Source organism: Euleptes europaea, chromosome 15 (genome assembly GCF_029931775.1).
Source record: "Euleptes europaea isolate rEulEur1 chromosome 15, rEulEur1.hap1, whole genome shotgun sequence".
Lineage (NCBI taxonomy): Eukaryota > Metazoa > Chordata > Lepidosauria > Squamata > Sphaerodactylidae > Euleptes > Euleptes europaea.
The window spans coordinates 14,790,710-14,862,798 of record NC_079326.1 but is presented as its reverse complement, the minus strand read 5'-3'; the positions used below and the strand labels follow the sequence as shown (position 1 = coordinate 14,862,798).

General features: G+C 42.5%; 1 protein-coding gene across 1 annotated transcript; it reads left to right on the top strand.

Moving 5' to 3' along the window:
• The first annotated feature begins 40,609 nt into the window (after positions 1–40,609).
• Positions 40,610–67,154, top strand: MARCO (macrophage receptor with collagenous structure). The gene is made up of 17 exons (XM_056861598.1): positions 40,610–40,691; positions 42,370–42,471; positions 45,169–45,384; positions 47,623–47,658; positions 48,770–48,823; positions 49,110–49,163; positions 49,269–49,301; positions 50,963–51,007; positions 51,374–51,418; positions 52,885–52,974; positions 54,974–55,072; positions 56,273–56,326; positions 57,246–57,290; positions 60,081–60,197; positions 61,356–61,400; positions 63,108–63,281; positions 67,024–67,154. Exons 1-17 carry the CDS (start codon positions 40,628–40,630, stop codon positions 67,152–67,154), a joined length of 1,404 nt encoding a protein of 467 aa, XP_056717576.1. The 5' UTR covers positions 40,610–40,627.
• Positions 67,155–72,089: the final 4,935 nt, after the last annotated feature.

Here is a 72,089-nt window from a genome sequence, read left to right as displayed (position 1 = left end):
CTTGGGGACTACTGATTGGGGGCAGGCACGACATAGAGATCTCTATAACAAAATTCTCTGCCCCTCCTGCAAACCAGAATTTTCTGGAGGTTTTTTTTTGGGGGGGGGGGCATCCTGAACTGTTAAACTGATTTAAAGCCCATGTTTGCGGCATAGATACGACCCAGCAGTTGGTGTTTCAAAGACACAGTTTTCTAACTTTAAATAAAGAGTGTGAGAACATCAAATATATGATTACCTTTGTTTTGTTATTACTTCAGGGCTTTGAAGCATAATAAATTAACAGGGTGGGGAATGAGGAGGAGGAGAGAGGCACATAGATGTGAACAATTTCTATAGCTCGTCCATGTCCATAAAGGAAAGATGAAAACATTTATCCTCTGTCTTCTTTTGACCAGATTGAAGAAGAAGAAGAGTTGGATTTTATATGCCAACTTTCTCTACCATTTAAGGGAGACTCAAACCGGCTTACAATCACCTTCCTTTCCCCTCCCCACAACAGACACTGTGTGAGGTAGGTGAGGCTGAGAGTGTGTGACTAGCCCAAGGTCACCCAGCTGGCTTCGTGTGGAGGAGTGGGGAATCAAACCCGGTTCTCCAGATCAGACTCCACCGTTCCAAACCACCGCTCTTAACCACTACACCACCCTGGCTGTTTGGCAAATCGCTGTTTGGCAAAGTATTGCTTTTTGGCAATTTGCTGGTTTGGCAGATTGCTGTTTGGCAAATTTTGACAGATTGCTGTTTGGCAAAGTAATTCTGTAGGCCGCTTCCACTTTCCAAGGATTTCTGGAGCAGAGGTCAATGCTCAAGACCCACTGCAGTAGATGTGTGCATTGTTGTGGGGGTGAAAGCAGTTATTTCCATCAGAGGCAAGTGGGTTTCTTTGTGGTACAGGCAGCCCCTGATTGCAAGCATGTACATTATAAGGCAAAACTGTCATATACTTACCAGAAATGGCAATTGTCTGTAGAGGTTTAACATCTGTGTTTCCCATTCCTACAGGCATAAAATATTTGTTTTTCCCTGATTCCCAGCAGGGTTTAATTTGTTTTCAGGATCAGGGCTTGGCCCTGAAATGTGTAAAATTATGAAGAAAGCATCATTAGATAAGTGCAGGATGCCTTTCCATCCCTTTGAATAACCATTCTCAGCCACACATTTAGTATTTTGGGGGGGTGGGAAATGAATTATTTCCATGAAAACATATTACATATGCATACATACAAAGCCGCCTTATACTGAATCAGACCATTGGTCCATCGTCAGTATTGTCTACTCAGACTGGCAGCAACTCTCCAGGGTCTCAGGTAGAGGTATTTCACATGACCTGGTCCTTTTCATAGAATCATAGAGTTGGAAGGGACCACCACGGCCATCAAGTCCTGCACAATGCAGGAAATTCACAACTACCTCCCCCACACACACACCCAGTGACCAGAAGATGGCCAAGATGCCCTCCCTCTCATCATCTGCCTAAGGTCACAGAATCAGCATTGCTGACAGATGGCCATCTAACCTCTTCTTTAAAACCTCCATGGAAGGAGAGCTTACCATCTCCCGAGGAAGCCTGTTCCACTGAGGGACCGCTCTAACTGTTAGAAAATTCTTCCTAATGTCTAGACGGAAACTCTTTTGATTTAATTTCAACCCGTTGGTTCTGGTCCAGCCTTCTTTTAATTGGAGATGCCAGCGATTGATCCTCAGAGCTTCTGCATGCCGAGCAGATGTTCTACCACCGAGCCATGCTCCCTCCCCAATTGCTACCTTTGTAGTCTACCCTTCCTTTCAGATGCTCACTGCAGCAGCATCCACGAAATCCACCAGTGGTTTTCAATCCAGGTATTGATTAGGCCTAGACATTCTTAGCTTCGGGAAGGGGGGGACGCTACATCTACCACCTTCAGCACTTCTCATTTTAGAAACTGAGGTCCATTCCTATAGGCCAAGAATGAAACTGAGCCCAAACGCTTGAAAATTACTCCAGGCAACCAGAATTATATATCCTTGTAGGACATATTGGGATATGACAGGGCTAGTCAGGAGAGCTCATAATGATTCTGAGAGCATTGATGGTGTATGTTCAACCATTTCACCCTTCATTTTCATTTTGACAGGTTTATTACTTTCAGCAAGCCCACCCCATGCACAGTCACCATCTTATAAAAGGCAGTGATGATATTCGTAATGATATATGTGAGTCATATTTCAGCAGACCATTCAACAAGTCTCAAATTTGGCTCGAGGAGTTCTTTGAAGTTGTTTTTGCTGCTCTGATTGAAGCAAAGGCCAAATGCAGAGCTGGTTCCTCGTTCTATGAACTTCAAACACTTGAACCTGCTCACTCTGGCCGGGAGGGGCAATGCAGAAATTGGGAATTTCCCAGCAGGGCTGGTGAGAATGGGATGAGTCCGGAGCCTTTAGCTTGCCTGAGGAAGTCGAGCTGCACTAACTTTCGTTTTGCACGACCTGTCGTCCCAATCACTGCCTCACAAGTACTGACCAAGTAGTCAAGATCCAGTTTGGTGTAGCGTCAGATTTGGATCGGTGAGACCTGAGCTTAACTTGCCAATGACCAATCACCAGATGACCTTGGATCCGTCACTCTCTCTTAGCCCCACAGGACTATTGTGAGGATAAAACAGAGCTGAGGTTAGCTGTGTACATCTCTCTGAGCTCCTTGAAGGAACGGCAAATAAAAATGTGATGGCAGAACTAAGCTTGCCAACGGTAGGGCCAGTAGTTAACGGTTTCTCGAGCCACTATCAAGAGGCGAAACCACTGAACATGTGCTATTTGAGTGTAATTTATATGATCATATCCGCACAGGTCCATCAATTCCATTACTAGTGGACTGCCCCAGATCTCTGAGAAAACAATATCTCCTCCTATCGGACATAATAGTTAACCTATCTGCTAGCATGGCCAGATTTGCTTGGTTAGCAATGAAAATAAGGCAAAGATCACTTAAGGCTATACAGTAGCCAAGCAAATTGGGAATATGCATTCTGCGTACTATCAAGAGGTATACCAGTTCCTGCCTGGTTTTTGTTAGTTTTTTTTTTTTTAAGGGCAATAATTGGAAAAATGACAGGGAATGGGTTAAAGCTATTGGTCTTCCGATTCACAAGCTTAATTTGAACAGGTGAAATTCAATATATCTGAAATTGGTTGCACTGAAGGGAAAAAAAACAATTTTTTGATAAGAGGCTGTCAACTGGTTAAACTATTGAATTCAATTATCTTCCTTTAAATGGTTCGTCTGCTGATTAATATGGATAAATATTACATCATCTAAACATGGGGTTATTTAATAAAGACGACTGCTTTCCCCCTCTAAATAATAAAGACAAATAGTTTCTTTGGAAAACCATCTTGAGAACATTACATTCAAAAATGTACTGAGGTTCTTAAAAAAATCTCATCTCTCATGTATTGAACACAGCAAGTAGAGGGATTGGTTCCATATGTTGCCAATTCCTGAGGCAACAAATAACGAATACTTTAAAAAATGTACACTATCCATAGGTAAATATGTTGTAGTCCCATTTATATCAATGGGAGACATTTAAGAAGGAAATCAGTAGCACTTAATGCTGTGATCTTCATAAATAATGAGTTTGGAAACCACACTTTACTGGCTTGCAATGCCATTTTCTTTCACCCCCATCATATACTTGTACTGATGTTTTATCACAATATTTTGAACTGTATTTTGAGTGGCTTTGTATTTATGCATTTAGTGGCATTCCACATAGCAGCTGTCTGGGTAGACACTATTAGTGCATGCTCACAATGTATTGGGTTGCTGAGACTGCATATGCTCCAGGTCATGCACAGTTTAAAATCAGCAACATTTCATGCCGTACATGCTTCTTTTACATCTGTGCAGTTGGCAGCATTCCTCGTGCCAGTACTTGCGCTAAAGATATTGAATCAAACTGCAGTTCCCAGGCAGCGGTGTGAGAATATGCGCAATATGTGTGCAGAGAGGCAGCTTGGTGTAGTGGTTAAGAGTGGTGGTTTGGAGTGGTGGACTCTGATCTAGAGAACCAAGTTTGATTCCCCACTCCTCCACATGAGTGGAGGAGGCTAACCTGGTGAACTGGATTTGTTTCCCCACTCCTACACATGAAGCCAGCTGCGTGACCTTGGGCTAGTCACACTCTCTCAGCCCCACCTACCTTACAGGGTGACTGTTGTGGGGAGGGGAAGGGAAGGTGATTGTAAGCCGGTTTGATTCTTCCTTAAGTGGTAGAGAAAGTCAGCATATAAAAACCAACTCTTCTTCTTCTATCGCAACCCAATTTAGAACATTCAGTGAACCCGCTCTGCCATGATAGTCATGCCAATGAAATGGGCCTGGGATGGACAAGACTTGTAGCTTTCTTCCAGCCTCAGCAGGACTGAGATAATGACGGGGAGAACTTCTTTAGTAAATCATTTTTATTTTGTTCTGTTAGTTGGTTGAAGGAGGAGAAGTAAACAGTAGACAGCAATGCTAGAACTTGCATGTACAAAACCTTTACAGTACAATTTAGAACAATTTCGAGCGCTTGATAAAAAGTAGGGCTTTCCCCCCAGTCGTTTGCATCTGCTGCTCACACTTTGAATCAAACTGTGTTTTAAGCTGCGGACTCACCATCAAAACACACTACTTAAAAGGCTTTTTTTGCCTGGATTGTGCCCTGTCGACACATTCTGAAAAGCCCACTGGCATTAAGAAGTTTCTTCCAGCCGTCCTCCACTTGTGCATCTGTTTTAAACGAATGCTATATAAAAAAAAAACAGAAGCAGCACAACTCCGTTTTGTATGTTACGTTTCTTCTTAGCCCTACAGTCATATTTGAATTCCCTCATCAGACTAAAAACACGACGCTCCTGAGATAGGCAAATGATGAGCACTCCCAGCAACCATCTAATGAAAGGCCTCCTTCTTGTTCCCCCCAGGGGGTTCAGATCCACATATAATTAGCCCCTACCAATTTATGAATATGGGATTTACTAATTCCTCTTTGCTGTTGAGATTTCCCTCTGAGAATTTCAACCTCACTGTAAATTTGGGGGGAACCTTGGTTAGGAGGGGTGTGATGATGGTTTAAGGTTGTTTCTCTTATCTGATTTTTCATTCTGCTTTGAAGGTCGTGCTTGTTAAATCCATCAAAGCGCCAGTCGGCACCATTCACCATCTCATTAAACTGGAGCACTTGGAAAGATTGGGGCTGATACATCCCCCAGCTCAATCCTTTCTATCCTTCCCATTCTTTCTGTCATGATAGAGCTATAGACACATCTCCTGTTCTATCTGAAGACACAATCGTTTGGGGAATATGAGAAGTTGCTGTCAGGTTTGTGGTCTCATCTGAATCACCAGGTGACACCATGTGCATGAAGTGCTTTTGCCTGGGTAATGCATTTGAAAAATTTTCAGGCCACCACCAGCACGGAAACAAAGTCGGCCACTGATCCACATGGAAACCCCATTTTACATAAACAGTAGCTCTATTTACATGTTACAGTGAATGCATGAACATCCTACATATATCTGTTTGTAAGAAAGAGCCAAATGGAATCAGGGACCAGTACCTGGATAAATAGGTTTAAATCACACATTGAGCTGTACATGCACTGAACATGAGAATTACTCAATGCGCATATAAAGAAAAAACAAGTGTACGCTGTACATGTGTTCACTGTAACTTGTTATACATGTGTTCACTGTAACTTGAGAACAAAGCTAATGTCTCAGTCCTGGCCATGTCACAAGCTTGGTAGAAGCCCTGAACCAACCCTAGGAGGCATGCTGTTGCTACACTATATTTTCACAATAAGGCTAATAATATGAGGTCTCCATGCGCAAATATCTAATCAAGGCTGGGCACTCAGCCATTTCTTTTGTTAAGTTGACTTGGGATGTTTCAATAGAGCACTACCAATTAACACATGTCTCCTCTAAAGATGTTTGGTGATAAGAACTGTTTATAAAGTGGATAGGAATCAATCTCCAAATAACCCAATGGAAAAATTCATTGCAATAAATGGAAAAATGATCCTTGCTTACTCTATTCATACTCCAAAGATTGGCTGGTGGTACCCACAATAGAAAGTAATGCCCTGTTTGGGGATTATTCAAAGCTCATATAGACAACATGGACTTTGGGGGCAGATTTTAAAATTCCACAGGTCTCAACCAGTCAACCAGTCAATATATGAACTTGTCATTTAGCGCTTTCAGGCCATTGATACATCTAGCCCAGTACTTCGTACTCCAAGAGGCAGTTGCTCTTCACCAAGGCTTCAGGCAGAGGTCCTTCCCAGCAACTTCCCCTTGAGATCATGTTAGCTAGGACACGAACCTCTCTGACCTTCTGCATGCAACGCTTGTGCTTTGATGAGTCTCTACATGCAAGAGAAACGACAACTCTTGTTTTTCTGATCTCTATGTGCCCTTGTGCAGGCGGACTGCACAGAAGGTGGATTCTTAAGCATATTGGGACCAAGATGGTTCTGGGGGTTGTCCTTCTTTGTTGGACATTGTGGTCTGAATTATACGGATTAATTGGTGTGGCGTGTGTTTGTGTATAGGAAAATGCTTTGCGATAGGAAAATAAGCCAGTTGTGTACTGAGCACTTCAAATTCTACCACTCTGGTACTCTGTTTGGCTAAGAGAGAGTTATCCATGCCCTACAGCATGATAATGCAATCCAAGATATTTTATTAACATTTTCAAAGGCAAAGATAACAAATAAACATATACAAACACTTCCATTCATACATTTTGTGCTTACTTCAGGTTATCAGTTTACATGAACATTGTACAGTTATTATATTTACTTAAACATTGCTGAACTTAACTGTGTTTATACTAAAAAAAATTTCTTTATTTACTTATTCAAGATATATGACTATTATTTTCTATCTCAATTAAATTTTTGTTCTACAGTTTCCAGTTAGCATATTCAAAATAGCATTCCCATTTCTTCAATGAGTCTTCAATCATTGTTTCTTTCAAGATGTTAGTTACTCTGGCCATCACTGCATATTCTTCCTTTTTTGTTGCCACTTTTCTAAATCCGGAACAGTCTCTTGTTTTCATGATGCTGCCAGTACTATCCTTGTTGCAGTCGTTGCATATCCAAAAAGTTCTCTATGATTGTTTTCCAGATTCTCTGGTGCCATCCCCAGTAACATAATTTTCGGATTCATTGGAAATTTGATTTTCAGAATCTTTTGCATTTTTGATGAATCTGTATCCAAAATTTCCTTTCCTTTTTACGAGTCCACCACAGATGAAAATAAGTTCTGTCTTTATCTTTGCATTTCCAGCAGCGGCAATCATATGTTTTATCTATCTTTTTAATATCCTTTGGTGTGATATACCATCTGAAAAATGTACCAGTTTTCTCGCAGATTATTACTAGCAGTGAATTTAATTGACCTAGTTCATAGTCTTTCCCATTGCTGCATTGTTATCTCCTTCTTAAAAAAAAAAAAGATAATGCAATCCAACATATGTGTTTTAATCCTTAGCAATGTCCTCATTATCAGAGCCTTTATTGTTACTTTTACTGAGAAGGGCTTGCCTGTTGCCCAAAGGATGTCTGACTTTTAATCATAATGGACAGTTGGGGTTTCACACTTTGTCTACAGCACTCTATAGGAAAGATGCCAGAAATCCGTTGTGCTCTTTAACATTTGGGTCTTGTAGCTAAGAGTTGGTCATAATTTGGGACAAATGCTTGTTGTCTATATTGCCCAAAGCAGCTCAAGTAATGCTCTGAAAGATCAGTTAGGAATGCAATCTCTCAGGTTATACTTTTAGGCACTTTCCCAAGCAGTGAGAAATTTCAAGGGCATCAATGCCTGAGCTGCTTCCCTTTGGAGGAGGGAGCCCTGGAGACATACATTCCTTCTATAATAGTAACCATTTTAACTTGCACTCTGTTCTGAATTCTTCCATGTTTATCGCAGTATGGTTGGTGTCTGATCAATGGGAGTGAGTTTGGCCTGGGAAGACCGAAGCCAGGGCCTATGACTGATGACTACGGTGTGGGATACTACATATGAATGATTCTCCAGTGGCTATGATCAATTACCCATCAGAGACTGGAGGAAGAGAGGGGGAAGGTTTATGTGAAGAAACAGCAGGTTTGTGTTTGGAACAGACAGACAGAGAAGCCTATATTGCGCTGGCAAAGGACCTTGGGGTGCAAGCTCTCACTTTGCCCTGTAAGAGGGCCTCTTTCCCTCCATCGGAGATCTACCCATGCATCTATAAATGCTACTACTACTACTACTACTACTACTACTACTACTACTACTACTACTACTACTCATCTTCAACTGCAGGTTTCAGGAGACATCTTGTGGCTTATCTTAGGTACTGCAAACTGCTTCATTTTGGAAAAGAAAGAAAAAGAGAATGGCTATGACCCAGAAAGCGCACAGCTGGTTGCCTGTGGACACTTGGCTGTGTTTAATGAATTGCTCTTGATCATATGCATTTGTACATTGCAGGTGTATGCACATGTAAAAGTCACAGGCTAAGCTTGAGAAACACTTGAGTGGGAGAACAGTGTGGTAACCCCTCCCAATAAAATGATCCAACCAGTTTAAAAGGATCCAAGCGGTGACCTTAGTGCTTCCTTCCATTGTTTTAAAACAGGGGTGGGGAACATCAGGCCCGGGGGCCGTTTAAGGCCCGCAAAGTCATTTGGTCTGGCCCTTTGTGGGTCCTGGCAGATCTCTAGCTCAGAAGGATCTAAGACTGACCCCCTCCTACAGACAGGAATAGCCTCTATTCAAGGCAGATGTGAGTTTGTTTTGCCGAGAAAAGGAACCTTCCCCCCCTTTCAGAAGAGTCGTTAGCTATGGAGCTGCTAGGACCACCCAAAATGCCCCTGGTTGGATGCCTGCCCGCATTGGGGGGGGGGGGTCATCTAGGGCAGCTGCCTGCTTGGGGCTTGGTCGGCCAATTTTTAATTTTGTTTGGCCCACAAATGATGTTATAAATATCCAAATGGCCCTTGGTGGGAAAAAGGTTCCCCACCCCTGTTTTAAAACATCAATGCGCACATTCAGGTGTAAACGATGAGCCAGGAAGTTCCTGATTCGGATCTTATTGGGCAGTTGAATGTTATGCATGGTAGTTAGTTCAATGGTGCTTGATCCCAGGTAAGTGTAGCCTCGTTCATGAACCCACAAGCTGGTCTTAGGCCTCCCCCGCCCCCATCTGCCATACGGGTAAAACAATATTGTTGGTCCCAGGCTTGTATCACTTCCTGCATGAACCTGGCCTTTATTTGTCCAACCATTTCCTTTTAAAATTTCTCCATATTCTGGTATGGCACTTAATTGATATTCTGGACATAGCTCATTTCCAGTCAGTTTGGAATCTTTCATCATCCTACATATGGTGTATGTTGCGTTAAATCCCTGCACTCCAGGGGAGCAGCAGCACAATTTTCTCAGCCCCACCTACCTCACAAGGTATCTGTTGTGGGGAGGGGGAGGTGATTGTAAGTCGCTTTGAGACTCCTTAAAGGTAGAGAAAAGCAGGGTATAGAAACCAACTCTTCTTCTTCCTGGCCCCAGAAACAGACCCTCTGTCCCATACCACCCCGTATAATCCCTTTAGCGACCATGAAAAATGCTAGAGCAGCAGTGCCAGTTTCTGAGTGTGATGAAATGTGGGACCGTGTTGGAGTTGGCTGTGGGAGAACTCTGGTCACATTTTTTTTCTACTCTCCTGTAAGTATAGTACACTCAAGCCAGACCCTGTTTCTTAATCTAACCTTCTGATCTAGAGTTGTTTTGAGGATAAAATAGGACAGACAGTGTAGGGTAATAGTTAGTGTATTGGACTAGGATGGGGCCTGAGTTCAAATCCCCACTCTTACAAGAAGCTCACCTTGGGCCAATCATCCAGTCTCAGTCTAGCCTACGTAACAGAGTTGTTTTGCAAGTAAAATGAGAAAGGGAGAACAATGCTCCCTCCCCCCCCCCCCGAAGGGGACAAAAATACACCAGATAAATACATGTAGGAAAAGAAATATATAAGAGATGATAGATAGACAGACAGACAGACAGACAGACAGACAGACAGACAGACAGACAGACAGACAGACAGACAGACAGATAGATAGATAGATAGATAGATAGATAGATAGATAGATAGATAGATAGATAGATAATGTTGCCATTGTGCAGACACTGGGGTAAAGTTCTTACAGCAGCCTGAAAAAGACCTGTTGCTTGCTTTTGCTAAAACTGGGGTCCATATGTCTGCCTCAAAGCATCATAATGTAAAAAGACCATGGCAGCCTGATCCCATATGCCCAACCAGGATGCCAATTCCAACAGAACAAACAGCATTTACTTCCAACAGATGTTTTTAGGATGACTTCACTGGTATCACATAACTGAGAACAAGACTGCAATTGCACTGTGCTGCCATATTTTGCAAATAAGTTAGTAATTCTTTTTTTTTTAATGTGGGCACTGGTCTGTACCATTATTTACTGTTCTTTGCCTTTTTACAGAATGGCATGTGTGTTTGGAAGATATGGGTAAATGCAACAAGACCAGCCTCCTTTATTCAGTTCAACCACTGAGGTATCTGAACACCATACTGATGGTCCTCTGTGTAGTCCAGTTGCCTTGGGTTGCTGGGTATTAAATGCCTATTGTCATGATAAATGTGCTAGATAAACATTGATGTTTCACATAATGTTGACCTTGCTTTTCCATGTTCTTATCAGCAGAGTCTGTCTCGTTGCCTGCAAACACCATGTCTTGAAATGCTTCCAATATGGGTTGGCACCTATTCTTGAACAGGTGGAACATAAACTATGAAAAGTCACACCATTTTAGCATCACGAAAGGAACAGACTTAACTGCACGAGACTTATTACTCACCCGGAGGTTTCTTATCTAAAGCCATTTAATGCCTTGTGGCAAATGTTCTACTTCATTCTAAGAAAACGTCATTACATCCCAATCCATGACTGGCAGCTGTAAGCACAGATTGCCTTGTATGGCGATGCAGTCGAGATGCCTAGCCCACATCTCTGTGGTGTCTCTGAGAATTCCTTGTCCATATCTGTGGCCCAGAAAATGCCACATCCTATGTAAGTGGCACAATGATAAACTGTCTTGGCTGACATCAAAGGTAGCTTAGAGCTCCAAGTTAGAGCAGTTTATGAAAAACAGTTGCCATTAATAATTTTATCCTTGTTGAAGGTCAATGGTTTAGGGAGGGAACATAGTGTGAAAGTGTCTGCTCATGACTCTAAAGCAAATCTATCTATCTATCTATCTATCTATCTATCTATCTATCTATCTATCTATCCATCCATCATCTACCATCTATCATCTATCATCTATCTGTCTGTCTGTCTGCCTGTCTGTCTGTATCTATCTATCTATCTATCTATCTATCTATCTATCTATCTATCTATCTATCTATCTATCTATCTATCTATCCATCCATCCATCCATCCATCCATCCATCCATCCATCCATCCACCCATCCACCCATCCACCCATCCACCTATCTATCTATCTATCTATCTATCTATCTATCTATCTATCTATCTATCTATCTATCTATCTATCCATCCATCCATCCATCCATCCATCCATCCATCCATCCATCCATCCATCCATCTATCTATCTATCTATCTATCTATCTATCTATCTATCTATCTATCTATCTATCTATCTATCATCTGTCTGTCTATCTATCTATCTATCTATCTATCTATCTATCTATCTATCTATCAATCTATCTTGAACACCAATTCCTCCAAGAAAAGGGGAGCACAATCCTGAGGGGGTGTAGTTGGGGCGGGCTTGGGGATGGCGCAGCCATGCTGCCTGTTGAGTGGCTTGCTGCCAGGTGCAGCAGCCAAAAAATACTATTTTACAAACAAAACAAAAACCCTGTGCAACCGCTCCATGGGGCTTCACAGGGCTGTGCCCCCAATTTTGCAGGGGCAAGTTGGCTCCTGCAAAAGGGGGCATTCCTGGGGCGAAAGAGCTTAGGGAACTGACTAAAGTCAGCTCCACCCCTGGGAACACCCCCTTTGGCACCGGTGCAAGCCCTGGTGCTGCTGCCATGCTGCTCCTTGCTGCCACTGCAAGTGGCCCTGCGCTGGCGTAGGTGCCACTTTAGATGGCATAAGTGGCATCGATGCCAGCACAGGGGTCCCGCTGCCCCCAGAGGCATTTCAGGGGCCCCCTTTGGATTGCTCTGTGAGTCACTGTTCATAGCTCTCCCCTCCCCTTTTCTCTCCATAGCAAACATGGGAGGCTGATAGTGCCTGGCCCAAGCCAAGGTGACCCAGTACAGCGGAGATGGGAACCTCCGTCTGCCTTAACTGGCACTCTAACCATTCACCCCACAGGCTGTCGTCAAATGGCCCATGATCATGGATAATGTGTACCATTTTAAAATAGGGCCACTTTAGGATAGATTCATGGGAATATCCGATGCGCTGTCTGATCACCTCTCACAATATCTTTGATATATGGAAGTAGCACAGAAGCTGGAATCTCACTTCGTGTATCTGAGGCATCAGTCTCATAAATGGTTACCAAGCAAAACCAAAAAAAACATTGTCACTTTCTGCTGCCATTTCTCGAAGGGAATGTGATCCACTACAGTTTCTGGGGGGCTATTCTGTGGTTTACCTTGGAATGAATGGCTCACCAAGCAGAGTTAAATTAGCGTCCCGGTTTCCCATTGTTGAGAATTGTCTGCTTCCTATTAGACAGCCAGAAGGTTGTAGTTACAAGAACTTTCCCATGAAAAGCCGACATTGTTAAAGAGCACACCTGCAGCGTGTCCCCCTTAACACACCTTTCTCTCCTGACTTAAGCAGAAGGCTGAATCTTTGCCCTCCTTCTCCTCCTCTTCTTGGACTCATGAGCGACATGAGCATGAATACCTTTCATTGCATGGTTATCTTCACAGCTTTTATAGATGCCACAAGAACAGAAGAGAACACAGCTGTGAGTCAGATGTCCGCTAGTTAAAAGACACAGAGAGCTTGTTCTGAAACTGTGAATAATTTTGGTCAGTCAGGTGACAGTTGGCTCTATAAGCAAGACAAAATAAAACAAAGGGGAAACAGAAACAGGCGTGATCCTCAGATGGTGTTCATCAAGTGATGCCCATAATTTAATATTGTTGTGCCGATAAATAACTGCCGAGGTCAGCAGATTTTGCTCCTTGCTGTCTAGTGAACACACACAAACACATAAAGCTGCCTGATATAGAGACAGACTATTGATCCAACAAGGCCAGTATTGTCTGTTCTGATAGAAAGCTGCTCTCCAGGGTCACAGGTAGAATTTTTTCCCCACATGATCTACTATGTAATTCTTTTAACTGGAGATGTCAGGGATTGAACCTGGAACCTTCTGCATGCAAAGCTGAAGCGGTGCCATTGAGCCACAGCCTCTCCTCAAATATTTTCTGCATCAAACACAGTCAAGATACAACTAGCTCTACTCACACATAAACTCCACTGAGATCAGTGGAGACCTTCCTAGAGGCACCTGGTTGGCCATTGTGTGAACAGACTGCTGGACTTGATGGGCCTTGGTCTGATCCAGCATGGCTGTTCTTATGTTTTTAACTACATAGGAACAAAGTTTAGTGGCTGCCAATCATAATATGCATTGTACATGTCATGTCATAACCACTGCTTCCCACCCACCCACACCCATATGGTTACTTTGGTCTCTTCCCAGAATGTTGTTTCGAATGTGCTAGAAATTTGGACAAACGTGTTTGAAGGTCTGTTCACATTTCTGAACTTTGTAATTAAAGTTTTCAAATGTCATTCGTCTGCAATTGATATGTCAACCATTAATTAACACACAGTTCATTTGCAAAGTATAATTCATTATTTCCTGGAGCAAAACTCCAAGCAGATGGAGAAACCACATGATGGATGATGGAGCCTTTGGGTAGCTGCACAACATCACTGTTGACATGAATGAACTCAACAAGGAGAGTTTCGCAGTTGAGATGAATTCCCTCCTGCCCTTCGTTAGTCAGCTCAAGACACAGCAAGTTAGTAAAACTTTAAAAACCACAGATGCTGAACTAACTAATCTGAAATGAAAAAAATATCAGGCAGAGAATTACTTGCATAACTTGGATTATTTTAATTCTAATTATTAAAAACCATTTCAATTTCTTTAAAGACCTTCAAATGTAAATCCATAAATTAAATGTACCTCAGCAAGAGCCAATGTGGTTGTAGTGGTTAAGAGTGTCAGACTGTATCTGGGAGTCATGGGTTCAAATTCCTGCTTATGCCCCGGAAGCTCACTGAGTGACCTTGGGCCAGTCACACTCTCTCAGCCTCACCTACCTCACAGAGTTCTTGTGAGGATAAAATGGAGGAGAGGAAAATGATGTAAGCTGCCTTGGGACTGCAGTGGGAGAAATGAGGGGTACAAATGAAGTAAATAAATAAATGAAGCTCCACCAAAGTTCCCTATATTCCCTACACCAGCGTGGTGTAGAGGTTAAGAGCAGTGGTTTGGAGCGGTGGAGTCTGATCTGGAGAACCAGGTTTGATTCCCCACTCCTCCACATGAGCAGAGGAGGCTAATCTGGTGAACTGGGTTGGTTTCCCCACTCCTACACATGAAGCCAGCTGGGTGACCTTGGGCAAGTCATGCTCTCTCGGTCTCAGACACTTCACAGGGTGTCTGTTGTGGGGAGGGGAGGGGAAGGTAATTGTAAGCCGGTTTGAGTCTCCCTTAAGTGGTAGAGAAAGTCGGCATATAAAAACCACCTTTTCTTCTTCTTCTTCTTCTATTGTTAACTAATTTGACCTAAAAGTTCCTTATATGTGATTAACAGGGTGCCACCAAAAGGCACCAATATAAACGTCAATATTTTAAGATCCCTTTTATTTTATTAATCAGTCTCTAGCACCACTGTTTATTGTATCTCTTCAGTTCGGCAAGTTAGCAATCAACCTTATGAAGGCAGCAGAACTGTTTGTTTAAATATCTGATTATCCAGATGAGATGGATTTCACCCTCTCTCCTCTATTTGTATGGTTGCAATATATTCTTAGAAAGGTTCAGCATTTCTTCAATATAGTTTGTAAATTTCCCCAGAATGCATAGTTATTGTGGAACTCCCTGGCCCAGGATGTGGGGATGGCTATCAACTTGGAAGGTTTAAGAGGAGAGTGGACATGTTCATGGAGGAGAGGGCTATTCATGGCTACTAATGGCTACTAGTCATGATGCATATCTATTTTCTCCAGGATCAGAGGAGCATGCCTATTATATTAGGTACTTTGGAACACAGGCAGGACAATGCTGCTGCAATCCTCTTGTTTGTGGGCTTCCTAGAGGCCCCTGGTTGGCCACTGTGTGAACAGACTGCTGGACTTGATGGACCTTGATCTGATCCAGCATGGCTTTTCTTATGTTCTTATAACTAAATTCAGTTTATCATTATAGGGTGTCACAAAATGCTTCACTGATGAGAACTTTTGTTTGAAGTAGGTAGTCATTTTCTGATCTTGTGTATGCCAGTCTGAGCTTCTGAGAAGACAATTGATAGAGCAGCAGCTTACAAATCTCACCATAATCATTAACTATGGTTTTTCAGGACTCATCAGTGTGAATCAGAAAGGAATAAGGATTCAGTAAGAGTGTTTCTAAATGTAGTTAGTATAAAATTGGTGAGGGATATTTGAAATACATACCTTCTAGCTAAGGGAATGCAATTCACACCAGTACCACAAGATGGAGATAGGATGTCTAGGATTTGCTTTGCTTTTCTTTTTTCTTGATAGTCTTCATTCATGATCCTGCCTAGAATAACCTATGGAGATAAATACAAACAAGGGAAAGCAAGGGACTTATTCCAGCTAAAGTTAACCATATAAATCCTATAGAAACATATGGATATGGGAAACACGAGATTTATGTCCAACTGTGCTCTAGTTGAGAAACGTCTTATTCACCTTGACTATCAAATTACCAGATTCAGAGCATGTTTGTTCCTCTCAATAGTTTGGTATTTCCCCTCCAAAACAATCTTCCATCATAAACATATTATTTAACTATCCCTCGATATGCGAGGGCCTTCTGTCCGGCTAGTTAAAGGCTAATCCTTCTCAGGTTCACCTGGGTAGATTTAGGAACATCCCGTATTTTGATCAACTCTGTTCATGCCCTTTAGGTAAGATTGATACCTCTTTTCATACTCTTCTTCAGTGTCCACTTCATGAGGATCACAGAGCTCTTTTTTATTACTCCCTTTTTAACTTTTTAGTCTGTGCTTTTGGTTTCGGACACTTTGAATTTTTACTTTGTGATAAAAGCCCCCAAATTACTTTGTAATTTGTAGCTAATTTGTAGCTTTCCCCCCAGTCCTTTCATCCTTTGAGTTATAGCTATTTCTGCTGCTTGAGCATTATCTCATGGACCTTCAATGGGAGAAGGAAAGGGAAGGAAAGGATATGGACTAGCGTTGTGCATATTGATATATATGCGAACCAAAAATAAACCCAAAATTAGCTGTTTGGGCAATATTTGGTTTTTTTTTTTTTTTTTTTTACCGAATACGAAAACCTGGGGATCTCCCCAAAGCCAATTAGGTGATTCCTGGAAGAAAAAAAAACACAAATAATTATTCGGCTTTTTCAGATTTGTAAGTATGCATCAATTTTTGTAAGTACTCATCAATTTTTTGTCAGATGGATTATCTGAAGAGTATAATTTTTCAAAATATTTGGCAAACCGTTCTGCTATCTTCTCTACATTATCTGAAGAAGTGAGCTGTGGCTCATGAAAGCTCATACCCTGTCAGAAAATATTTTTGTTAGTCTTTAAGGTGCTACTGGACTCTTGCTCTTTTCTACTACTGCAGACAGACTAACACGGCTACCCACTATGAATGCTCTACATTATGTATGTTTGTTACTGTATTCTATCATTGCTATTTTATTTCTATTTTTATGTTTTCTCAAAGTACTTGCAAGTAGCTTTGAACTCTTATTACCAGTTTAATAAAGTGGAGTAGTGAACACCTTTCTCAATTAAACAACTTATTGCTGCTGAAGTATGTGACTAATTTCTGTTTGTGGTTTTTAATAAATCTTGTTTTAGACTTAGCTGAACAAGTTTAGACTTGTTTTAGACATATCTGAAGTCTGAGATTTATAGTTAGAACTATTTCCCCTCCCAATAATTAGAAGTGATTTAATTACATTTTAAACACTGTTCAAGCAATACATTTTTACAAGTGAAGCATCCACAAGGAGTGGGGCATCATCACATTTCCCCCTGTATCCCCTCCCTCTCTTTCCCTCCTCCTGGCAGCCCCCATATTCTCTCCCCTTTCCCTGATTCCTTCTTTCCTTCTCACCCACCAGCCAACCTTTTATCTTCAGCTATTGTTATAATGTATTTATAATGTATAATTTATAATGTATTAAGTTGTTCTTCTGTCCTCCTTTTTATCCATACAGCATCCCTTCTCACCCACCAGCCAACCTTTTATCTTCAGCTATAGTTATAATGTATTTACTTCTTTCTCCTCAATAGGGATCCAAAGCAGATTAAGTTGTTCTTCTGTCCTCCTTTTTATCCATACAGCATCCCTGTAAGGAGGTGGAGGAAAGCCCAGACTGACTTTTTGCTTCAGATGAGAGATGCTTTGAGGAATAAGGATAAGTAAACACAATGGTAGGCACCATGGCACCCATGGGCACCACATCTGGGTTAACTTCCATGGTACATGTATGTGAAATGTTGTGAGTGCATGGGTTGGGACAGTACTCATAAACATTTATATGCAAGTAGGCTCATCAAATATTGGAACCAACATACAAGAACCACGCCAGTTCGTATGCAAGTAAATGCCATATAAGAATCTGATAATGTGTGAAATGATCTTTACTCATGCACACTTGTTCTTTGCAAGACAGCCATTCTTCTCTGAGCCAATGCTGTGTAGGGAATGGAGTGTTTGATCATGATGTGAGATGCCAAGGCTGTTACTTCTACTTAGCTCTGATATTCACCCAATGGTGGTGAGTGGTTGGGAGCTAGAGCTATGAGACTGGTAAAGGAGAGATCTCCCCCATACTTTCTCCAAGAGCCTTGCTCCTTTCTGTCACAGGAAAGTGGAGGTAGAAGGGCACTGGCAAAGGATGACTGATGACAGGAAAGAGGAGTGTTTCGCTTTTCCAGTGCCCAGTGATCATCACCTGCCTTCCAGAGCAGCTTTTATCCCACTACACTAGACTAGCTTGTTTTTAGTTTCTCAGAACAACTAGGAAGAAAATGTTTACTCTATCCAAAGGATTTTTTTTTTAGGGAGAAATAGACAGATGAAGCATCCTCCTCCCACTTGCTGATTTTTCATGTAAGTTCCCCAAAGTGCCACATCAGCTTTAGGAGGGTATGGCACTTCCCCCACACCCCCAGATGTATAAAATGTATATAGATGTATTGTGACCCAGCCTAGGAAGCTGAGGAGCTTAAAAAAACACCCCTTTGTGAGTATATGTTTGAACAGGACACATGAGAGCCTGATATGAATTCTCAACACATAAACTGCTTTTATTTTACTCTTATGGGGAAATGGTCAAGTCAGATCCTCAGGGAAGTTTCAGGTTTAAACTTGGCAGATAAAAAGGCAACAGGAATGAGGGAAATGTCTTATAACTATATACAATAGATAGTTTATCACAAGAATGTAGCTGTTCTACCCACACCATTGTAACTGTTGAAAGAAATCACTTGGCTGTCACTCCTTAGATAAAGAGGCATTAGCTTCGTTGACACAACATTTCTAAAGTCTTTGGCGGCAGGAACATATGCACAGGTTCCAGTTTTCCTTCTTTAACACTTGATAGTGATCCCTGGCCACCCTCTTTTCCTTGAAAACAATTCCTTCAGGGAAGGACTACTAGTTTCACTTCCCTTTCTCAGGATCCTCCTCAATCTTACACCTCTCTCCTTCTCCACTCCTTAGCTGCCAACCTCTAACTGCAACTCTCCCAAGTCAACAGTAGAATTCTTTTTTAAAATCTTTTTTTTAATTGTCAGTCAGATTCTCAGATTGGTATAAGGCATTGCAGCTAGCTCTTCATCACAGAGGGAAACATGAGATTAGGAATTCTGTCTTTCCCTTATAATGCTTTGCTATAGATATCTGGTCAAGCTCAACTATGCCAGCTAAAACATCTGCGGATAATTCGAATGTGTGAATGGGCCATCACAATAAAATAAACCACACAATAAAATAAACCATCACAATAAAATAAACCACCACAAATAAAACTTTCATATGGTGCTGCTCCCATTACTCAAGTACACTGGTTTTCTATAGTTCACACATTCATCTGCCAGGGGTCAACTTAAAAGTACAAAAAAACCCACCAAATTATATCCATGCACATGAAACAAAGGGTTAAAACTTCTTGTCTGGTTTCAAGACATTCTGAAGGGCCTGCCATAAAACTCTTTCCAAGAGAATGGATTAATTTGGGAAGCATAAACCAAAGAAGCAAAATCAAGAAAGGGGAGCCTAGAAGAGGCATGTGCCTTGCCAATTATATAGTATGGGTCAAACACAGTCCTGGGGATAGATCTTTAGTAGTGTATTGTAATCCCCCCTCAAATAGTATTCCTAGCTTCTGTAAGATATGGAGGAAAATTAAATGAAAGGCAATACGGAGAGATTTCTTCTAATTTCTACATGCTAGGACAGTATGGCAAGAAAATGAAACTGCTGCATGAAGGTGTTTCTATGTGTTGACACTAGCAAATCTGCTTTGAATTTCACCACTATCAGCAATGAAATTGAGCAATGTCCCTTCTAAATTTCAATCGGTCTTTCTGCCTGATCAGAAATAGGAACCACCAACATTTTGCGCAATGATAGTCTGAAATTGCTAAGAGTGATTTCCATAGCCATCAGAGTTGTGATAATCTCATGATCCTTGCCTGCATAAAGAGAAGTAAAAGAGGAGGACCTCAGCAAGCAGAAATGGTAGCCAAGAAGCAGTTGCATCTTGTATACATGCTCATAATTTGAAAGGTTCCAAGAGCTCAGCCCAAAATAAAGGGGAAGCCAATTGGCAAGGAATTCCCTTTGTATGTGCCCATGTTCCACCCTCAGTACATACTCTGAATAAGCAACTAAGCTCGGTAATTATGTCACATTCTTCTCTGAAGCTGGGGGAGAATAATAATAATGCAGATCGTTTGAGAACTTGGAGCTTTCTTACCTTAATTTGGAACCATATAAATGTTATTTTTTCCACAAGGGAACAGCATCATGCCCCCAGGTGATTTTCAATGGCACTGAGGAGGAAGAAAAGTTGCCAAATCCAGCTTAGGAACTCCCTGGAGATTTGGAGGCAGTGCCTGAGGATGGTAGAGTTTGGGGTGGGGGACCTCAGTGGCCATATGATGTCATAGCATCCACCCTTCAAAGGGAACACTGTGAGGAAGCTGTCCCATTTGAAGCAGCTACACAAGTTCATTTGTAAAACACAAACACTATCTGACCAACAGAACCACCTAGTCCTCACTTTTGGCCACAATGTTGATACAAATGTTACACATACCTACTGATGTTTTCTTCTGGCTATCACATTACTGGGGGGAAATAATTGCAAACTGGGAAGATTTGTATGATATAATCTCACCTACACTCTTAAAAAAAATGGTATTTGTCTGGTGTAGCTACTTCCAAGCAAGTTATTTCCCTTCCCCCCTCGCTTTCTTCAATGGTGGCCCTCACTGAGTATTTTACCAGACCATCATTTATTAGGAGGCGAGAGTCTGGTTGTCAAACACTTTCCAGGTGGTTTCTTGAACAGCTTGGATTGGTGTAAAGCCCCAGAAGCTGAGTCTTAATGGTACAGAAATTATCACAACTCATGCCCAGGGCAGAGGGACCAGACTGGTTTCAATCAGCAGAACAAAACCAAGCAACATGCCAAGACTGGGTCGAGAAAACTCACCTGTTCAGCAGCTGTGTTTTTATTGCTTTAGTACAAGGCAGTATTCACTGAGCCCAGCTATATGCCACTGTGTGTATTCAGGAAACCAGCTGAACTCCTCACGAACCTCACTTGGACCTTGACATGAATAAACCTCTTATCACCTGACGCTCTTTTGCTGGGTGTTAGAAATTTCCACCCCCACACATACCAAGCACCCAGCTGCTTTTCATAGGTTACTTTGAGTCCTAATCCAGTTTCCTCTGTAGCAAAAAGAACATACTATCCCAAGATTCTTGGCAATAAGAGTATTAAGGAACTGCCAATCAGTGTTGTGGTATCCTCAGAGCCCTAGGCTAAGCTGATACACCAGGCAAGGTGTTCAGGACTGGAGCAAGTGTGCAGGGATGGAACACTGCTGTGTAGCCAGAGACAAAAGGGGGGTCTCTTGGCATCCATCTTGTGTGCCAAGCTACAGAGCCAACTGGGCAAGTTCAGGGGTGTTTACCTTTTTCCCTTTGGGAGAACATCTGGTATAACTTGGAAAAAAAGGACAAAAGACAGACCTTCTTCAGCATTTCTTTAGCTCTTTCCTGCAGCAGATAAGGCATACCCCACCAGATATCATCACAGAAAGAATTCCAGAGAATCATGATGGACACAAATAAACTCTTCAGGTTGCTAGCCAAGCCCTCTGACTCACCCTGGCAGATAGTTTCCCAGACCTCACCTTCATCTAAAACTCTATAGTCAATGCTCAGGGGTACTTAGCCCAAAGTACCTAGGCTGTCGTATTTTGGCCACATTATGAGAAGACAAGAGTCACTGGAAAAGACAGTCATGCTAGGAAAAGTTTAGGGCAGCAGGAAAAGAGGAAGACCCAACAAGAGATGGACGGACTCAATAAAGGAAGCCACAGCCCTCAATTTGCAAGATCTGAGCTAGGCTGTCAAAGATAGGACATTTTCGAGGACTTTTATTCATAGGGTCGCCATGAGTCGGAAGAGACTTGGCGGCACTTAACACACACACACACACACACACCTAGGCATTGTTTCTGATCTACCTTACCTCCTGTTTCTATTCTCCCTCCTACTCTCATCAAGAGCTATCAGACCTTTTGTCTACTGGCAATGACAGGCTATTACCAGACATTGCCAGGCACAGTGAAACATACTTCCAACTCCTCCTTGGGGTATAAATATCACCCCGTTTGCCACAGCAAATTGTTGGCGTTTCCTTGGATCCAAACCGTGAGCCACTGTACTTGCGTGTACAGTCCTCCTTTCCTTTCCTTATGAGGACGTTGGTCATTACTTGCTCCACACAGCTGCCTCTATCCATCTTGCTCCCTGGAATGGTAAATATCCCCTGGGAACCTCTAATCCTTGTGTCCACCCCCCCTCCTACTTTTATTTTCCTAGTTCTGTATGTATCGGGATTTGTGTGTTTTCCTGTGAATGTGTATATTAATTTGATTGTTTTTAATAAAACCCTTAAAATGTATAAAAAGCTTCTTTATTGGGAACCTTTTCCACTGATGCGTTCATTCATGTAAAATTTGTTTTCCTCCCCCCGAAATGGCACCCTTTATGCGGGTTTTATGGATCTTAAGGGAGCTTTTGATACCATCCCGAGGGAGAGGCTATGGTTGAAACTATCACATTCTACTATGGATAGGAGGTTACTATGGCTTATTCAGCAATTTTATACTGACCTCACAGCTCAGGTTCGCTGTGGCAACCAAGGAGAACTAACCGAGCCTTTTGAACTGGCCAAGGGAGTTAGACAAGGTTGCCTCCTTGCTCCTCTCTTGTTTAATCTATACCTGAATGATATGGCAACCAATTTCTCAGAGTTTTGCCACCCCCCAAAGCTTGCAAGCCATTCCACCCCGATTCTACTCTATGCTGATGATGCAGTTCTCCTGTCCCGCACAAGAATTGGTTTGAAAAGATCTTTGCAAACTTTTTCTGAGTACTGCTCTAGGGAAGGTCTTAAAATAAACCATCATAAATCTAAGATCATGATCTTCACTAAGAGGAGAAAAATGCCTCTTTTTCACTGGGTATTAGATGGCTTTGAGGTTGACCAAGTCAAGGAGTTTGTTTACCTTGGCATTCTGTTTTCCCATAACCTAAATTGGAATGCCCATCAAAAAGCAGTGTCCAACAAAATTAAACCTGGGGTTGGTGCTATTGTCAATTTTTTTCACACCAAAGGTGGCAAATATATTCCAGGGGCTGTTCAGGTTTTTAACCTGAAAATTACCCCAATTATCCTCTTTGGTGTTGCCATCTGGATTACAGTCATCAATGAATCTATAGATCGTCCACTGCTTCAGTTCTTACGAAAACTCCTAAATGCCCCTCGATGTGTTGCTGGCGTTACTCTTCGTTCCGAGTTTGGCCAAATGTCACTTGAAGCTAGGGCGTGGTTGGCTGCCTTTAAACTCCACCTTAAACTGTGCTTTAGCACTGAGGGGTTCCTAGCTTCTCTGAAGCATGACGCTTTCCAATCCTCATGGCAAAAAATCTTAGATGAGAAACTGGCGTTGCTGGGCTTCTCGCAGGATATGTTATCAGATCTTGGGAAAACTGAAGCTTTTGCCAAAATTAAAAAGTGCATTAAAGAGCTCGATTATAACAGCACTACTTTTCGTGCTCGTCGCGTCTGTTCATCCCAGTTCTTCGGAATACCCCCTCCACGTGGTCTGCCTGCCTATACATATTATCTGACAACTCCTCGTCTCTGTAGAGCTTTCTGCTTGGCTAGATTGAATGCTAACCCTTCTATGGTAATGCAGGGCAGAATTCTGAATATACCATACTCAGACAGGATCTGCCCTTGCTCTTCTGGCTCTATTGACACATTAGCCCATGCCCTTTTGGAATGCCGCTTTTACGAGGAACTTCGATCGCACTATATTTCCCCCCTTTTAATATACAAATCCAATGCCACTGTGACTGACATAATGCCTTTTTTACTAAGCGACAGGGACCCCAAGGCTACATTGTCAGTGGCAAGATTTGTTTCAGTGCTTATATCCCTCCAACACTAGATATATGCTGCTCAAGATCAATTGATCAAGGAGCTTCTAAGGGATAAAAGGAAAGGTAAAATTTGTTTCAAAGATCCCCACACCAACCTCTCGCAAAGCTCTACCAGTCTCCCAGCTAATTTCCCCCAATAAAAGGAGACCCCTCTATTTGGCGTAACACCAGGGAATGAAGACAGTCAAGAATCATCAATCAACCTTCATTTAGCAGCTAAAGATATAGCAACTGCAAGTGCTTAAGTAGCAAATCAAGCAAAAAGGCTCACATTAAAAGTACATATGTTGAAATAAAATACCTACAAGCAGGAAGAGTTGCTCCAAAAAATGAACATAGTGGCTAAGTGTTTAGTATCACCCGTGCTGAAAATTTTCCCTGCCAAGTCCCAAAAGCATTTACCCAGCATCTGCTACCAAATATGAAAAAGTCTGATTTTAATCCTAAAATTAACAATGGCTCCCATCACAGCTTGATCAGGTGACTAGGGCTGTTGATTTGGTTCGTCCCGAACTGAAAAACAGCTGAATTTTCCCCGATTCGGTGGTTTCTAGTTTGGATGGAACCGAATTCAAAAAAGGCGGGAAAACAATGAGCCAAATTCGGCGAGTTCAGGGCGATCGCCGAATAAATTCAGCAAATTCAGGGGCTCAGGGGACCCTTCTTGCAAGAACCCCCAAGTTTTGTAAAGATTGGGTCAGGGGGTCCTGAGATATGGGGCCTGGAAAGGGTCCCCCCCAAAATCGCTAATTGGAATAAAGGCATTAAAAACACATTTGTGCCTTTCCGTGGCTCTGGGGGGGCATGTTTGGAGGTAGAGGTCCCAAAATTTCAGTGTAGCTTGAGGGGACCTTTATTGCAAGAACCCCCACGTTTTGTTAAGATTGGATCAGGGGGTCCTGAGATATGGGCCCCGGAAGGGGTCCCCGCCAAAATTGCCAATTGGAATAAAGGCATTAAAAACACATTCACACCTTTCCGTGGCTCCAGGGAAGCATTTTTGGAGGTAGAGGCCCCTAACTTTCAGCGTAGCTTGAGGTGATCCTTCTGGTAAGAACCCCCAAGTTTGGTGATGATTGGGGCAGAGGGTCCCGAGTTATGAGGCCCGGAAGGGGTCCCCCCACCCATCTGCCCATTACAGCCTTTAAAAACACATTCGCATTGGGCCGTACCATTACCCTGGCCCGGGGGTCTGACTAAAAGGCAATTAATCCCAAATTATGGGGTCCCCCTCCATCCACCCATTGGAATGAATGGGAGCAGACAATCCTTAATGTGCATCTTGAGAGCAGCAAATCCAAGGCAAAACCTCCCGTGCCAGAGAGTATATGTGTGTGAGTCTGCTAGAATCATATTGGATTACTCCTGAGTCCTGACTCCCAGTCCCTGCTCCTGATAGAAGAGAAGAAGACATCCATAGTAAGACCCATTTGGGGGCTTTTCTCTATAATTCTCTATAATTTTTTTCCTGTGTGTGTGTATGTGTGTGTGGGGAGATTCTGTGTGTGTGAGAGAGAGAGAGAGAGAGACGGGGGAAGCCAAATGGGGTGAGTTTACCTGTTCTGCTGGGGGGTGGGCTTGATTGCCTCTGTGTGGGACTGTGCTTTCTACTGTTTTCACCGGTTGTCAACTTTGTGTGGAGTTAACAGTGGGTCAGTGAGTCTCTCTCTGGCTGGTTCCTATTGTTTCCAATGGGCTGTGCAGCCCCTCGTGTTGTTTCGAATGGACTAGCCTGTCATTCGTTTTAGTACATCCCCTGTAATGTATTTCAGTGGAGTCAATACCAGTCAACCGACATTCCCCTCTCCCATTATCTTCAATGGGCTGGGCAGCCTCTCCCATTGCTTCCAATGGGCTGACTTGTCATTCGTTTTAGTACATCCCTTTTAATGGCTTTATTCCAACGGACAGATTGGAATAAACTTGGGGGTTCTTGTAAGAAGGGTCCCCTGAAGCTACACTGAAATTTTGGGATCTCTACCTCCAAACATGCCCCCCCCCAGAGCCGCGGAAAGGCGCAAATGTGTTTTTAATGTCTTTATTCCAATTGGTGGGTTTTTTTGGGGGGGGACCCCTTCTGAGCCCCATATCTCGGGACCCCTGAACCAATCTTTACAAAACTTGGGGGTTCTTGCAAGAAGGGTCCCCTCAAGCTATGCTGAAATTTTGGGACCTCTACCTCCAAAAATGCCCCCCCGGAGTCGCTGAAAGGTGTGAATGTGTTTTTAATGACTTTAAACGGCCGAATTTTTCCCGAACTCCAAATCTGGCGCCGAATTCCACGGATCCAAATCGGGGGGAGTTTGGACTTCGGCATTTCTCAAATCAAAACGGGCCTAATTTTGCCAAATCTGAATTTTACCGAATTTTTTTTTCAACAGCCCTACAGGTGATTCCCATTTGATCATCGCTGACTTCCTTGGGAAATGCTATTACCAGGTCCTCCTCCAAATTCATTCAGTTAAGCTATTCCTCTGAAAAAGCAATATGCGTTTCAATCTGTTGGCAAGACATGGGGTAAGACCATGTTACTGCTCTTGTCTTGCCCATGGCAGGTGTTCTATATGTCTCTCAAACATCACATCATGGTTCCCCCACCCATCTCTAGAAGTTTCACTTGGGTCTTTTGCATATGCTAATAAACAAATGCAAGTTGAGGAAGTGGGCTTATCATATGGCACCCTGGTTTTTTTTTTTAAGTGTACCTACTAAATTGGTAAAGTTGGAGAGATTGTATAAGGAAAGCAATTTCATATCCCAGGTAATGGTTACCTTGAAGTCATGTTAAAATCCATGCTCTTTAGGGCCAAGAGCCCATCAGTTCCTAATCTTCTCTGTCAAAAGGGCACTTGCTTTTTCCTTTTCTTTTTTTGAATCATCATTTCTTGAAAACCTATCTTCCAAACTCAATACAAATGTGGGGAATGGAATGTGAAAAGTCAGTTCTCCTTGAATAGTGAAATAGCAGCAACACCCATAAAAAGCTGAAGTGTTGCCTATCAGCCCGTTCCTGCTCCCAAACATTTCACCCATGTTTAAAGAATTACAAATGCACAATTGTATTGGAAAGAGAGCAGCTCCCTTCTATCTGGGTCATTCCCCATCCAGTTAGGAAGATGGCATAGAAGCCTTTTTCGACATGCAAATAGTCCCTAGTTGGATTGGAACAACTGTCTTCAAACAACTGAAGATATGAAGGTTGATGGAGCAAAAATAGCTGTTTTATGTCTATACTGCTTGCTTCTGGACTCCTCAGTGGGTAAAGGGCTTGGAAACAAGGAACTGCAGTACAAAAGTGGCAGGCAGGGAGAGGGGTTAAGCCCCACTTGTTCTTCTCACAGTAGATTTTGTCTAATAAAAGTGACAATATGAAGGTTGGTACGGTGAAATATAATTGAGTTCTAGCCTCAATGGGGTATAGCATCTAATGCGAAACACTGGTGTTGTGGCAGTGTTGGAGGAAACTTGACATAGGCCATTTATGCATGGGAGGTTTTACCTTGGATTTGCCACTCTCTAGATGCACATTTTCCCCATCCGAATTCTCAAAACTCTGTATGTGGGCTTACTGTTGAGTTTTGAGAATTTGGATGGGGAAAAGGTGCATCTAGAGAGCGGCAAATCCAAGGCAAAAAGCCTTAGGGAGAGAGTCCCAGCCTTTCTCTGATGTCACAGAAATGCTGTTTCCCTAATTGCCACCATCTCCCTCTCCTGGTAGGAGCTACCAGGTCCAGCACATGGCCTCTGAGGAAGGTCTCAGGGCACAACCAGACCCATCTGGGAGAAAAGGCTTTCCCAGGCCTTCATAGTTCAGCACCAGCACCTCAAATTCTGCTCAGAAACCATCCGGAAGCTAAAGTTTTTTTTAGCAGCAAAGTAATGTGTTCTTCGGAGAGGCTACTAACCTGATTGCTGCATTCTGAACTAAATGCTTTTTCAAAGGAAGCCCCACCTAAAGTACATCGTCATGGTCCACTCTGGAAGCCACCATGGCATGGATGATGGATCCTTCCCAGAGGAAAATGCAGCTGGTGGAATGGACCCGACTGAGCTTCCAAGAGCAAAGTAGGATTCAGCAGCCACCCCAAGCTGTGAATCCGAACTTCAAAGATAGAATGCAGCGGATCTATAATCTACTGAAAACCAACTCCAGGATCAACTATTAAGCCACACCCCATCAGTTTCCCTATCTTCTGTGGGTGGAAGTCCAGCGAATCCTGTTCATTATAGATCCTAGGTACCTGTTCAGAACTTCAGTCACCACACTTAGATCAGATGTGGTAAAGAAGCATGGCTGGGCTATTATACAAATCACCAAACAATCTTTCCTTTCCTTTCCTTCCCTTCCTTTCCACTTTTCCCTACTGTGTCTGCCCTATACTTTATGTACTCCATATATAATGTATGTAAGGGGTATCATCCATTTTTGCAATATTTGAAAAATTTAACCAAATAATTGGGTGCATAAAACAACACACATGCACAAAATAATGTTGTCCTGCTTCTGACTGTTATAGAATGTGTTCTGAAGTGTCTCTGGTGTAGATGTTTCTCACCCTCCCTCACATTCTCCTATTGCTCCACATCCCCCATCCCAAGGGGGATGCAGGAAGTGGTTATGCTATTAATGAGCTCTCTACTGCTACAAGCCCTCCACCTATAATTGCACACTGCTTCAGCACTTTTCCTTCCTTTATTTAGTATCCCATTTCACAATGGAAGTCAAACATTGCTGCAATTGCTTACAGGAAAATTAACTCTAAAGCTACACTGAGTGAATAGAAGGTCATATATATATTCAGAGAGAGAGAGAGAGAATATGTATAACGCTTATTATGGTTTTGAGCAAATATGGTAACTAGGTATTGTCGAAGGCTTTCACGGTCAGAGTTCATTGGTTCTTGTAGGTTATCCGGGCTGTGTAACCGTGGTCTTGGAATTTTCTTTCCTGACGTTTCGCCAGCAACTGTGGCAGGCATCTTCAGAGTAGTAACACTGAAGGACAGTGTCTCTCAGTGTCAAGGGTGTAGGAAGAGTAATATATAGTCAGAAATGGGTTGGGTTTGAGCTGAGTATTGTCCTGCAAAAGTATTGTCCTGTAAGTATCACGATAATGTGCTAATGAGGGTATGGTATGTTAATATGGAACCATTGTATCCTGAAGTGATCTGTTAATGTGTGTAATCCAAAACTAATCTGTATGGCTATTGTTGAATGTTGTCTTTGTCTGGAGGTTTTTCAGGGCAGGAAGCCAAGCCTTATTCATTCTTAAACTCTCCTCTTTTCTGTTAAAGTTGTGCTGATGTTTATGAATTTCAATGGCTTCTCTGTGCAATCTGACAAAATAGTTGGTAGAATTGTCCAGTCTTTCAGTGTCTTGATACCCTTGTCATCCGTAAATCAAACCTTCAGTTAGGTCACAAGGTCTACCGGAAACCAACTCACACAGATCGCTACTTACACAAAAACTCCAACCACCACCCCCGACAGAAAAGAGGAATAATCAAAACATTAATGGACCGTGCAAGACGGATCTGTGAACCACAGTTTCTCAAGGAAGAAACTAACCATCTAAATCACGCACTGCTAGCAAACGGCTACTCCAAGAATGAAATCAGAAGGGCCATTGAACCAAACAAAAATCAGAAAACTCAAGAAAAACAGTCTCCCATAGGAAAGGTATTCTTGCCATTTATTAAAGGAGTCACTGATAGGATGGAGAAACTTTTGAAAAAACATAACCTACAAACAGTGTTTAAACCCACCAAGAAAATACAACAAATGCTACGATCAGCAAAAGACAAAAGAGACCCCCTCACCTCTGCAGGAGTATATCGTATACCTTGCAGCTGTGGAGAAGTTTACATCGGGACCACAAAACGCAGCATACAAACAAGGATAAAAGAACATGAAAGATACTGCAGACTTGGCCAACCTGAGAAATCAGCAGTGGCTGAACATGGACTGACACAAACAGGACACAGGGTCTTATTCCAAGACACTGAAAGACTGGACAATTCTACCAACTATTTTGTCAGATTGCACAGAGAAGCCATTGAAATTCATAAACATCAGCACAACTTTAACAGAAAAGAGGAGAGTTTAAGAATGAATAAGGCTTGGCTTCCTGCCCTGAAAAACCTCCAGACAAAGACAACATTCAACAATAGCCATACAGATTAGTTTTGGATTACACACATTAACAGATCACTTCAGGATACAATGGTTCCATATTAACATACCATACCCTCATTAGCACATTATCGTGATACTTACAGGACAATACTTTTGCAGGACAATACTCAGCTCAAACCCAACCCCTTTCTGACTATATATTACTCTTCCTACACCCTTGACACTGAGAGACACTGTCCTTCAGTGTTACTACTCTGAAGATGCCTGCCACAGTTGCTGGCGAAACGTCAGGAAAGAAAATTCCAAGACCACGGTTACACAGCCCGGATAACCTACAAGAACCAATGGTAACTAGGGTTGTGCAAAAAAAAATCAGTAAATTTCAAGTTCAGGTTTATTGGGCCCGATTTTTTCAGTAAACCCGGAATAAGCCAAATACCCATATTGGTAAATGAGTATTTTGGCTTTATTTCTGGGTTCACCAAAAAAATTGGCCCCGCTATAGTCTATGGGGATTTTTATGAAGATCCTGTGGCGGCATTTTTGGAGGTAGTGCCCCCAAATTTGCAGCATAGCTGCAAGGGACTCTCCTTAGATGGACATCGAAGTTTGGTGAACATTGGGACAGGGAGTCTGATTTTATGGGCCCGCAAAGGACCTCCATCCTCCAGGCATTTGTGAGCCGAGCTGTGCATTGGTTTTCAGGTTCAGAAGTTCAGAGTTGCCGAGGACTGGTGGAAAGAGCCAATTGGCAGGCTGGCGCCTCAAAGTCTGGGGGCTCCCTTCTTATTTGAAGTGCATAGCATGATGTTCATGCAAATTAGCTTCCAAACTGAGGGAAAAGGCTTAAATGCAAGAAAAATAAGGCACAGAAAACATTTATTTGGGTGGCAAATGACATCCCATGAGCAGTGCTTTATTATAGTCATCAAAAATCTGATTTCAAGAGATGGTCATGGTGCAGGAAAAAACCTTCTTTTTGAAAGCAGGTTTTCATGCGGGGAGGGGGTGATATCGGAGCCAGCCAAAGTCTTGACCACGGTGGCCGTCTGAAGGAGATTGCTCATCCGTGCGGGTGAGGGGGTCTCCTTTGGAAGCCTGGTGGTGTGAGCAGCTGTTGAAACATGCTCTTTTTAGTTGGAGGGTGTATCCCTCCGGACGGGACTGGGTGAGCCCCGTCTTTTAAAAAACGCTTGTGCTTTATCCAGATTAACCCACTGAATGGTTGGTCAGACCTTTATGCTTAATCCAGATCAACTCACTGAATTGTTGGTCAGACGTATTCAGTTCTTTCTAGTATTTAATGTCTTTATTGTCCTTATTAAGCCACCTGGAGCCAAGAGGAAAGGGGGGTTTAAATACATTAATAAATAAAACATACATTATTACTCCTATCCATAATATTTATTATAATTTATTTCAGTGGGAAACCCATGTCCATCTGTAATTAATTTTGTTCACCCAACCTATCAGAGTAAAATTCTCGGGGACTGAACCACCTGTTCAGTAGATACTCCTAGAAAATTTTCAGACAAATAGCCTGACTTTATAGGCAATTAGGGGTGCCATGCTAGGGCCCAAGTCCCCTTTGCCTTGCAAAAAACTGCTCCTTGAGGCATCCCCCCCAACCTGGGCCTGTGTCCAGGAGGGGACATAGACTTTCTGTGGAAGTTTTCTCTGCCATATTGGCTGTGGAGGTATCTGAGAGATATGGATGAAGAAGCCATCGTTCTCTCATTGTGTGACTGCTTATCGAAAGAGAACCTGTTTGTAGGAGAGGATTCAATCCCAGTCTGTTATTACAGGACTCCTGTGTAAAGCACAGTTCTCCATAAGCAGAAGGTGCTGTATCTCCTGTGTCCTTTCCACTGTTGTGGCTAGGGGGCATGGAAACGTGTGTTTGCTTTGACATGCTTTGGTGGCTGTTTCCATATATGGTTCACATGTTGCCTCATGACTTTGGGCAGAGTCACTAGTGTCTTCAGTGCAGTCGCTATGCTCATATCTCCTGACAGCTAGGTATTTCTGCCATTTCTTTCCTCTACAGTGTGAGCATAAGGATGCCAAGTAGTTACACCCATTCCCAAATAGTTCTAGAGGTTGTCTATTGTTGCTATTTCCAATGAGTGGATAAATTATGTTAAAATATATTTAAAGAATAGATAACATTTGGGTTGTACATTAATTTGATAATTTCCAAATGCACACCCCCATTTGGTTGCTCCCTCTTATACATTATTGAGCCCTGCATGAAGCCCTTCCGCACTTCCAGATCAACCAAATTCCAAAAATATCCCCATAAAGAGTGTAATATGTTCTATCTCTATCTCAATATAGATATAAATGGAGAAAGTCCATTGTTACAAAGATAGATTTTCTTCAGCTTGGCCCTCAAAGCCAACCTGCCAGGTCAGCCTTAACTGCTTTAGATCTTACACAAAGCTTAAATAAGGGTAACTGCCATTGTGCCTATTCTTCCCTATTAGATGTACCCCATCAGGACACATGGAGCACCTCCTGGGACCATTGTCAGGTCAGAAAACCCTCTTCTCACACACCACCTTTTCCCAACACAACATGATCCTGATTTGTATCTGGGAATTGATTTCCCAGTGGGGAACTTGCAACGTGTGCCTGCTTGGAAGTCCTCGTGGTGGACCCAAGGACCATATAACACATAGTCAGGTCCTACAACTTATACCCCTCCTTAAAGGTTTTTCCTACCTAAAAACTGCATGCATTTGGGCTTTGTATCTGCATGACATTTTACTGCCCCCCCAGCCTTAGCCGAAACTCCCATTCTTTTATAAAGCAACAGTACGTGTGGTTTCTAAATAAAAGAAAGATGTATTGCTTTTGCATTTCATTCAATATCCACTATGTTAATTCAAAGCTTGTGAGGCTTGTGTGAAAAATAGGGATTTGGCATGGGAGTGGGGCTGAGTGTCCACAAATCACTTTCTCATTACGTTTCTCCATCACTGTCTCCGTAACAGTGGGGTTTGATCAGCCTTTTCCTCTGGGTAATGGATCAATCAGCATTATGCCCATCACCCCCATGACCCTTTTTTAATTGTCATTACTCAGTTAAGTAATTAATTTAGAGCAGACTTGGCCAAAATGTTCATAAACTAATCTGTTACGACCACAAAGAGGAACAGAAATCAGGTGAGGTGGCACTCATAGAAACAACCTCTGCTACTGCCAGTACACGATATTTCAAAGGCGGTATGAAATCCCTGATAAAGAAAGGTCAGAGCAACCACTGACAACATCCAAAGTGCCCAAATTCCTGCTGAATGCCTAGGAGAGCCCCTGCAAGCATTCTAGTGGAAAAAGAGGACTCTGATCAAACATTTTGTTCCCTCTTATCTATCTGGCCTTCTAGTAGAGCTGCAAGAGCTTTGAATTATTTTAAAATGAAAACATAACCTGTCAATGTCTATTTGAGATATTTAGAGAGCAATCCCAAACAGGTCTACTCGGAATCCTACTCTGGTCTATTCAATGGGGCTTACCCCCAGGAACGCATTCTTAGGACTGCACTATTAGATAGGCTCTCTTGCCCTTTAATATTTAATTCAGAGCTTGTTTTGTGGCAGTACTCACCAGTACCAAGTAGCAGCACCTTTTCAAGGCTCTCCCAAGTCTTGAGGGGAATTGGTAGAAATCAACACAACCTTATATATTGTCAGCAATGCTGATTCTGTGACCTTAGGCAGATGATGAGAGGGAGGGCATCTTGGCCATCTTCTGGTCACTAGGGGTGTGGAGTGGGGAGGTAGTTGTGAATTTCCTGCATTATGCAGGGGGTTGGACTTGATGGCCCTGGTGGTCCCTTCCAACTCTATGATTCTATGATTCTATATATTGGTACCAGCAGTTTAAAAAAAACCCACAAATAAAGCACTGACTGAATTTATTCTTAAAATACCTTACAGTGACAAAGAGAAACATTTGAAGTTCAATTACGTGATTTGGTGTGGATTACTTAGGAAACAAGAGTTTGACTGCAGTTTAGAATCTGGTCTGCGGGGTCCAAGGCTATGGCCCGAAACTTGGTACTGCCTTCCACCTTTGTGTCAATGTGGCTTCCATATTCCTCCACCATGCCTGAAATGAAATAAAAGCATATTTTCTTCCGTGACGAGACGCATACCTTTTGTACACATTAGGCCTTTGTGCATCTCTCAGAGAGATGTGACAGAACAGGAAGCAGATGACACTTCTCCTTCCTGTTCCCATACATCTCCGTTACATCTGATCCAGCTCTGAGACATTCTTAGATTCCTTGCGCATGTGTAGAAAATGTCAAAATAATCATTCACAAACAAAGGATACAAAGGAATGTTCTGCTGCATTGGGAACCTAAGTTATAATGCTTAGATTTTTTTTCCAATGATAAATGTATCTGTTCTGTGTACCTAACATTCAGTAAGTTCATGGAGAATGCATCAGTCGTTCTGTGGTGACAAATAGGATCTTTCTGGGTGGCACAGTCCTGAAACCAATCACCATAGCACAAAATCATAATTTCAGCAGGACACTCCTTTCTTGGAGACCTTTCCTCTCCACTTCTGCTTTAACACTAAAATGCTAAATCAGCTATGTATACTACTGTCTGTATCATGTTTCCTGGAACGTGCTGTGAAGCTAGGTCAATACATTGCACCATCCAAGAGGCTTGTCCATTCAGGAACAAAAGACGTGTCCTCAAATGAGGGACCCTATTCCCTTGCAGCTGTTCATCCAAATTGTATTGATTCCATTGACGCTTCAATCACTTGGGGTGGGGGAATGGACTTTTGTCAAAGAGAAATGTCTTTGTTTTAGCCATTAGAAACTAAAAGCTTTTTTATCAATCCTAGATGCTGAGGAAGCTTTTTACTTCCCTGAAAGAGGTAGGAAGGAAGGAGAAGTGGCAGCACAATCCAAGCATGATTGCAACAACCTTGACTATTAGTTACGTTGGCTGATTTACTTACCTCTACTTCCTAGAGTAGAGTGCCAGCATGGTGTAGTGGTTAAGAATGGTGAATTCTAATAGGAGAGAACCAGATTCAATTCCCCACTCCTCCACGTGAAGCCTGCTGGGTGACCTTGGGCCAGTCACAGTTCTCTCAGACCTCTCTCAGCCCATGCAGAGGCAGGCAATGGCAAACCACCTCCGAACATCTCTTGCCTTGGAAACTCTATGGGGTTTCCATAAGTCAGCTGTGACTTGACGGCACTTTACACACACACACACATATTTCCTAGAGCACCCTGACCAATCTCATCAGATCTTGGAAATGAAGCAGGGTCAGCCCTGGTGAGTTCATAGATGGGAAACCACCAAGAGGTCCATGGTTGCTGTCAGAGGAAGGCAATGGCAAACCACCTCTGCTTATCTCTTGAAAACCTTACAGGGTCACCATAAATCAGCTTCAACTTGGCAGCATTTCCACCACTGCTCCCTAGAAAGGCCTTGCAGGATCCAGGTCAAATAAAGGAGTAAAGGAAGAATACTATATTTACTCAAATACAAGACTAGGGATTTTTTCCAGGTATGGCATTAAAAAAAAAAAGAGGGGATCATTTTAAATTTACATACAACTTACAGTTATGTCCAATAATACAATTATTTTCATATATAACATTTGGGGAGGGGTCGTTTTACATTCAGTCATCTTCCTGTTAAGTAAATACGGCAATAATACAAGGCACTCAAACAACCCATGTGGAGATATTGTCAACAGTGAATTAAGTGGAACAGCAGGGGGTAGTAATTATTCAAAAATTTCCCAGGTGCCCAGAACTGCAAAATGGGTAATTGGGAAAACAATAAAGTAGGGACAAACATGGTTGGTAGGTAGATCAGAAGCAGAAACATGTATACCAGACAGAGAAGCAGAGCTGGGTTTCTGCGTAAACTAAGTAACCCTCAAATTATGGGGAGCTTCTAAATGCAAAAAATTACTAAATTCTCATTTGGGGGTATTGTTCAGGCGGCTCTTAAACTTGATCTAGTTTAAGACCTCAGCAAGTCTTAATCTGGTCCCACACAGGGAAGGAACTACAGGCCGAAACTACAAGAGAACAAAAACATACAGTGGCTTATATGTTGCCAACTGTCATCAAGATTACGAAAAGACTGCTTAGTAACTGGCAAATTGCGAGAGTTAACAGAGTTTGAAATGTTGATCACAAAGATCATCTGCTGGGGAAGTTATATAAATTGTTACTTAGATATGATACCAAAGCTGAACAAATCAAACCTTGTATGGAGAAATGGATGCAAAACTTCGGAGAAGAGATTAAGTTGCAGCAATGGGAGCAGTTATGTTCTAAATCAATTAAATTCACCACAAGTCAAACCTTGAGAGAAAACTGGTATAAGATTATTTTTCACTGGTTCATTACACCAAGAGATATTCAGAAAACGAATAAGGAGTTTCTACCATACATGGTGGACATGTAAGAAGATCAAAAAGTTTTGGATAAAAGTTCATGCAGAAATTTAAAAAAAAATTCCAGTGAAATTTCCAGTGGACTCTAAAATTTTGCTGTTGGGAATGCAACCATCTATATAATGAGGTCTTCAGAGGAACTGGCAAAATACATGATTACTGAGCAAGAGTTGTTATTCCATCAAGGTGGAAGGTAGAAGGATGTTCAGACATTGCAGATTTGAGAAACAAATTAGCAGAATGTGCAGGGATGGCAAGATTGACAAATCTGGTGAACAAAAGATCGAACAAATAATTTTTTAAAAAATGGGACCTGTATTACGTAAATGCTATGTAAGGCTTGTTTAAACTGCAAGAAAACTGGTTAGTCTTTCTTTTTTCAGGATCTAGTATTACATAATCTAGTTATTAGAGAGGATGTGTAGACATTATTATATACGAGCAAATTATCAATGGACGGGGTTAAGATACAAGATAAAGGTATCGCATAAATACTACGGTTGCATGGTCAGTATAATAAGGCTGTTAGTAAAGAATAGTATATTAGTTTTGGCATGTCAGCTGAATCTACAATGAAATTAATTTTTTCAAGAGAACTCTGGCAACGTATATAAGGTTATATTGTAGTGCATTGTGAGTGGTTGTGTTATATTATGTTGTGTTGTGCATGGTATGTATTGTTGGTTTATTGTATAACAAATAGTGTGAGAAAATAAAAACATTAAAAAAAAGAGGGTGGGACCCAAAAGCTTATTAGTGAAATGGCTAACTTTTCAGGGGGTCAATGTGCTATAATGATTAGCAGCATATTGGATTGGATTCTTGGAGGCCCAGCTTCGAGTCCTCACTGTGCCAGGAAAACTTGGGCCACTGACTCTATTTCAGCCTTACTTATTTAAAAGGCCTTTGAAAAGATAAAATGAAGAAGGAAGAATCAGATATGCTGCTCTGAACTCCTTTGAGGAAGGGTGGGATTAAAAAGTACTAGATAGTTCAGCTGTATGAATCCTTACTGGCATCCCCTCAAATGCTATTAAAATGCTATTAAAATGGGCTGTACAAGTTCTAATAAGAACATACATAAGAACATAAGAAAGGCCATGCTGGATCAGATCAAGGTCCATCAAGTTCAGCAGTCTGTTCACACAGTGGCCAACCAGGGGCCTCTAGGAAGCCGACAAACAAGACGACTGCAGCAGTATTATCCTGCCTGTGTTCCACAGCACCTAATATAATAGTCATGCTCCTCTGATCCTGGAGAGAATAGGTATGCATCATGACTAGTATCCAATTTTACTAGCAGCCATGAATAGCCCTATCCTCCATGAACATCTCCACTCCTATCTTAAAGCCTTCCAAGTTGGCAGCCATCACCACATCCTGGGGCAGGGTGTTCCACAATTTAATTATGCATTGTGTGAAGAAATACTTCCTTTTATATGTTTTCAATCTGTCACCCTCCAGCTTCAGCAGATGACCCTGCATCCTAGTATTATGAGAAAAGGAGAAAAGCATCTCCCTGTCCACTCTCTCCATACCGTGCATAATTTTATAGACCTCTATCATGTCTCCCTTTAACCACCTTCTTTCCAAGCTAGTGGACAAAGGGAAATTGCTTCTGATTGTCCATACGGGAATGGGGTACACATGAAAGGGGATGGTAAAGCAGAATAGCCACTTAAGGATGCCCAAGGGCACACACCAGGCAAGTCGAAAGAGAGAGACAGTGTGGAGGTGTTTCTATGCTAATGCTAGAAGCCTCCAAGTGAAAATGGGGGAATTAGAGTGCATGGTTTTAATGGAAAACATAGATATAGTGAGCATTACAGAAACCTGGTGGAGGGGAGAGAACCAGTGGGATGTGGTCATCCCTGGTTACAAACTCTATAGAAATGATAGGGAAGGGGATATTGGAGGTGGTCTTGCTATGTATATCAAGGAAGGCATAATGTCTAATAAAGTAAAAACCATTAAAAGGGAAGACTTGTCCACAGAATCCCTGTGGGTGATGATTCTGGATCCCAAAGGTAATTTAGTACTGGGGACGTTCTATTGGCCCCTGACCAAAAGGCTCAGGGTGATCTAGAAATGGAGAATGAAATCAGAGAAATATGCAAAGGTGATGCAGAGACTTTACCCCCATTTTGACTGGATAAATGCATGCTCCAGTCAAGCCAAAGAGATAAAATTTCTAGACATCCTCAGTGACTGTGCCTTCGAACACTTGGTCATGGACCCAACCAGAGGAAAGACAATCCTGGACTTAATACTCTGTGGTGCGGCCAGCAACTTAATGCAGGATGTGGATGTAGTTGAGCTAATCGGCAATAGTTACCACAATGGTATCAAATTTAATTCATATGTATGTGGGAAAGTGCCTGGGAAATTTCACACAATTACCTTTGACTTTAAAAGAGGGAACTTCTTTAAAATGAGAAACCTAGTAAAAAGGAAGTTGAAAAGGACAGTTAGAAGGGTTAAATCTCTGGGAAAGGCTTGGGGGTTACACAAGTCCACAATACTAGAGGCTGAGCTAGATTGTGTACTGCAGGTCAGGAAAGGTGGTATTAAGTCCAAGAGGTGACCACCATGGCTAACGGGTAAGGTGAAGGAAGCTATTAAAGACAAAAAGGCTTCCTTCGGATTGCCCAAACGAGGCAAACAAAAGCAAACACAAACATGCACAAGAACTGTTTCCGGACCCCCCAATGGGCTCGTGTTAAGATGCTTCTATTTCTGCACTCCCCTTCCTAACTTCAGAAAGCCAACTATCGGTGTGTGGGTTGTTGTTTTTGCAGGTGTTAACTTAATTCTATAAAGTAAATAGTGATTGGATGGTGGTGCACAGTTAAGATGGTTTGACAAAAATTGAGAATGAATGTCATTGCTTAATGTCTCTGCTTCTTCCATGTCCATTATCTCAATCATAGTATTGGGATTAGGGTACTGTCACTGTTGCTTGAAAGTGGTATAGGTTCTAGTGAACTAACATGGTATAGTGGTTACAGTGTTGGGATAAGAGCTGGGAGATCCCACCTCAAATCTGCACAATCCATGCTGCCATGCAACCGGTCAGTCTCTCAGTCTAACCTACTTCACAGGATTGCTGCGAGAATAAAATGAGGATGGAAGAAAAATGGATACCACTCTGAATTCTTTGGAGGATGTGTGGAACAAAAATGAAGTAGCACTCATGCTTCCAACAGAAATCACCATAGAAAATAAGGCTGCAATCCTGAAGGGGGCCCCCTAACTGGCTCCGGAGCCAGTGTGACCCTGTGCCAACGCAAGTGCATACTTATACCAGGATAAGGGGTACTTATGCTTGCACGGCGAGCATTCATGATGGTGCTGGTAATCCACGTCACTGCAAGGGACTCTGCCGCTGGTGCTGCTACGCCAGCAGCGAAATCCCGGAAGTGGGAGCCCTCACCGGCATGGGAGGGCGTTCCTGAGGCATTCCAAGGGGTGGAGCTGACGTTAAGCAGCTTCCTAACCCATGTTGCTCTGGGAACGCCCCCTCAAGCAGCAGCATTGCTATGCCACCTATGGGGACATTTTCCCTTTTTCATTTTTGTAACTGCTTTTATTTTATATTTGGCAGTTGCCAAGCCCCTGAAGAATTGGTGTGGCTGCGCCGCTCCTGGCCACTGTGGATCTACGCCCCTCTTCTGGAATGGATTGTAATGGTCTTGTGTATGTCACTTCACTTCATGCCACTTCACTTCATGCATTAAGAGCAACACATTGGGCAATTAGAAATTTGGGGAGGAAGTGCTAAATATGCCATCGCAGATTTATTTATTTTTTTGCATGGCTAGTACAAAATTTCCCCCCAGCCAATAGGAAACGCCCATCTTCATGCATATTCAGTTCTTAAATCAGGAATCCCCCTTTCTTTAGTGCCTTTACCCATCAGTTAAAATTTGAGCATGGATAACCAAGCTTGTTTGAATGAAGATGGGCTCTTCAGTGACAGCAGAATGTTTACTCATACAGATAAGATGAATTTTGCGTCATCTGAAATTGCGGCATTTGAAATAAGCGGTAAAGTATTTCCACTGACGGGTAATGATAGACTTACTGTGGGAGAGATCATTAGTGAAAGAATGCTTGAGCATTTTTCTTTGGAAAGGTTTGATTTGATTTTGTTGTTCTGCATGGCATTGTCTTGCTTCAATAATTCCCGAGAGAAATATAGTGGAGTATCATGCCATTGTTCGCTTTACATTTAGGGGTCATTGTTCACTTTCCATTTAGAAATTCTATACAAGTATATGTGTGTCAGATGAATGGGGAATGGCTTGCACATATATAGATCAGTGTTTTTGTCTACTTTTCTATACTTTGCCAGAAAAGTGACCAGGACAACATGTGTATCCCCTTCACAGCAGATACAAGACACGTGTGTTTTGTACTCATATATTCATACCTTCAGGCAGATGTGCCATTACAGTTTAATCAGGAATTACATTTTCTTGCATTCCAAGTAAATCTTATGCCTTTACTAAACCAGCCCTGGGTGGTAAGTTGTTGTGTTTGTGGATCCAACAGAGTGGACAGACCATGGGACCCTATGGTTTCACACTGATGTTAGCATGAACTAACCTTTCAATGAAAGCTGGTGTGTTAATCCAATCTTGTGAATTGCTCAGCATGTGTCTAGATGGAGTTTACCCCATTTATTTATTTAATATACTTCTATACTGTTTTTCCACAACAGAAAGATCTTACAGAAGACGGTGGGTCAATGCTGTGGAATGCTAGAGCATTCCCAGAACTAGTTTGATGCACCCCAGTCTACTAAAAAGCCACACCATACTCACCTTACAGAAAAAGGATGGTGTGAAACAGCTCTAAAAGAGATCAGGAGCCATTAGTACACCATGTGCTATAGCTGCAGTCCTGTACGCACTTATTTGGACTTGGTTCTAATCAAGCATGTATAGGGCTTTTTGACTTTGTAGGTCTGAGAAAATAAGGAAGAAACAGGAAGTAGAACTTTGGGGGTTACCGCATTATGTATTCCCAGCGATGTATTAAGAGTTTGAAAATGTTATAAAAAGGGTTTTTGGATGCCACGGCTAAAAAATGGTTGGAAGACGTCTTCACAGCTAAAGGGGCCAAACAAAGTGCGAACAGTATTTTTTATAACAGTTTCAAACTCTTAATACATCGCTGGGAATACATAGAAAGCGCGAACAGTATTTTTTATAACATTTCCAAACTCTTGATACATCACTGGGAATACCTAGTGCGGTAATGGCCTTTATCTGGAAAGAAACAGAGTTTTCAAATACTTTAAAGAAGCTTACCAAAGAATGCTGTTAACCCATACAAATGCTGTTAGCCTGTACAAATCACTAATGTGGACTCACAAGTAAGTCACTGATTTCAGTGGGTTGGATCTTAGGACTCCCTTGCTCTGGCAAAAGTAGCCTTTCTTCATCAGCAGAAGACTATATTTGCAGTCCTGAGGATATTTCACCGGGAGTAAGTCTCACTGAATAACATGGTGCTTACTTCTGAGCAGAGCTGCTTAGAGTTGCTCCCTTTCTAACTTTGCAGAAGAAACTCATAGGACCCAATCCAATGGGATTTTCTCCAGAGTAACTGTGCACAGGACTGGGGTCTTAAAGAGCTATACATCGCACCCTACACAGTGATCATTCAGAAATGACAGGTCTCCATTACCTATTTATTTTATTTCTCTCACAAACCTCAGAACCAAAAAGCCGGAAAAGGTGTTCCAAAAGCTGCACATGGACCTTTGTTATAGTGTACCTGATTATGCTCACTGCAGGCTTGGGAATATTGGCTTATACAGGTAATTGGTCTTAAATGATATCTACTGTCCTGGATCAAACCACAAAGATAGTATATACAGGAAATTTTCAATATCTTGTTTGTAAATTTAGTTCAGTTAAGATGCTTGGGGAGAAACAGAGAGTTTGGTACATGCCACCACCAGGAATGACAGGCTGGATTGAGGGTGGGGGGAAGACACTTGTGCTAAAGGGCTAAACCCATGTTCTCCCAAGAAGGTGTTGTAGAGAAATCTGGCTTCCAAGAACCAGTTCTTAACTGACTGCTTTATTTCAGACCATGAACGAATGTGTTTATGTCTTTGGAGGGGAGGGGGAGATTCTTCACCACAGTTACCCCAACGTGTCAGGAAGCATTGCAATAGAAACACTTGAACATATCCAAATGAAAACCCTGTACATGTCAACATGATTCTTTACAACTGTAATAAAATCTAAAACATTTGAGGGCATCTCTAATGTGGATGGCAAAACAAACAAAGGATTCACCGAGGACAAATTCCCAGGGTACAAATAAATAACTCTTGCCTCCCAGATTGTTCCCCAGATGTTTTCACATTCAGCCAAAAATGAGGCACATTTTTTATCATAAGGACAATAAGCCTGGGTCAGTTTTTTAAAATGCTTCCTGAACTACAAGATATTAATGACTTCAAAAATTATTCTGGTGTTCAGTAAATGCTACAGGGCCATTACCCTGGGAGATAAAAAGGGACTACTCTGTGCAAACCCATTTTACCAATGAACATGGAACCAGAAGACAAAGGATCAGTTCACACATGTGCAGCATTGATTTCTTAGCTCTAAAGGGTTTACAACGGAGTCTAGAAGCATACCATATTTGTTTGACAGCTAGTGTGGTGTGGTGGCTAGAGTGTCACACTAGGATCTGCAGGGCTCAAGTTCGAATCCCCACTCTGCTATAGAAGATTGTTGGGTGGCCAGTCACACACTTTTAGCCTAATCTACCTCACAGGGTTGTTGTGTGGATAAAAGGAAGGAGGACAAAAGGAAGGGGAGGAGAGCAATGCAAGCCATTTTAAATCCTTATTGGGGAGGAAAGCGGGGTATAACGGAAGTAAATAAATAAATAATGGTGTGGGATCTGCTACAATATGACTGTTCCCATACAACTTGTGATATGCAAGAGGGTTGGCAGTTGTGGTTACCTCCCTTGCCTACATCAACGTGCCCTAGAGGCTAGCAGCGCCTGGTCATATGTAGCAGCTCCCTCCTCAAAGCAGGTAATATGTATTGGGAAGGAGTTAGGGTTGCGAGTCCTCAAGAGACTTTGAGGGGGGGCAGAGACTCACTGGAATGGCAACCCCCAATATCATGACATCATTTTCAGCCGTGTAACTGGAAGTGATGTCACCATGTCACTGGTCACTGTATCATTCACTCCATTGGGAGATGCTGGAGCATGGTCAGGCAATGGGGGCTGGGAGCTCCCCCACTCCCATTGGGTAAATGGCAAGCCTAGAAGGAGTACACAGGTTCTAAGTTTGCAGACCTACTGTGGGATGGCGTTTTATTGGCAAGGGGAGGGTCATTCATCATCATTTACATCAGTGGCATTAGCCAATAGGTACCTGTGCAACAAGCACATTCCACAGGGTAGCAGCAATAGCCATAGTTGGGCTAACTGAAGGAACAATCATATTGCCCTGATGCAAAACACTATGGTATGGGTTGTCAGAAAACATCACATCCCTCCAGCCTAAAAAGAAGACAACTGCATTATTTACAGGCTGTTTGTCCGCGGATGTGTAAATAATGAGAGCTGACACCAGAGCTGGGATAATAAAAGAGCCAACTTTATTTAATTGTTCAAGAGGGATCTGCAGCGCACAAAACCAAAACATCCCCAATAACTGACTGCAGTGCGGGCCATTGCGGGGATGCTGAAGAGTCAGGCCTCCTCTTGCTTTTGCATCCCCGTTCTAAGGGCGAGACCCACCCTGGCTCTGAGCTCCGAGCCGTCACATGTGGTACGGCTGCGCTCTTCCTTGCCAAGCCTTTTTAGTGCTCGAGGGAGGTGTGCCGCGTCCAATCCACCCTAGCCGTGAGGTCTATAGGTAAAGGACAGTGGCACCCCTCAAGGAGTTCCTGTCCCAGGTCCCTGCCAGGCACCGAGGCCCCAGTCCTGGTTTGAGGGTTACTCCTTCATCTTCCCAAGTGATGCCTCAGGGTGGAGGAAGGCTCCTTAGACTGGCGGAGGGCTCCTTGGATCCATCCCACTATCTTGATTCAAAAGTTTCAGTTTCTGCTGTGCTTTCTGTCTACTCAGGGTGAGTCTTCTTTTCTTGACCATACTAATAAAATCTGTAGTTATATTACTGTTAAAATGGGGGTCTGCCTTTGCTTAAGTTGTGAAAAAACAGCAAAAAAGGGCATACAGCATATAAATGGCATAAAATGGTGTAAAATGCTACACAATGAATTGAGAAGACCAGCAATAAAAAACAGACAATACAAAAAGGCTACAAACAAAACAAATAAAACCAAAACACACACACACACACAAATGAAAGGGGGTATATTCAGATCCCTTAGATAGGATTGCATTACCACAGAGCTCCAAGGAAAATGTAAAATAATATCCAGAAATCAGCACAATTGAATAATAGAGAAGAAATAGGTGGTGGGTTAATGTCTATCTCATTTATTCCATGACTTCTTGTCTTCAATCTTGACAGTCTATAAGATGCACAAACGGATAGATCAGATAAATGAAACCTGCCCCCCTTTACCTGAAAAACTGATGAGTCACAATGAAACTGGACAGATGAAGACTTTTTTGGAAACAAATTTCCAGAGAGGGGAAGGAAGCTGGATCAGGAATTTAAAGGAAGAAATCCACATAATCAAGATGAGCAACCAACAACTGCAACTGAAAATTGACAATGTTACAGGTATGTCCTTACTTCACCTGCTGGAGCCTGGGGAGGACGGGGACCCCAGTTGCGTATAATGCCATAGAGTCTACCCTCCAAAGCATCCATTTTCTCCAGGGGAACTGATCTCTGTAGCCTGGAGATCAGCTATAATTCCAGGGGATGGGGATCCCCAGGTCCCACCTGGAGGCTGGCATCCCTAGGCCCAGTCACCTCCCTTTCCCCGCAACAGGACATATCTTTTGATCAGCATACTATAATGCACACATATGTATTCATTCGTTAACCTCTAGAAAAAGAATGAGATTATGGCTTTCGGTTACAAGATGAACGCAGAGGCTTAAGCATGCACTTACCTCACTGTCATGACTCATTTGTCCCCCTGTCACCCGTCTCAAATACAAAATCCTTCAAACCTATGGTACTTAGAAAAAATAGGGAGGGGAGATACATGCACCCCATAAGGAGCGATTCTGCTTCTGTGAAGGCAAGAGATGAATAGAGCTGGTTTGCCATTGCCTGCATGTGGGTATTAACCATCCAAGTATTAACCAGCCCCAGCCCCGCTAAGTTTCTGAGACATGATCAGGCTAGGCTGGGCACTCCTATACCAGTATAGGTTTAAGGCATATGCCGAAGGCTTTTGCATCATATTGTGCTAATGATCTCTTGTCTTGACCATTAACCGTAGCAAGTCCATCCTGCTTCTGTCCTGTGTCTGTTGGACAAAATTCCTTGTCTGTCCTCTCCATTGCTCAGGCTTAGCTACCTTTGCCAACAGCAGGGCGTCTTCATTGTATAGTTTGCTTGCAGTTTTGGCTACCGCTAAGCAGCTTCTTTTTATTTATTTGAAATCTTTCATGCCACCTTTCTCGCAATAGGTATCCAAGGCAGCTTACAAGAAACTAAAACCAAATCAAACTGGCACAGTAGCAATGATCTCATCCCCAGTGTAAGGAGACACCTGATAGCTATGTCATCCTTTGCTTGCAGTTTTTAGGCCTGGGAAAGTTTTTAGCTGATGTAAGCTGGGAAAGTTTGGGAAAGTTATGGCCTACTACCTAGCTATTTCAGAAATGTGTTCATCGTGTATTAAAGTGAACAGATGTGTTTGTGCTGATTTTGCTTATTATAATAGCCAACCAGGTACTTAGAAATTGTCACATGATTGTAATAAGTGACTTCAGAGATTAATCAGATAGGTAAGTTTTCTCTATAACTATGCATGAGTCTGAGGAACAAATCAGATTTTCCTTGGACTGAAGCTCAGCTGTCAGAGATTGAAGGATCCCTGTTTGGTAAGCTACAGGGATCCATTTGGCTTATTTGATATTCCTTAAGAGCAATGAATAAGAGACTGAATTCTAACTTGTTCTAACAGACAACTAGTTTTAATATGCATTAAAATAATGTTAGGAGATTTGATTGTGCTTGCCTGTTTAATTACATTCTGTATAAGTTCAATAATTTTAGTTCTCTATTTTATACTGTCTTGTTTAATAAAACGGACCTTTCCCTTTTCAATAAAGGTTAGAAAGATTCATACAGGTGTCAATTCATTTGCTGGTTACCTGAACAGAGAAACAAAGGACCTACGGTTTGGAAAATACATTGTACTATCAAAAAGTTGGATGAGGTGACAGCCTTTTCTAATTTGATAAAACGGGGAGAATTGTGATACTGTGGATACCAGCCAAGAGCAAAGCCTTGACTTATTCTCAGTTTACATTTCTCTGAATGTTACGAGGCAGAAACACTGTCCGTTACAAAACCATAACAGCAAAAATAAACACACCACAAGAATCACAATTTAAACAAACCAGCCAAATCGGCAACCAGACATTAAATAGTGAAAATCTGAGTGCCCTCAAAAAGCCTGTTTTAAAAGTTTTGCTTTGCAGAAGTTTCTGAAAGCCAGAAATGGGGGGGGGGGGGCTGGTCTGACAACATCAGATAGACTGTTCCACAGTGATGGGGCAGTCAGTGAAAAAGTCTTCGACCAAGCAGAGGAAGATGGAACCACTCAAATGGAAGTTACAGCCAGGTGACCTTGCTGGGCTGAATGAACGTGCTGCTTAGGGACATCTGGGGAGATATATATGTTACTGGAATTCAGCACAGGGTTTATTCTCTTTGGAGAAAAACTGAGCATTTACCCACAAGATTAAGGCTTTGTTTGGACTGCAAACTTGTTTTACCATTGGTGAGTGTTTTAAAGGTCTGAGCATTGTCAACAGATATAAATATCTATTTCAGAACACTTTGAAGGCAAAGGTATTCCAGGACCTCCAGGTGGGTATATATTCCACTTTTTTTCTTCTCTTTTTTTTCTTTCTTTTTTTCCATCAAGTCCCATCTGATTTATGGCGACCCCATAGGGTTTTCAAGGCAATAGACGTTCAGAGATGTTTTGCCATTGCCTGCCTCTGTGACACAACTCGGGTATTTCTTGGAGGTCTCCCATCCAAATACTTGCCAGGTCTGACCCTGCTTACCTTCTGAGATCAGACAAGATCAGGCTAGCCTGGGCTATATTCCACTCCTCACCTTTTTCTTGTATTGTTCTAACCGAATTCCTGTAAAAGCAGCACAGTTGAATCGGTTAATTTAGCTGCTATGTAACTTCATCTAGCATGTTATAGTGGTTGGATTGGGAGACTCAAGTTAGAATCCCCACTTTGCCGTGGAAGCTTGCTAGGGGATGATTGAGTCACGCTCTCACAGTCTATCCTACCTCACCAGGTTGTTGTGAGGATAGAATGGAGGAGGGGATTATGACGTCACTGCTTTGGGTCCCCATTAGGGAGAGAAATGGAGCATACGTATCTAAATAAATAAATAAACCTTCAGAAATATTATTCTGAATTCAAGGTCTGGTAGAAAATGTTTGTCAGTCAAAACAGGCAGAGTTTACACGGGCCAGCTCAAATCTCTTTGAAGAAGGATAAATAGTTCAACTAAAATGTAAGTTACAAGCATAGCTGTGGAGGCAAAAATACAGAATTAACCTCACACAGGGACCCACTAGACATGGTACAGTAAAAATAGACACATCCTAAAACTGCAGCACATATTTGTTTCTACTGCGAAATATATGCTTGGCTACAGCTAGCTCCCCAAGGCATGATTCTCTGATTATATGTGGTTTAAAAAAAAGATGTGTAGGTCGTCCCACCTGTCATGTCATTAGAAGAGAGGCAAACTAGAATGTGAATTGATTCTAAAGCTCTATTTGGATATCCTTGGCTTACACTAACTATAGTTTAAAACTCAGTCTGTGGTCTGTGCTTCTAAATGTACACCAGGCAATCCAGGATTTAGAGATGCCTGTCTGTTTTCAATTTCTGCCTTTCAGCATTCAGTAAAATTAAATCATCACTGGGTCTTTCCCCCCCACATTCAGGTGCCAAAGGAGAAAGAGGAGTTCCAGGAACAAAAGGTGACCAAGGCAATAAAGGTTAGTTTTTATTCACATTGGCTGCTCATTAAAAGATGCAGAAATATATTGGGAACCAGATCTCCAACAATGAAAAACTGATAACTATATCGAATGTCATGCAATGACAATACGTAGTTGCTGACACAGCTAGGCAGCAAGACCTATAAAGGCTGAATGAGAAATCCACAAAGATGGCTAACTTTGATTTCTCTAGTCGAATCAGGGACCGAGCTACAACCTTGACAATAATTGCACCTTCTGACCAGCCAAATACATACGTTTGGCCATTTTTCAGGAGATAAAGGTGAAAAAGGAGACCATGGCTTAAACGGAAGCAAAGGGGATCGAGGGCCAAAGGGTAAGCAAGACACACAAAGAGTATATAATAGTTTTGAACAAACTAAACTTGATTTTAGTTTATTGTAACTATTGTTAAATGCAACAAATGCATTTGGTATTTCAGGTGATGGACATCCAGGACCAAAAGGAGACAATGGTAATTTGTTTTGCTGGCATTATACAACTACCCATTTTAAAAATCCCCAACTCCTTTACTGAAATTGGACTGAAAATGTGAGTTATTATAGCACTCCTTATGTAGTGTTTACACTGAGTCTGTGGCAGGAATTTCCCAAAGTCACAAAGAGTACTTTCCTGGAAGAAAACCTCACCGAATAAAAGGAATTTACTTATGAGTAATCTGTTTAGGATTGCCCCCATACCTGCCTTGCGACGAGTATTGCCAGTCTCCAGGTGGGGTGTGGAGGTCTTACAACTGATCTCCAGACTGCAGAGATCATTTCCCCTGGATAAAATGGTTCCACTGGAGGGTGGACTGTGTTGCACTGTACCATGCCTTCCCCACCTTAAACCCCACCCTCTCCAGGCACCACCTCTAAAATCTCCATGTATTTCCTAACCCAGAGCTGGCAAACCTACAAAGCTGTGACCCTCATCCTTTGTGCGATATTCATTATTTTAAAATAGATATATTCCCTTAAGGGAGCAAAGGATACTATGATAGGCTTCTTAGAATGAAAGTAAACAAGGACATCTTACAGACACCCCTGACTCTGAATTTTTAGTTGGTTTATTGAAGGGTACATCTCAGTTAACAGAAAGAAGAAAGAATACCAAATATCTGTAGTAAAGTTGATACTTGAGGTATATTGAATTCCCCCTCTTTCATGACAGCATTTGAGACATATTTTTGTAAGGTCATCAAAGGATGATATATCATCTATAACATGACCACTTCCAGAAGGCGCTGGGCATTTTCGCCTTGTTGCAATGCTCACATACAGCATCCTAGCCAAACTAAAATTACATGCAAATGCGTGCAACAAACAAACCAACATCCCCTTTTTCTAACCATCTGGGGGGAAGGGGCTAGAGTGCAGAAACACTGAGGACAAGGGGTATTTGATCCCCATGACCCCTACCCATGACCCCCACCCATGACCCCCACCCATGACCCCCACCCACCCATGACCCCCACCCATGACCTCCACCCATCCGTTGCAGCTCCTCCCCCCAAGTGCATCTCCTTGCAGGATTCCAGATATTTCTTAATGTGCCTGCACCTCTTTACTGATCTGCAGCAAGTGTTCTTGTATAGGAACATGTGCAGTCCAATCCTATGCACATTTAGTCATAGTCCCCCTGTAAATGGCAGGGCAGTCCTAAGAAAAGTTGTCTTCTAAGTCCTTTGAAGTCAATGGGTCTCTTGTTTGGAGGTTCTAGCAGGGGAGGGCAGCTATCGTATACCCTTGACCAAAGAACGGTACACTCCTTCTATCTGGGATGGTCATCCTCTTCCACCGAGCTCGCAGCTTCGAGAGGGACACACATGGAGCAGTGAGGGAGGTAGAGGACACCCACCTAGCCAGCCAGATCAGCCAAATCAACCCTGGCCATCAATGGGGTGACAGATGTCTCAGCCAGATCGCCCTCACATCCTGTCAATGGGTTTAGAAGGGAATAACTCTGAATAGAACTGAGCCTAAGAACACTTTCCTGGGAGTTAATCGCATTTGGAAGAGACCTGAGCAGGATTTGGAGAAGACCTGTTTAGGATTGCTCTCTCAGTCTCCTGGCCTTTCACCAGAGGTAATTGTACAGACAACCACAGCCTTAATGTTTTTATTTATATTTTAGGAATTCCAGGAATGAGAGGACTTCCTGGTGTCCAGGGAGAAAAGGGTGAAAACATCTATTTTATCATTTAACTAGCTGCGGTTCTAATCTTGCCATTTTCTTTACATTTTATTCTTTTTAAGTAGTACTACATTCCTAGGACTTTCTCTGCTTTAATTGACCGCTGCAAGTCGAATTTTCTGGTTGCCAATCTTTATCCTGTGAGTGGTGCTATTTATATTGCCTTTGGTAACTTGCCATGCTGATGTTTAATTTTTGTAAATTTCCTTATAGATATCCATAAGGAGTGGCAAGGCAGAAATGTTTCAGATAAATAAATAAAATGGAGTCATGGAAGCTAAAAAGCATAGGAAGCTCCACCAGACTTGTCACATCTTTTTCATTAATAGTGTCCCTGTACTTTGGTTTTAGGAACAGCAGGACCAAAGGGAACCAAAGGAGAACGAGGTATGTCAGGTGATGCACTTTCCCTTCACCGGCTAAGCATCAAACAATTAGCATTCTACACATTTATACATCTATGAAAAGACTTTTTTTGTGTTACCCTTCCATAATTTCAGAGGAATTGCCACAGCAGCATGGTAATAACTTAGATTTACACCAGTTCTCTGGAAAGGTTCCCTTTTAAAATGTGCCATATAAGCATTTAACTAGATACACATGCCAAATGAAGAGATTTCTCAAAGCATGGAAGAAAAGTCTGTTGTTGGGCCAGGTACAGATTACATAAGAACATAAGAAAAGCCTTGCTGGATCAGACCAAGACCCATCAAGTCCAGCAGTCTGTTCACACAGTGGCCAACCAGGCGCCTCTAGGAAGCCCCCAAACAAGATGACTGCAGCAGCACCATCCTGCCTGTGTTCCAAAGCACCTAAGATAATAAGCATACTCCTCTGATCCTGGAGAGAATAGGTATGCATCATGACTAGTATCCATTTTAACTAGTAGCCATAAATGCCCCTTTCCTCCATGAACATGTCCACTCCCCTCTTAAAGCCTTCCAAGTTGGCAGCCATCACAACATTTTGGGCCAGGGAGTTCCACAATTTAACTATGTGTGGTGTGAAAAAATACTTCCTTTTACCTGTTTTGAATCTCTCACCCTCCAGCTTCAGCAGATGACCCCACATTTTAGTATTATCCACTCTCTCCAAACCATGCATAATTTTATAGACCTCTATCATGTCTCCCCTCAGCCGCCTTCTTTCCAAGCTAAACAGCCCTAAGGTTCAACATAGGAGTGAAGTCATAGTGAAATGGAGTTTGCCCTGCAGTGAAAAATCCACACCTGGTCCTGGAGGGAGGTGGTCTGTGCATTAGGGTTGCCAGCCTCCTGATGCAGCCTGGAGATCTCCCAGAGTTACAACTGACCTCCAAGCTACAGAAATCAGTTCCCCTGGAGAAAATGCCAACTTTGGAGGGTGGACGGTATAGCATTATATCCCACTGAGGCCCCTCCCCAGGGTCCACCTCCAAATCTCCAGGAATTTCCCAACCCACAATTGGCAACCCTAGACTGCATACTTACATTTGTTTCCTTACTTACCATATTGATCTACCACCTTTCAAGAATCATGTATCCAAAGCTGTTTCCACCCTTTGTTGTTGAAAGGAGTTATAGAAACATTATACAAAGGAGAAAGTTTAGGTCTATGCTTTTGTCTCAAGCAAGCCTGTTCCTGCAATCTGCAAATGTGGAAGAGAATCAGTACAGGACAAAAAGCTACTGACAACAGGATGTCCTATGGCAACTGCAGTCATTATATAACATACTTGGCCAGAGTCATCTTCATACCACCTATCGGACTAGCTCCAGAAGAAATCAATCAGAATACTTCCAGGGCCTATGGTATTATGACTGCAACCATCATGTGCAGTAAATGCACGCATACCTTATTTCTTTTTCATCCAGGTATTCCAGGCGAAAAAGTAAATGCAAGTCATCTGATGCTTACTGGACCAAAAGGTGAACCAGGAATGAAAGGAGAAATGGGAGAAAAGGGATCTCAAGGTATGATTTGCCAAGCAAGAGCACTGTGTTGTACAAATGGTTTTAAGTAGTTTGTAAGGTAACTGCCTTTCCAGCAAATGTTGTATTTGAATTAGAGATGGAAACCTCACTGGTTGTTCAGAATCCACCGCCTTCTGTCCCTGTTTCTGTTGTGCAAACCACAGGACATGGAGGCTTTACAGCAGCTCCATAGTGAATGGGAAAGTAGAAAGTGTGGCTTCCTTCACCCCGGATGACCAGCTCTGCCTGCCAAAATATCCTTTCCCATTATGACTATAACTTAGCCCTGGCCTCTTTGCCCCGAAGCACTTCAGAGCTGTGGTTTTCAGACTGTTGGAAATGGGACCCACTTCTAAATTGAGTCTACCTTGTAGGACCCACCACTGCAGTGCTGCAGGCTGCTGGTAGTGCTGGCCTGCGAGGTGATGGGCCGAAGCTGTGCCCTTCTCCTCCTGTACAGTTGGTGGCAGAGCCAAGCCCCTGTGAATGAAGGGGGGCAAAGAAGAGGGGGGAAGAGAGAAGGTGGCAACTTCTCCTTTGCTACCAACCCTCTCTTCTCCCTTGCTGCCACTGCCGGGGGTGGGGGAGGAGGGCAGGGTCTCCTCCACCAGCTTGTGAGTTTAAGCCTTATGACCCACCAAAAAAGTGGAAGGAAATAGCAGGAACTTTGGGGTCATGGCTCGCAGTTTAAGAACTACTTCCTTAGAGAAAGAAGGCAAAAGACAGGCAGTAAGCAAATCAAAAGCTGCAGACTAATGGTATGGCCCCATGTCTAGAAAGGTTACTGCTGGCAGTTCTCACACAGGATGTGAGAACTAGAAAAGACAAGGGGCTGCAAGCTAGGACAGATGACTGCACGGTTCACTGAGTAACATTATGCCACTGTCTGAATAGCTGAAAGTGCCAGAGTAGTTCATTGTGGAGCACAGTGCGGGCACAAGAGCCACTATTAGTGGGAAGACAAAGCCATGCCTGACAGCAGCCCAGGCAGAAAACAAGCCTTACCTAAAAGGCTTGAAAACTCTATTAGGTCAGGGGAGCCAATGGGTCACTTGAGTACACGGGGGTCACTGTGCAGCTGGAGAAGATATTGAAGCCCAGAGAACTTCCTTACCCATGGTGGCTTACTTCTTAGAGTGGCTTACTTCTTAGAGGACAGAGCCAGAGGTTCCTGTTTCTAGCCAGAGGGTTTCCTGATAGCCACTGGGCAGCAGAATATGATGGGCACATATGAAGATTTGAGCTCTTGTAGGAGATGTGCGAACAGAGGCCATGCAAGATCAAATTGTGGTACCTACCTTGGGAATGATTGAGAGAGAGAGAGAGAGAGAGAGAGAGAGAGAGAGAGAGAGAGAGAGAGAGAGAGAGAGAGAGAGAGAGAGAGAGAGATGGACTACTGATGCTTCTGGGTTGCATTTCTATGTGTGTGGGGCAAAGGGTTGTGCACACTTTAAAGCATTATTTACGTTATGTCAGTATTCAAAATGTTGGTCTAAACAAGAGATTGGTTCATTCTCATTCCTATCATACACACCATGATTAATATCACCCCTTAGACCATCCCTTCATCGGAACTGTTCCTTTGATTCTAGTACAAGTCCGATGCACCCAAAAGACTGAAACTTGACAGATGTGCTGCTATGAGCTATTCTCTTAGATGACAGTGGGTGCAGTTTTTTCAGTCAGGGCCCTCCCTAAAATGGCTGGCCTGTAAAACCATCGCCTGTTCTTGTCATGACCAGTTCTGAGGACCACATTTTGCATTCAGACTGAAAAGGCAAAAGGCACAAGAGCCGTATCAACCGGCCAGTTGCAGGAATATCCCTATTGTCTCTGGGTTAGTTGCTGAAATGCTAAATCCTTCATATAGAGGATAATAATATCAATGTGTTGTATCTTTAGCGCCTGAGAACAACGAAGATGGTACGTTAGGTAAGCCAAATCCCCTCCCCACTCAGGCTCAAAGTCTAAAATGAGTTTTGTTCAATAGGCTCTCCAGGAATTCAAGGAAAACCTGGTGAAAAGGGAGATGTGGGGCCACCCGGACTGACTGGTGCTACAGGGCAGAAGGGTGACAGAGGGGATCAAGGCAACCAGGGTAAGAGAACAAGGTGCAAGACCAAAATGTTGATGCCATTTTTAGACTTATGGAATAGTCTTATCGAACCCAGCAAGTAGCTGACGGAAAGTGTGAACGTAGTCCTGTTGTCTGTATGATTTTCTGTTCTGTTCCTAATGTTTCTGGTATCCTTTGTAGCTGGCCATGTGACACAGAGGTATCAATGTATTAGCCAAACCTGTATGCTCTCTTTCAGGTATGGTGGGTCCCCCTGGAATTCCTGGAGAAAAAGGTACACTGCATAGCAATACAATTTCTTCTCTCTTTTAAAAGTAGTTAAAAAAAACAAAACCTTTTCTATCCTGCCTTATTCCTTTGGGGACCTCTTATATGGGCCTTTCCTCTAGGACCAAACCAAGCCCTGCTTAACTTTTCTAAGTTGCCGTATTGTGCGTCCTCCAGTTAGACAAGACATTTACCCCATATAACCTAGACACATTCGTTCTCTAATTTCTGTAGTGATTTCCGCAGCAAGGATCTAATTTCTAAATTAAAGGGACAAAGAGAACTCTTTCCCATGCCTGCAAAAACTAGAAGCTGATCAGCTGTCAGGGCCTGATTAACAAATGCTTCTACATTCAATTTACCCACCGACCTTTCACTTTCCACAAGCTGTCAGTGAATTGAGCTTCTACTTCATTGTAGAAATTAATTCCGAATCTCTGTGGCCTTTTCCATTCCAACATTTGTCAGTCTACTTTATGGATTTGCTGCCTAAATCTGTACTCATTTACATAAGTGTGAATGAAAACAAGTCTGGAGCAAAGGGGTGGGAGGGAAATTACTCGAGATGAACCAGAGCATGGTCTCACTCTGAAAATAGCCTTTGTTGTGAGGCAATTTAAAGAAAGGGCTACCTATGCCACATAAGCCTGCAGAGCAATTTTCGTATTGCTCCATCTGCAAAGATGGTGTCTTATACTGCAGGATTAAGGGATGACCTTTCTAAATCTTTCCTTACTCGCCAGATATGGAAAAGCTCTTAACTTTTTTGCTGTGATTCCTGAAATTTATCCACAGTTCACTTTGGTTCACTTTAAAGGTGTAGCTGGATTCTTGGGTCCACATGGACCTCCTGGCATAATAGGTATGCCAGGAGAAAAAGGACCGGAAGGAACAGGATATATAACAATATTTTCCAGTCTGTTGAAATATCTGACACACTCTTTCTTCTTTCAGGGCTTCAAGGACCAAAAGGAAATCAAGGGGAAACGGGTAACAAAGGAGATCCTGGTAAGATGAAAATGCTCAGATTCAATGTGTGAAGAGCCAAACATAACATGACGTGCTGACTCTTAGATTTACTTAAAAGCAGCCATGGGAAGGGAGCCACCAATAGAGTAAGTTATGTCCAGGTGGGTTCTGGACTTTTTCTGGAATTTCAGTTATCTCCAGACTTCAGGCATGAGTTCCCCTGGAGGACATGGCAGCTTTGGAGCATTGACATTATGGTGCGCCATAGAACCTAGGAGAAACTGCTGTCCTAGAGTCACATCATATTCACATTGACCTTTCTCTCCTCCACAAACACCACCTTCCCCAGGCACACACCCCAAAATCTCCAGGAATATCCCAACTTGGAGCTGGCAAACTTAAATATCTTCCATTCCACTGGAATTTGTCTAATGTTTTAGACCACTAAAGGCACTGCGCTCCACAAATTTAGAATTTTATTTGTGAGTTCTGATTCCTGGAGAGACAATTTCTGATTTATTAATAAATGGAACTTTATTTACTCCCTCTGCAGATACCCGCTGAAGACATTTCACAATGTTAAAATAATCCAATAAAACCATAAACATAAAATAAAACCATAAAACAGAATAAAAACAGGATAATCATAAACATTAATAAGCAATAAATAGCAACCTAAAATGATGTTCCTAAAACAGTCCTCAGGCTATAGCAGATGATAAAAACAATTTTAAAAGATAGGACACTTGAGTTAACAGCCTGGTTGACAAGAACTGTTTTGACCTGGCTCTAACGGAGAGTGAGGTAGGTCCCACGCAGGCCTTCAGGGGGTGGGCTTTCCAATCTCCATATTCCAAATGCCTGAATACATTTATTGGGATTTAAAATATCAAGTACAATTTTGAAATTGTTTTTTGGTTTTGCTACCCTTTACAAGCTATTTTCAATTTGTTTTTAGGCCTCCCAGGAAGAGAAGGGCTGAAGGGGGATCAAGGAGCTTCGGGTAAGGTGGAGTTATTCTGTGAAACAAATTACTCAAAAGAATGAGGGCTTATCGGACATTTTTCTCTTTTGACCAAAAACTGCACTGTAAGGGATAGGCCAGAATTATGTTTGGCAGCAGATCCAAGTCTCCGAGCGATGTGGGATGGGCCACCATGATTATGAGTCAACTGGAAGCTAGAAAGAGCTTGACTAACCCTTCCCCCGGTTTGCCACTTCTGCTCTGTTTTTTCCTTCCCCAACTGCCTTTCCGCAACCAGGTTCTTGGGTGTGTTTGCTGCAGCTGGGAGAAAAACAGCTGTGAGGGGAAATAGTGTAGGGACAGGTAGGGGCAGAAATCAGCACCCAGTCACTGTAAAGCAGTGGCTGCTGCCCCAGGTGGGTAGGAGGTATGTAAGCCAGCCAAGGGACAGACCAGACAGAACTCCCGAGCTCCTGGCTAATCAGAAGGCTATGGCCAGATGCAATTTGCCAGAGGTGAGGCTGGTTAGAATGGGGATGAAAGGACACGACCAAGTGGGGCCAGGTGGGGTTAGGCGGGGAGAACAGAGGGAGGGGGTGAGAGCTGAAGAGTCAGAGGAGGGAAAGTAGAACATGGCCAGAAATGTGAAGTGGAGAGAAGACAAGGGGGAAAGCAAGGAGAAGATAGACATGTGGCCAAATTGCCCGGGCCCTTAAACAGGCTGCCATATGCACCCGGGGGCTAGGCAATTTATGAAGGCAATCTGTACATAAACATTGAGAGCAAGGAAGAAAAGGAGCCTAGAGAAGTGTGTGTGTGTGTTAAGTGCCGCCAAGTCATTTCTGACTCATGGTGACCCTATGAATCAATGTCCTCCAAAGTGTCCTATCCTTAACAACCTTGCTCAGATCTTGCAAATTGAGGGCCATGGCTTCCTTTATAGAGTCAATCAATCTCTTGTTGGGTCTTCCTCTTCTCCTGCTGCCCTCAATGTTTCCTAGCATGACTGTCTTTTCCAGTGACTCTTGTCGTCTCATGACGTGACCAAAATATGATAGCCTCAGTTTAGTCATTTTAGCTTCTAGGGTCAGTTCAGGCTTGCTTTGATCTACAACCCACTGATTTGTTTTTTTGGCAGTCCAGGGTATTCAAAGGAGTCTACTTTCTTCCTCTCAACTTTCTTCATTGTCCAGCTCTCACACCCATACATGGTAACAGGGAATACGATGGCATGAATTAACCTGATCTTTGTTGCCAGTAACACATCCTTACACTTAAGGATTTTCTTTTCTAGCTCCTTCATGGCTGCCCTTCCCAGTCTCAATCTCCTTCTGATTTCTTGGCTGCAGTCTCCTTTTTGGTTGATGGTGGAACCAAGGAATAGAAAGTCTTCAACAATTTCAATTTCCTCATTGTCAGCCTTAAATTTGTGTAATTCTCCTGTAGTCATTACTTTCTTCCAAACCTTTATTGGCATAGAGACAATATTAATGTTGTCATCACTTTTGTCTTCTTGATGTTCAGCTGCAGTCCTGTTTTGGCACTTTCTCTTTTAACTTTCAGCAGTAGTCATTTCAAGTCTTTACTATTTCTGCCAGTAATGTAGTATCATCGGCATATCTCAAATTGTTAATGTTCCTCCTCCCAATTTTCACTCCACCTTCCTCTAAATCTAATCCAGCTTTCCTAATGATATGTTATGCATACAGATTGAAGAGGTAGGGAGGTAGGGAGATAAAATACATCCTTGTCTGACACCTTTGCCAATTAGAAACCATTCTGTTTCTCCATATTCTGTCGTAATCGTGGCCTCTTGTCCAGAATACAGGTTGTGCATCAAAACAATCAGATGTTGTGGCACACCCATTTCCTTTAAAACCAGCCACAGCTTTTCATGATCCGCACATTCAAAAGCTTTGTTGTAATCTGTGAAACACAAGCTGATTTTCTTCTGAAATTCTCTGTTTCAATATGATCTCTAGTGCCTCTTCCTCTTCTGAATCCAGCTTGAACATCAGGCATTTCTCATTCCATATATGGTAACAGTCTTTGTTGTAGGATTTTGAGCATCACTTTACTTGCATGAGAAATTAATGTGATGGTTCGATAGCTGCTGCAATCTTTGACATCTCCTTTCTTGGGAATTGAGACTAGAGAAGTAGCCAATTGTAAAATGAGAAAGAAAGACTCTTTGGTTTTAAGTAGAAAATATGATGATGGCCTCTTTCATGCTGGATCCCAAGAGTTATGAGTCCTGCCCAAGCAAATGCCCACAGTGACCAAGAAACCTTTCCTGGCACCCAAGTTTTCCAGGTGAAGAGAGAAATTAGTTAGGGACAGCACCAGACCTTAGTCTGTGGGCTGACACTGTGGAAAACACATGGAAGAGGGGACTTACTTCTCCCCCACATGCTGTTTTCCCAATCTGAAACAGCTCTGGAAAGGGCACCATTGAGGAGCTCCATTGGGAGCTTCACATGTCCTGATGAGGCACACACAATCTTGCAAAATGGGGCATCTCATTGGTTACCCATGGGCTTTTTCAAGTCAGGAAAATAACGGGGGGGGGGGGAGAGAGAGACACATAAGACTCATCTCCTTGCATGGGAGCTCATAAAGTACATCTGGCTGCAAGTCTTCATGGTGGACCTGGATAAAACCAAAATACTTTGTAACATGTAACATAGTTAGACACTGATTTAGTGAAATGGACAAGGGATGGTAACCATTAAGTTATTGTATGGAATGCTTTCATAGCTTGATAGCTATACCTTTTTGTGACATTTACTTTTCCTTGGTAACAATGAAGCACTAGTACCCTTTCCCTAGGGGCCAGAGGTCTTCCTGGAGAAAAAGGAAGTAAAGGAAGCACTGGGGATCCTGGACATGAAGGTGGACCAGGAGCAAAAGGAGAAAAAGGAGAAAAAGGTGTTGTGGGGCCTCAAGGTAAAAACAAACAACCAAGTGGGGGAAATCCTCTTCTGATGCTTCTAAGGTATTGGGTCCTTGCATTCGGTTTTAGTAGTACCTGGAACTATAGTATAGATCAGGATTAGAATTCAAAATTGTCTCAGGGATTCTGAAAAGGAGGATGAAAATAGCAAAATGGAAAGTCAACAAATAAAGTGCAAAATAATCAACAGGAAAGATAAAATAAAGGTACAATCCATCCCTACAATAAGGTTATTTGCCTCTGCATTAGAGTTATCAGTAGCTATCATAAGTTTCAATGCAAGCAGATCACAATGAGCAAAAATGCCAGTGTATATACAAACCTACACCCTGTTTAGCTCAGAAAAGGAAAGAGAGTGAGGAATTCACACATGATTTTGAGATCTGTAAGAGGAGGAAGAGGAAATGTTGCAGAGTCGCCTAAATGCGGTTAGGAAATCAGGCAGTGTTATAGCTGCATTGGGACATAAAAGAAGAGTAGCTGGTGTCTTTGGTTGGTGGGCAAGAATTTTCATTCCAAAGTGTACCGTATATACTCGAGTATAAGCCGAGTTTTTCAGCCATGATTTTTGGCTCGGCTTATACTCGGGTCAATACGGTAATTCGCCTGCCGGGCCCTCTCCCAGCGCGCTCCCGCCGGCCAGCTGATGGGCAGGCTGTCCCGCCTTCTCCCCCCCACCCCACCCGATCATGCCTTCTGCGTGGCGGCGGTGGCTTCTTCTCCCCCCACCCCATCCCACCCGATTGCACCTTCTGCGCTGCGGCGGTTTCTTCACCCCCCACCCCACCCCACCCCTCCTTCTGCTGGGCGGCGGTGGTTTCTTTCCCCCACCCACCCCCACCTCACCCGGGCCGGTCCTCCCACTTTTCAGCTGACCCTGCGGGGCCTCTTGCACGCAGGGAGGGGGCAGCCGCCGCCTGCCCGTGCGCCTGGAGCCTGGTCAGGTAAGCCTGCCGGGGGGGAGGGGGTGCATTTCCCCCTCGGCTTATTCGTGGGTGCCTAATTTTTCTCCATTTTTACGGTGAAATTAGGCACCTCGGCTTATACTTGGGTCGGCTTATACCCGAGTATATACGATATTCATATAAAAATTACAACCATAATTACCTGGATATTTGAGCAAACATTTGTTCCTTTTGATGTTCAATCAGGATCCTCTGGGATACAAGGGCCTAAAGGTGAAAAGGGTGCTCCAGGTAATTAACATTAGTTTTTTTTCCCCTTACCTTACCAAAATTAGGCAAGGTTACTATCACAATCCTTCTTATATGGGTACTGAGGGAGAGAGAGCATGCTTGTTTGTTTGCCAGAATGTTTATTTGGAGTTTTAATTTTCTCACCAGAGGCTTTTTCAGGTTAACATACAAATAACAGAGATTTATTAAGCACTGTACAAGGGATGGTTTTGGCAGGGAAATTGTGATTATGAGAAGCATAGAACCAGAGCTATTTCATAAGTTTCACTTCAGAGAAGGCATAGTTGGTACAGTATTACATTTCTTAGATTCAGTTCACAAATTCAGTTCAGTTCCCAGAACTTCTTATAGATGTTTCTATACAAACTCTGCTGCCTAGCTATCAGGGAAGTTGGAGACCCTACAATCTCTCTTCCCCAGAGAAACACAGAAGTATGGAGATTTCTCCTCAAATCTCTCTTCCAGATCTCACTATAGATATACCTCACTTTTGTGGCAGTAATCCCTAAACAACACCCTGTATTTGGAATATCTCCTTCCCAGAGCCTATTCCCTTCCAGGGTCCCTTTCCTGCCAATCTCTGCCTGTCAGTCCACAGGATTTGTTTTACACCAGTTTAGGCAAATCTGAACCTTCAGGTTCTCAGAGTCAAACACAGCTACTGAACACTCAAGTTCCAAAATCAGAATCCTTTCCTTTCTTCAGAACAGAGAGAGAGTTCCTTAGCTCTGCCCACTCCCTTTCTCTGAGCGTCTCTCAAAGATTAACTCTTTGTTTATCAGAGTTACCCTATTTCAAAGCATTATAGAGATTCACTGGGCTTATGCAGCTCCATATGAGATAGGGCTAGTCTATCTAATTCCATATCTTACTGAACCAATTGCCCAGGCAGAGTAAGGAGCTATTCGTAGAGCTCTTCCAGCTATTGAAATTAATGGGGCAGGTACTGACTATACAAGGAACTGGAGAGAGGAACTGGATCCACTAAATAGTATTATATAGCAGAGGATCGAGGATAGATAGATAGATAGATAGATAGATAGATAGATAGATAGATAGATAGATAGATAGATAGATAGATAGATAGAGAGATAGATTTTTCCTCTGTATATCCTAGGGTTCAAACAGACAAGATGCAGATCATACATCTTAGTCCATCCACAATGTCCATCAGCTTCAGTTTGCCTTGAGATTTTTGGGAAAGGAAAGCAGGGGATGTTTTATACTTCTGCCACTAGAAGGTTGTCCTCTAAAAACATGCTTTCTCCTTTAAAATGTGAACAGTGAAACTAAGTGGAAGTAGAAAGGTTAAATCCCCTTCCCTGTAGGGCTCCATGGCAAACCACAATTTTATGAGCTTGCAATTTGTATTTTCAGTGCATGATCTTAGGGCTCAGACAGACAAGGCAAAGTGTTATCTGTTACACTAGATGTTGTCTACTTAATATTGCCCAGGGACAGTTTACCTTCAGCCTTCTGTGAAGAAGCAGGAATGGCTGACTTTTGGGATGTGAAATTGGGGAGGGTGGCAAGTGAAACCTGTTGTTCAACCACACAGATTCTAGCCCCACATCTTGCATCCCAGCAGTCATTGTATTTGTAATAAAAATGGAATGAGAGAAACCCTCTCTCACCTGTTACACATACCTTGGCCAATATCTTGAGGTCTTGCCTCTTTTCCTTTTGATGTACTTTTTTTTTTAACAGCAAGAAGTCCCAACATAAGAATTGCTGAAGGAACTAACCGGGGCCGTGTTGAAATTCTGTACAATGGGCAATGGGGTACAATCTGTGATGATAGTTGGGACCGACGTGATGGAGAGGTGGTTTGCCGAATGTTGGGATACAGTGGAACAGCCACTGCTTTCACTGCAACTGCAGGTAATTTATTAACCGATTCCATGGCTAATTTAATCAAGTCACAAAACTAAAGATTCAGTTCCACTGTTGTGTATAGTGCCGCAGCAAACTTACGGCGACCCCTTATGGGGTTTTCAAGGCAAGAGACTAACAAAGGTGGTGTGCCATTGCCTGCCTCTGCGTCATGCCCCTGCTATTCTTTGGAGGTCTCCTTCCCATCCAAATACTAACCAGGGCCAACCCTGCTTAGCTTCTGAGATCTGATGAGTTTAAGTTAGCCTAGGCCATCCAGGTCAGGGCTCATTTCTGCTACTTGTATCCAAAACTAATAAGATGACAGGAATCCCAGTAGGTCAGGTTAGGTAGCATATACATAAATCTGTCATCTAAAACATATCACCAGAGTGTAAATACAAATCTCAAACATTCTTGTCCAAGATGGTAAACTAGGCACCCTAAATATATTCTCCTGACCAAAGACTGAAGGCATTAGAACCCCTGTGCTTATTTTTTTTTAATTGCCATCAGGAAACCCAAGTGTCACCAATGGAAAATAGTGTGCACGATGCATAAATGTGCTTCATTCTTTGTTGTCATTATAACATTTACAACTCCGAAGATTGTTTGATTATAAAATTTATTAAATTTGTACCGCGCATTATCCCAGCCAAGGCTGGACTCAGAGTACCTCACATCAATATATCATTCAATATGATCCATATTACATTAACATAGAAAAATATAATTCTACAATTAAAACCACAATCCCCTAAAATCTAAAATCCAGCTGGTGCCCAATTTCTTGACACAGGTTCGCAGCCAGCCTAGAGAGGAATGGTCAAGATCCCCATGTCGGTTCAAACTCAATGTAAATAGGGGAAGGGGAAGGACAGGAAAGGAGGCCGGGTATGATGGAAACCGTTGCTGCCTCAACTATAGTCTGGTGGAACATCTCCATCTTACAGAGTTCATTTCAGCTGTATTAGTATGTAGTAAAAGAATGAAATTTGAATCCAGTAACACCTTAAAGGCCAACAAAATTTACCTGGGTATTCAGAGCATACTAGGATCTTTCCAAACAGAGGTTTGCATTGGTAAATGCAGCTGTTGCTCAGCTGTTGTGCAGGATCTAAAAATATTTCCCAGTCATTTTCCTCATATGAAAATTGCCTTTTCCAAGATCTCTTTCTCCAGCCACACTTTTCTGTGTGGAATGTGGTTGCATAGGCATCATGGTCACCTATTGGATAATGTCTGTGACATCATTTACAGGGAGCAGCACATTTCCCCGCCCTCATGCCCATGCCATTTTGTAACTATTACAACAGTTAAATTGTATCAGATTTTTAAAAAGATGTCAATTGTTTCTTTATTCTATACCAATCATGGAAAAACTTCAAAACCTTTTTAAAATGATATATCGTCAAAACTCCACTCTCCTCTCCCTCCCCGAGTAAGGCTCTGCCATTTTTTTACCCCTTTCTCCAAATTATCTTTAATTTAATTCTTTTTAAATTCTATAACACAGTCACATTCATTTTGGCAGATTTTCTAAAGACAAACAGACATGCCCTTCAGCAATCTCTGGCTAGGTTTTTAGTACTGGATTTTAATTAATAACTTTTAATGTTTTAAGGTTTTATTGTGTATTATGTTTTATTTTGTAACCTGCCTTGGGTGGGATCCCCAGAGAGGTAGCATGAAAATTCTCTAGATAAATGAACAAATAAATAAAGTCATATCTCTCTCCATAATATGAGGGTTGGGGCTGCTTTATGCTGCTTGGTTTTATCATGGCCAATGGGGCCATTGCTAGTTCATATACACATGAACATCGCTTGATATCTTATCCCTTCATCTGTCAACTCTCAATGACCCTCAGTGGAAAGTGTGAACCATCTCTACTGAAAAAAATGTTGGATGTGAGTTGATCTGTCTCTGATCCTTAATGTGTGGGGAATCATTAACACATGTAAATAATTGTATGATGACACATTGAACAAGCATTGAGCATGCACTGTGAATGGGCTCTAGGAATACAATATATTTAATGAATCGTCTGAAAACAGGGACTGGGCAACAATAATCACATGCCATCAGGAAAAGCTAGGCACACTCTCCACATGAAAGTTAGCAACAACAAAAAAGCCAATAGAAGCCCAGAAAACTGGGTCCTGACCTTCTCTGTGCATGAGTATGCTGTTTTAAAAAATGAGAGAGGGAGAGGTAAACTAGGAATGCATGTGAGCATTCCTCACTGCTCTGCAAAGGACTCTGTCTCTTAAATTTTGCTCTGTTCCCTTTCTCCATCACTTCTTTTTCTTTTCACTTTCCTTTTCTTTTTCTTTTCTTTTTTGCCATCAAGTCACAGCTGACTGATGGTGACCCAGTACGGTTTTCAAGGCAAGAGATATTCCCAGCTGGTTTGACAATGCCTGCCTCCATGTTACACCCCAGATATTCCTTGGAAGTCTCCCATCCAAATACATGCTAGTGTCAAGGTTGAGAGTGTCTGACTGGCCTAAGATCACCTGGCAAGTTTCCATGGCAGACTGGGGATTCAAAACAAGGTTTCCCAGATCCTAGTCCAACACCTTAACCACTACACCATGCTGGCTGTCATCACTTTTCATACATATGTCTTCAAATCAAAGCCTTCCCTATTTAAAAGTGGTTTATTTATGTCACCTTCTTCCTTTCTCTCCATAAATAGTAAGACAAGGAGGCTTACAAAGCATACAGGGTGGTACTGTGGAATAAAGTAAGACCATATTATAATTCTCAATTATCATGGAGACAGTAAAGACAGTAAAAGTTTGCTCACAAATTGAGACTATAGATCCACAAGCTATTTAGGACTACAGAATCCATTGGATGGTTGACTTGAAGAATATATGAAGGCCAATCTCTTTCAGTCGTCTCTTCAAGCTCTCATGGTTTTCACTGAACACTGTTTGTCTGAGGTTCATGGGAGTTCATTCTCATGCTCGTCCTCTGTCTCATGTTCGCCTATGTTTCTGGGCTGTTGCTACAGCTGAAAGAGGAACTTCCTTAGTTTTCCTAGAATATCTGTGTTTGCAAAAACTGCCAGTCTTTGATTTACCAGAGTTTCGGTGAAAGTCTCAAACTTTTTGTTGTTTGGTAACTGAACAGGCTTGTAATCCTTAATTACAAAGCCCTATGTCAGTGTCTGTCCCAATTTTATAAGAATTCAAGGTTTGAAAGCAAAGTCAGTCATTTGGCACTACAGTTCATGGCAAATATGACTGTCAAGATTGACATCAGTAATGTTTGTGAACTAGGACAGTTTGACATTGTCCATTTTAACTTGCTTGGTTGCTACATTTTGCAAAAAGGTCATGGTGATTTTCCATCTTGGCATTAATAGCGATTGTTAATTTTTGTTATTTTTGATCCAAATATGAAAATAAAATTGGTCAGAGGAAGGAAAGATGGGAGAAGCATCAGTCCATCTGTAGGAAGCCAAAAGAAAATGGGCTTCAAGAAATACCCACATGGACTACTCAGAATCATGCCTAATAATCAAAATAGCTCTTTTGGTATCCATTTCCCACATCCGTCTTTCATTCTCTTCCCTTTGCAGAATGCCAAGAGCTGTTTTTTTTTCCTATGTTTTCTAGCCAAGTGATCTGAGAAACTTATTAGATGTCTGCTTTTGAGGCACATTACAAATTTGTGGTGGGTTGTTTGTTCTACAGTAGCTCATTCCTACTTTCTTTTGCTTCCTTCTTGCTGATAACAGGCACTGGAAAAATCTGGCTGGATGAGGTGAACTGCTTAGGAACAGAATCCTCCATTAATTTGTGCACGAAATCTGACTGGGGTGTACACAACTGCATTCATAATGAAGATGCTGGTGTAGAGTGTTCCTAATGACAGAATGTACTGCATTGACGTCTGTCAAAGAATATTACCCAATGAAAGGCTTCTGAACTGTATTCAGTGTGACTGGGACTTGTATTTCTGGGCTAGTTATGCAGTGTTTTGTTTTATTTTTTTCATCCCACTTTACCTACACCTTTAATGGGCACAGAGTATCAATATCAGGCTACATTATTAGAATTGTAATAACACTGACAAGCATTGATGCATTTGCCAAATTTTTAAAAATGGAATAAGGAAGAAGACTTGAAAATAAGCCTTGCTGGATCTGTAATCTGAACTTGTAAAACAAGTATCTTTTGTTGGCTGCTATGATACCATAGTATTTAAAACGGATGAAATGTATGTTGTAGACACTCCTTTAGAGAGCAAGTGAGACTTTGAAAACTGTTCATAGCCATTGTCTCTTATATCTGTACAGAAATTAATCGTGTTCATTGATCCAGTCTTTCCTTGCTGAATATATGAAGCTGAGCCTTGTTTATAACTTCTTTATTTCCTTTCCTTATTTATTTGTGAGATCCAATTGTGTTTGGCCATTTAAGTCACATGATACTCTCCACTCTGCAAAGGAGAGCATGACAGCCCTTTCCATTGCCAAAGATACAAGATGTATTTCAGACTGCTCAGTGTCTGTCCTTTTTGCATTGGGATGGGGACTGCATGGTTAAAACAAGCTGCAAAGGAGTTGTACTCTACTGCTCTGCTCAAAACAAGGGTCTTCTGCTGGAAGATGGCTCAACACTTGACTGTGTGGAATGGTAGAATACAGCCCAAGGCTAAATGTACAGTTTTCTCTGGCACCACTATCTCCTTCCTTTGCACTGTGGGTATTGTACAACTGGGTTCGATCCAACCACTCAGCTCAGCTAAAGGCAGAGCTGCCTTTAAACGCTAGCGCTAAAGAGAGGAAGAGGGCAGCAGGACTACCCTTTTATATTTAGTTGGCAGACCAGTCTGAAAACCTCAAGGCTGAGGTCCATTGGCTAAGCCCCACCCCCATGCAGGCTCCCTAGCTCGAGCCTGACTGGCTTGTTCAAACTGGGAGCTGGATGGGCGGAAAAAGAATGGGGGAAGACGGAGGCAGAACCAAAGCCAGTGAAAATGGAGCCAGCTGCTCCACCTTGCTGCCACCATTACCTGGCTGGAGCCAGAAGACCGCAGCCTCCTCACGACCCTCCTCCCCCCGCAGTTCAGCAATCTGGGCCCGGGGTAAGTCCTGCACCCGCATTTCTGACAGAAGAGCTTATTTCTCCCTACAGTGAGGAATGTGGGTGTTCTTATGCATTTCTGACAAGTTTTTGAACTGATACAAATCATTGCCACAAAGAAAATCACAAACAATATTTAATTAGACTCCCCTCCCCTTCTGAAGACCTTGCAAATTTGAGCAGAGTTGATTTATGTTATGAACTTCCTTTAGGGCTGATAGAAGCCAGCATTTTCAACAATATTCAGGTTTATTTTCAGACGAATACCAAAACCTGGGAATCTGCCTGATGCCGAATAGGTGAGTCCCGAAAGGTCGAACAGATATCTGGCTTTTTCAGGTTTGGGCTATTTGCCTTTGCTCATATGCACAATTGGTTTTGGTAGTTAGGGATTTTTGAGTTAGGGATTGTGTAATCTGAGTCAACTTGGCCTGACCAACTTTCCAGGTACATCACCCAACAGAAGACTAGTCTGCAAAGCAGAAGAGTCGTTTAAAAGACAAGGCTCACCCAGTCCCATCTGGAGGGATATACCCTTGAACTAAAAGCACCAGCATTAATAGCTGCTGATCGGGCTTCTGAAGAAGACTACGGCTGTTAAAGCACTAGGTATTCCCAGCGATGCATTAAGAGTTTGAAAATGTTATAAAAAATACTGTTCGCACTTCGTTTGGCCCCTTTAGCTGTGAAGACGTCTTCCAACCATTTTTTAGCCGTGGCATCCAAAAACCCTTTTAAAGCGATGTTTTTTATAACATTTCCAAACTCTTGATACATCGCTGGGAATACCTAGTGCGGTAACAGCCTACGTCGGTTGGCTCCAATATCATCAAAAAAAAAAAAAACCCATGGAAACCTGTTCTCAAGCTGAAGATTCCCCGAGCAGTGGCATCGTTTACCCGCACTGTGGCCATCTCTTGAAATCAGATTTTTGATGACTATATTAAAGGACTGTCATTTGCCACCAGAAGAAATTGTTTTCTGTGCCTTATTTTTTCTTACGTTTGAGCCGTTTTCCTCAGTTTGGAAGAACCTGCCTGCTAATTGGTTCTTTCCATCAGTCCTCGGCAACGCAGACCTTCTGAACCTGAAAACTGATTGACAGCTCAGCTTTCACAAATGCCTGGAGGATGGGGTGACCCCTTTGCGGGCCCATAAATTGGACCCTCTGTCCTAAACTTCCCCAAACTTTGGTGTCTGTCTAAGGAGAGTCCCTTGCAGCTACCATGCAAATTTGGCGACTCTACCTCAGCGAACACTCCCGCCCCAGAGCCTTGAAAATAAATTCCATTGACTATAAGACCCGAATTTTTTTGAGAAACCCAGAGATAAATCCGAATACCTATTTACCAGTGTGGATATTTGGCTTATTTCAGTTTACCCTGAAAAAAACAGCGCCAATAAACCCAAACCCAAAGTTTACCAGTGGAAAAAAATATTTTTTGCACACCCCTAACTGTCAAATTAGGAGTCCCGTGGCGCAGAGTGGTAAGCTGCAGTACTGCAGTCCAAGCTCTGCTCATGACCTGAGTTCGATCCCAATGGAAGTCGGTTTCAGGTCTCCGGCTCAAGGTTGACTCAGCCTTCCATCCTTCCGAGGTTGGTAAAATGAGTACCCAGCTTGCTGGGGGTAAAGGGAAGATGACAGGGGAAGGCACTGGCAAACCACCCAGTAAACAAAGTCTGCCTAGTAAATGTAAGGATGTGACGTCACCCCATGGGTCAGGAATGACCCGGTGCTTGCAAAGGGGACCTTTACTTTTTTTTTTTTTTACCGTCGAATTGGGCCATGTTTCAACCTGAGACCCACTAGAATTTCATAGTTCTGGATCCCAGCCCCACATTGTTTAAAAATCCACTCTAGATCTTCCAGCACTTCCAACAGATATAATGAGGAATATTTTTGTTTATTGCTAAAACGTTCTTTCTCTAGTCAGATAGTCATGAAAGGCTTGTGGAGGCCTCGTTCTGCATATGTGCCGTGGTTTTTCTAATAAAGCCAGAGTTTGCCTTGAACACTTCCCTAAATTCGATGAAAATCTTAGAAGCTCTGCCAGGAAGCTCTTTTTTTTTTTTTCAAATCTGTTATTGGCAGCACTCTGAGCACGTGAAGATTTTGAATCTTATAAACAAATGTGAGCAAAATCTCTCCTAGCTATTGATGCTGACTGCACTCTTTTGCAGAAAAACAATTTTAAAACTTTTTATTTGCACGATTATTCAGCACAGTGCCCTTTGCCAAATGAATCATGCACTGTGCGAAAAGAGATGGTACTGTAACAATGCAAGCCGCTTTTGTTACTTGGAATTAATTCTGATGCCGAAGATTTTAACACATTGCCTCCACTAGGTGGAGCTCAAGGTCCTCATCTCCATTCAGAATAAAGATGTAGCCCAGAGTCTTCAGTCAAAAGGAACAATGAATTATTGCCAAAAGAAATCAGAGAGTCTATGACATTGTGTTAATGTATAAACTGTCTAACTCAGGGTGTGCGCCTAGGCAGATGGCTTTCTGGGGTGGGTCACTTAGCAATTTCCAGCCATTTTAGCAATGTTTAGACTTCTAATAAACAAAGCGCTTGCATTTTTAATTCTTTTCTCTTGTTGACCCCTGGGCTTCTCTCACAACTGCAGCAGCAAATTAATTGCAAGAGTGGTAACAACCAGTTTCTGCCAAGCATGCAGTATTTGGCTTCTCTTCCAAACCATCTTCTTTAAAGGATTAAAGAAGACGATTTGGAAGAGAAGCCAAATACTGCACGCTTGGCAGAAGAAATATGTTCACGGATTTCTAAGTTCGCCTGGTTGCTACCTTGACATTTTCTTTTTACCTTTAAGCCTGAATTAAGGTTGTCACTTGAGTGGCCAACTGCCCTGGAGAAAAAAGTCCTGTCCCTTTAATAGAGGGTTAATGTGTGGAAATGGGCAGGTGGAGCTTTTCATGGCATGGAGGTGAATCACCTGGCAAAGAGCCTCCCTCTAAGACACTGCTAAAGGGACAGGACCTTTTTTTCTCCAGGCTGTTGGCAAGCCTAAGTGTCACCTGAAGAGTTCCAAAACAAGGAGCACCTTGTGAGACTCTAAGAAAAGGATGTTCAAACATCAGCAGTATTTTATTACACTGCACCACCCTTGCAATGTTTTATTGGGAAAGAGGGCAATTATGGTGCAGATGGCAAGCTTAGGTTTGAAACAAATTTCTGCCTCCCTTCTAGAAGCTGTTCATATTGAACTTTAATGAAGCTGAAAATGGCCTGAGAACTTTCCATGAGCAATGAACCGTTCTGCTGTTGTGCCCCTCCGTTGCCACTGCCACTGCTTCCAAGTCTGTACCAGTCCATACATCCTTCTGATTTGTAAAGGGTGCAGGGCCATAAGGAATCATGGAGGTTGAGGAGGTAGCATACACCCACAAGAAAGAGCACGTGGAATGGGTCACACAGACCATGAGGTTCAAGGTAAAAAGGCAGAAGAAGAAGCAGAAGCAGAAGAAGCAGAAGCAGAAGCAGAAGAAGAAGAAGAAGAGTTGGTTTTTATATGCCAACTTTCTCTACCATTTAAGGGAGACTCAAACCAGCTTACCATCGCCTGCCCTTCCCCTCCCCACAACAGACACCCTGTGAGGTAGGCGGGGCTGAGAGAGCTCTAAGAGAACTGTGACTGGCCCAAGGTCACCCAGCTGGCTTTGTGTGTAGGAGTGGGGAAACAAATCCAA

Excerpts from the sequence above, each read along its gene's own strand:
- MARCO (XM_056861598.1), top strand. The coding sequence starts at position 40,628 with ATGTTTACTCATACAGATAAGATGAATTTTGCGTCATCTGAAATTGCG. Across the intron at positions 40,692-42,369 it reads TGCGGCATTTGAAATAAGCG|AACCAAAAAGCCGGAAAAGG; the intron begins GTAAAGTATTTC and ends CACAAACCTCAG. Across the intron at positions 45,385-47,622 it reads GAAAATTGACAATGTTACAG|AACACTTTGAAGGCAAAGGT; the intron begins GTATGTCCTTAC and ends TATCTATTTCAG.